The following is a 66353-nucleotide window of genomic DNA, read 5'->3' as shown; positions in this document are numbered from 1 at the left end:
GGCTGCGAGAGTGGTTCTCGCAGCATGGAGTCACAACAGGCAATGAGATGCGCATGTGCAGAGGTTTTGTTCATTCTGATGATAAGAACAAAAACATAACAGAACAAAACGTATACTGTATATTGAAAGAAATATATATAATTTAGTGCAATAGACTAAAACAACTACTGAGTCAAAATTAAATTGGTGCAGTAGGGCTAAAGGGTTTTAATGGGAGATATAACGTTGGCAGCTTTAGGACGCCTGATTTTTATTTTTATTTTTTTACCTTTATTAAATAACAGAAACATAAAACAAAAACAGGGCAAAAAAATATTGGCTTGTACTTTAGATCTTAGACTTTCAGGCCGCCACCCTTCTACAACCCTGGTCCCAACAAAACGTTGATTTCAAACACACTAAAACTGGTTTTGAACTGGATATTACATGATAATAATAAAGTTCTGGAAAGAGCTTCCCAAAGCCCAGGCCTCTACCCTATTCAAAATGCATGAACTGTGCACCAAAGCCAGGTCTGCTGTTAGTTTTACCCCAGTTTCATCTTTGTGTCATCATTCCACAGAATATTTCCTTGAAATCCTCGGGATCATTAAGATGGTTTTAGTGAATATGAGATGATCCTTTGTGTTCTTTTTGATCACCAATAGTTTTCACTTTGAAACTCTCCCATGGAGGCTATTTTTGCCCAGTCACTTTCATATTATTGAATCATGAACTCTGACCTTAACAGAGGCAAATGAGGCCTGCAGAGCTTTAGATGTTGTTCTGGGTTCTTTTATGATCTCCTGAATGAGATATTAATATTTTCTCATTAATTCTGGTAGGCCAGCCTCTTCTGGTAAGGTTTACCTTTGCCATGCCCCATGTACTCGTATGTTCTGTTAAACCTTCGCTGGAGTATACTGTTGTCATGCCAAGCCTGTCTGTCCGTTTGTTCACGCCATGCCTGCTCACGTTTTTGCCCAGATGTAAGTTTTCTTTTATTAAACATTTTTTACTCACCATGCTGTCTCTGCCTGCCTGTCTGCACCTGGGTTCTACTCCAAGAGCAACTTCTCAACAGTTTGAGCTCTTTTGGCCTACTTCACATTGTCCCACAGGTTCCATTTAAGTGATTTCTTTATTTGACTTGTCCGACAATAATCAGGCCTGGTTTTGGCTGGTGAAAATAAATTAGAATAACTGTGGTTAATCAGGTAATTTATGATTTAACAATAGGGTGATCACTTTTTCACATAGAGTCAGTTTGGTTTGGATAGCTTTTTTTCCCTTGCTAAATTAAATTGACATTGTCATATTGACATATGAAAATTACATTATGTACTTGAATACATTTAAGTGCAACAAAAATCAAAACAGAAGACATCTGTGAGGGGCAAATACTATTTGACTACCCTGTTCAGCAGGTGATATTCCCATAAAAATGTACCTGTTTTATGTCATCGTTTACTCACTAATCTTATGGGCACACAAGATTCTAGATCTCTAGTGCTGTTGTGTTTTTTAATACACAAAACAATAACTTTTTAAACCCTTTTAACAATCAACACCTTGTATTCCATCTTTAAATTTTCTAAAAAGAAAAACTCAGTCTGAGATGTTTTTAATACTTCAGTCAAACTGTATATTTCTTTAATTTTCCATTGCAACCAACACACCAGCAGATAAGCTGATTAAGTCTACAAATTAAATCTGCTTTATATGTTGTTCTGTTGAGATGAAATCAAATCCCAAATCTCCATCTGTAACCACCGGCTTCATATGTCAAAAGCAGGGATGTGTGGCCATTCAACTGGACAATCCTGGTTTTGTTCCTTTTGTGTTGGTCACAGTTTACCTGTAGTCCATGTTCGCACCCGGCCCCAGCCTCTGTTCCCCTGGCGAAGCTCCACAAAGCCGCAGCATGAGAAACTTGCCAGGCTTTTTGTCTGATATCGTTTTCACCAAACCCTGCATCAAGGCGACAGACAATGGCCTCTGACTTCCCAAGGCAATGCAGGGGGCATTAGTGCTGGGATAAGTTAACAACTTCCAACAAGTGCTGATGTTTTATGATAAGCATACATTGGGTTTCAGTCAGTGGTACAATGAGGGTCTGTGTTGTCCGGACTGCACAGACAGCAAGAAACAGACAGCGGTATAATTTGCTATGGGTTTTTAATCATTCTTATCTTATTCCTCTGCACCTTAGGGTGAACTTAACTGGAGATAAAACACCACTGAAATAAAGGATCTTCTAATGCCTGCAAAAGATATGCAGAGTTGGAGATGTTTAAAGTAGAGGTTTCAAACTTCTCTGAACTCTTTGAATTTTCCAAGTAGCTGCCCCTTTTATCAGGTGACTTTAGAGAGTCAGTGTAGCAGCAGCTGGACCATTGGAGACATGTTTTTTATTGAAAGATAAAGCTGCAGACTCACCAGCCACTGTATAACGTACACCTTTCTAGTAACTGTTTGGAAACCTTTTTGCCTTCAGCAGCCCTGAATTCTTTGTAGCATAGATTTAACAAAGGGTCAGAAACATTTTCCTAAGATTTTGGTCCACAGTTTCTGCAAAGGTAACCTCTGCACATCTCCATTCTGCCACATCTCAAAGGTGCTCTACTGGATCTGGTGACTGTGGGGGCCAGTTTAGTATAGTAGACTCATTGTCACATTTTTGATAACAGTTTGAGGTTATTTAAACTTTGTGACTTGGTGCATTATTCTGCTAGATGTAGCCCTCAGAAGATGTGTACAATCTGAGCACAAGGGGTGCACATGGACAACAATAATGCTACCACAGGCTGTGGGGTTTGAACAACGCTTTGTTGACACCAACGTGTTGGCCACTCAAAGTGTGATAAGAAAATATCCCCCGTACCATCATGTTACCAACAATTTTCTGAACCACTGAAACCAGGCAGAATAGATCCATGCTTTAATGTTGTTTACATCAAATTCTCACCCTACCATCTGAATATTATAGCTGAAATTCAGACTCAATGGACAAGGTGATGTTTTTCCAATCTGTTATTGTTTAATTTTGGTGAACCCATGTGAGTCTTAGCTTACAGAAATAGCACCTGGTGTGATCTTCTGTCGCACTTTTGCTTCAAAGTGCGACGTTTTGTGTCCAGTGAGACTATTTTGCATACATTGGTTGTAAGGAGTTTGTTATTTGAGCTTCCTATCATCTTGAAATAGTATGCCAGTTTTCTCTGACCTCTGACATATTGCTCAATGGACATTTTTCCTTTTCAGGCTGTTCTCTGTAAGGATGAGAGATTGATGTGTGCTAAAATCTAAGTAGATGTACTATTTCTGAAATACGTTTAGCACCAACAACCCTGCAATGAAGTCCCTTAAATACCCTTTTCCCCCACTCTGATTCTTAGTTTGAACTTTAGCAAGTCTTCACTGGGTCTAGATGTCTGAATGGATTGAGTTATTGGTCTTAACAATTGATTAAAAATCTGGTAAGTTGGCTGGTGAAAGTAGATTTTTTGTTGAAACTTCTCCATAAATCTTACAAAGTCAAAAAAGTTGGGTTTTAGATTTCCAAAGTAAATATCTTGTTGTAATTCATTCATTCAAAAGGAAACATAACCAGTTCTGATGGCAATCTTACCAAGTTGTATTTACAACCAGACGTCTCGAGGTATAAAGAAATCAGTGTGTGCATGGATTCCAGACATAGAAAATGACGGGTGTTTAGAGTGGAAATCAGAAGTGTGTGGGAACTTGGTTCTCCATGACTGCTTACTGTGAAGCATGCTGTCGTCTGTGAGTCAAAGTGCACAATTGACCCTATTAGTCACCCCAATAAGTATATGTGAATGTGTGTTGCAATATTCAAGGTAGTTTTATGTCTTATGTCGTTATATCTCGTCTCTTTGTTTTTGTGAAACTGGAAGGTGAAGGTTAACGATGATGAACAAAGCTTGGTTTGCAGAAAAAGGCTATAAGTCAATCAGCTTTTAGCAGAATTTGTTGAGATATATATTCTTTACCAAACACAAGTTAGTTTCTATGCAAGTTTAATAACTGTTGTATCTCCCAAGGCTTAGTTGTTTTTTTTTATTTTTGATAAGACATAAGAGGGGACAAAAACTTACTCTGACACGTTTGTGGCTTTTTAAAACATGATTTATTAGTGCAATGTAGAGAAGTCAGGTTTTGCACATGAAGATCCTTACAAATGCTACCATAAGATTTGGCATGCTGTGGCTTTTCTTTTAAGCTAGGCTAAGGATGAGCTTTTCTCATGACCAGATTGTCTTACACTTTTTCTGACTCCTATTATTTGTGTTTGATTTACTATCTCAAGGTCAAGAATTATACATCCAATTCAGAGAATCCCCATCTTTTGAGATATAAAACACTGTGTTAAAATTACCAGAGCATTAATGTTAATGTAGAAACCTTCCAAATATAGACATTTTCTGATGTTTGTATATGTGAAGGAAGAAAATGACTCTGCTAAAAGTCACAATAATTTCCATAGAAAAGACCATCTCAGTTTTAAACACAAATGAAATCATTGAAATACTTATGAAAATTCAAGCTTCATCTTCCAAATGTTACCTGAAAGTGTAAGAGATTGCAGCTACCCTTGGAAGCTAGGCTATGCTGAATAGGTTTTAACGTAGCAAAATTTACTTGTCAATTGGATCGCCCAAATTATAGTAATTTTTTGACATTTGATATGACACAAGAAAAGCTAAAGACCTAGCTTCAGGCTATTGTAACTGTCTACAAAATATTTTTATGTTAATGTGACTTAAACGTTTTTTGAAATTTAAAGTTGGGAATGCTGCTACTTTTCTCTTAAACTAGGTTAAGCTAGATCGCTTATAGCATGTCTAGTTTTTTTTTTTTTTTGTGCAGTCACTGCCATTTTTGTAGTTTGCCATAATTTATTTTGAAAGATGCAACACACAAAAAAGTATTTTTTTCTTAACATGTGAATAAAGAATATTGCATTAATCAGAAAAGACATGGGTGTGACCAAATAAAAAGTAAGACTTGCTTTGTATTTCAAAGTCAGTATAATGCTGCTGCTCTTTCAAGCTAAACTATGCTAACAAGCTTTTAGCATGGCAACTTTTAAATTATACAACCTTTAGTGCCTTTAATCTCCTTACTCTTAATAGAATTTGTGAGATTAGAAATTTCTGTATTGCTTTTAAAAGTGGCCTTAAAGCTTGATTATCTTTTAAGCTAGCCTTTCCTAATTAGCTTACAGCATGATCAAGTTTCTTTAACTATGGCCACTGTTATGTCATTTATACTCTGAGCCACAGGACCTTGATTTAAATTCAAGTGAAGTGATTTCTGATTTTCTTTGTTTAAACAATGTTCTTTTATGAATTTTATTTTTTCAAAATGATAAAGACAGGGTAGCGTTAGGTTGTTTCCATCATAAAAATAAATGTTTAAAAATCCCCAAAACAGAAAGATTAAACATAAAAGACAATTTCAAGCTCTGACATGACTCGGCTTCTAAATGTTACCACAAATGTTTGAAGCTAAAACCTTTTCTTAAGATAGCATATGCTAATTAGCTATGTTTTTAAATCACTGCCATGTATCTGTAGTGTAATTATCTGATCAAACGTACACAAATAAGGTTGTAGCTAATATTGCATTGCCTACTATATATTTTTCTATTTACTAGTTCCTTATTAAATCGTTTATGGCTTTTTGATTAAATCTCCCAATGTAAGACGAGATTTATTTACATGATACTACAACAACACTGCATCCTTAACGTCTACTACTTTATGATGAAAAAAGAAGAAGCAAATACAGTTTGGAGCTTTGACATTTGTTGGCTTCCATTTTAGTATAGCAAAGTGAAAACAAGTTTGAAAAAAAAAAGCCTTTTAGTGTCAAACTAGTTTTAATTACTACCCTGTACAGACTGTAAAACATCTGTGCAGGGTAAAAAGGTAGAAAAGAAATGACATAGAAAGTGATGGCTTTATATTGTTAGCAGTAAAATACCCCTAATCCAACACCCAGTGTATTTTCCATGAGTCAGAGTGGGCATCAGCCAAGATGAGGATGCCAAGGTCCATGAGCTCCCTCCATCTGTCACTAATGTCCTCTTGTAATTAGCAGCTGTTTTTCCTTCTACTTTTTTGTCTGTGTGCTCATCTCAACAAATCAATGGTGACAGGGATTGGATCAAACCAATTTTACAAAAACATAGCTGTGAAAAAGTATCTGCCTCCTTAAAGATTTCTCCTGTTTTTGCTTTTTTGGCACACCTAAATGCTTATCATCAAACAAATGTTAATATCAGACGAAGATAATCTTAGTTACTACATAAGTAGTTATTATGTAATAACTTTAAAGTGATATCACTTAATTTATCAATTAGGTGAAAACTTCTATGCAAACCAACCTGGTCCTATGTGAACGTTTCCACCTTGTTTATTCATTAATTACCTGGGATTAACCACGTCTTGGTTAAATTTCACCAGCCACACCCATGCCTGATGACTGCCTGACCTGTGGTGTCAGGAAATCACTTAAATAGAAACTGTCCGACAACATGAAGTAGGCTAAAGATTCTCAAAAGCAACGCATGGTGCTACAATCTAACAATTTAGATGTCTTTACTGTTTTTCTGATGTTAAAATTAGTTTAATCATCTAAAACATTTACTGTAAGAGTGACAAAAAGCTAAAATAGAAGAAATCTACAAGGAGGCACATACTTTTTCAAAGCACTGTATACAACCAGTTAACAAATACAAGTTATCTGAACCACATGCACAGTTGTGAAGAAATGATTTAATCAACAGAAAGTAAAAGCACAACCACACATTTAAACACTGGTGAAAAAGGCTAACATATTTATGAAGCTCTGCTAAAACAGCACATAATTAATGGTTTTAATTCTCTAAATCTTGTACTTTATCTTTCCTTTTTTGCTGATGACACAGATGTGCTGAAAAGAGAAGAGGTCAGAGAAGGAAAAATTATTCCGTGGCAAATAATGGTAAATTAATGGCATTTATGTTTTTGTTCTTTAGATAGTAACATTTCATTTTGCATAAAAGCAGGACATTATGCACTCTATATACAGAAATAAATTGTGTAACACCTGGAGTTATGTGAAAGCAGCCAATGCAATCTAGAAAGATAAGAGACATTCATTAATCTAGCTCTGGGAGTTTTGGGGGTGGGGGATTGATTCATACTTCTTCGCTGGGATGAGGACAGATAGGAGGGTAAACTTGAACTCTGTCTGATAATGAGATTCCAAACCTCCACATTCCACAGGTCGGTTTTTCAAACTTTCACAATGAGATACACCCCCTCAAACATGCACGACAGCCACATACAGTGGAAATGGTGAGCACATACTGTACACAGCACATAGATGTCTGAAAGTGAAGTTAGTCTTTCACCCCAGCTAGAGGTGAATGTCAGGTCATGTCTCTGCAGATTTAAAAATGGCAAAGATCCCAAAGATTTGTGCTGTCTAATTTCTGACCTGAAACAGATGCCCAGGTTTGGAAGAAAGAACACACAAAACAGTAACCTTCACTAACTGAACAGAAAAATGGGTAAAATGACGAAATATTAGAAAATAATACACAGAAAAAAACATTTTATTAAATTTTCTATCCTTTTATTCGTTTATTTGCAAATGCTGATGGTGGGAGAAATACCTACAGGTCCTTCTCAAAATATTAGCATATTGTGATAAAGTTCATTATTTTCCATAATGTCATGATGAAAATTTAACATTCATATATTTTAGATTCATTGCACACTAACTGAAATATTTCAGGTCTTTTATTGTCTTAATACGGATGATTTTGGCATACAGCTCATGAAAACCCAAAATTCCTATCTCACAGAATTAGCATATTTCATCCGACCAATAAAAGAAAAGTGTTTTTAATACAAAAAACGTCAACCTTCAAATAATCATGTACAGTTATGCACTCAATACTTGGTCGGGAATCCTTTTGCAGAAATGACTGCTTCAATGCGGCGTGGCATGGAGGCAATCAGCCTGTGGCACTGCTGAGGTCTTATGGAGGCCCAGGATGCTTCGATAGCGGCCTTTAGCTCATCCAGAGTGTTGGGTCTTGAGTCTCTCAACGTTCTCTTCACAATATCCCACAGATTCTCTATGGGGTTCAGGTCAGGAGAGTTGGCAGGCCAATTGAGCACAGTGATACCATGGTCAGTAAACCATTTACCAGTGGTTTTGGCACTGTGAGCAGGTGCCAGGTCGTGCCGAAAAATGAAATCTTCATCTCCATAAAGCTTTTCAGCAGATGGAAGCATGAAGTGCTCCAAAATCTCCTGATAGCTAGCTGCATTGACCCTGCCCTTGATAAAACACAGTGGACCAACACCAGCAGCTGACACGGCACCCCAGACCATCACTGACTGTGGGTACTTGACACTGGACTTCTGGCATTTTGGCATTTCCTTCTCCCCAGTCTTCCTCCAGACTCTGGCACCTTGATTTCCGAATGACATGCGAATTTGCTTTCATCCGAAAAAAGTACTTTGGACCACTGAGCAACAGTCCAGTGCTGCTTCTCTGTAGCCCAGGTCAGGCGCTTCTGCTGCTGTTTCTGGTTCAAAAGTGGCTTGACCTGGGAAATGCGGCACCTGTAGCCCATTTCCTGCACACGCCTGTGCACGGTGACTCTGGATGTTTCTACTCCAGACTCTGTCCACTGCTTCCACAGGTCCCCCAAGGTCTGGAACCGGCCCTTCTCCACAATCTTCCTCAGGGTCCGGTCACCTCTTCTCGTTGTGCAGCGTTTTCTGCCACACTTTTTCCTTCCCACAGACTTCCCACTGAGGTGCCTTGATACAGCACTCTGGGAACAGCCTATTCGTTCAGAAATGTCTTTCTGTGTCTTACCCTCTTGCTTGAGGGTGTCAATAGTGGCCTTCTGGACAGCAGTCAGGTCGGCAGTCTTACCCATGATTGGGGTTTTGAGTGATGAACCAGGCTGGGAGTTTTAAAGGCCTCAGGAATCTTTTGCAGGTGTTTAGAGTTAACTCGTTGATTCAGATGATTAGGTTCATAGCTCGTTTAGAGACCCTTTTAATGATATGCTAATTTTGTGAGATAGGATTTTTGGGTTTTCATGAGCTGTATGCCAAAATCATCCGTATTAAGACAATAAAAGACCTGAAATATTTCAGTTAGTGTGCGATGAATCTAAAATATATGAATGTTAAATTTTCATCATGACATTATGGAAAATAATGAACTTTATCACAATATGCTAATATTTTGAGAAGGACCTGTATTTTGCAAGTAGCTGGTGTATCTAGAATTGGTATCAGAGGGTAAGTGCTTACACCTCGAGCTGAGCAGCATTATCAGGCAGTTGCTGCATCAACCAACAGTCTGACAGTATAAGGCCATGTGGTTGTTCAGTTCTCGGGTCTGGCCTACAGGCATGAGCCCCAATTAGATTCTCATGGTATGATAACCTTGAGTCAAAAGACCACAGATTCACAGAAATCCAGTAGTGCTCAGCAACAGGTTGGGTAGGGGCATTACTCTGTGCTCCATAAAGCCAGAAAAAACAATGCTGATTCCAGCACTTACCCTGGCATCTCAAAGAAAGGGTTTTAAATGTAGGAATTGTGTGATGAAAGAGCTTAGTTGAACTTTTTTATACTTTGGGCAAGGCCTAGCCTGGCCTCTACTAGGCTCTAAAATGATTCAAATCAAACTCAACAGATTGCATTTTTAGAAAGCAGTTTAAAACCTTTTTGCTTTATCAGGCTTTTGCGTAATGGTTTTATTGTGAAGCTTTTTTGTAATTAAATCAATATATCTGTGTTGTCCACCACTTTGTGGACTCTGTGTCTGTGTCGATAAATAAACCTAACTTTTTTAACCACTTGTAATAAAGTGAAAGTCTATGACGCTAATATTGGCACTAAAAATCAAACAAAGCTCCCTCAAAATGCTCCGAAGGAGATTTTGCCCGTACTCTTGGACGTTTCTGTCTTTGAAAATTCTTTGGCTGACCATTTCCCACAGTTACAACTAAACCACTGGTATAAAAGACTGCAGCTGCTTTGCTTACATGTAAAACCTCCTCAGACAGGGAGGATACCTGTAGAGTGGGTTTATGTTTCACAATGAGGAGAGCATCTGTTTGATTTACTGTGTTTACTCCCCCCCCCCCACCTCTTTCATCTCTTCTTCTCCAAAGCTCCTCAAACGTTCATGAAGTTAGCAGCAGCAGTGGCAAACTCAGGACTCACATTCAGGTCACGGAAGTACTCATTGTAGTCCAAGGCGTAGCCGACCACAAATCGATTGGGAATTTCAAATCCAACATCTGCCAAAGCAAACACAGATATTTGTGAACAGATCAGGTTAAACTTGAGCAACATGTTAACTGTATAACAGAAAACCCAGCTACATTTTCTTCCTAGATTTAAACATGTTGTGAATTAATATTTAAAGAGGACAGGCACGATGGAACATTTTGTTGGTATAATTCTCAGTGTGAAGAAATATCTTTCAACCTGCAGTTCTGCCAAATGTTGGGTTGGGAAAAAAAACTGCATGTAGCTGACAAAAATGAGCTATTTAAGTAATAGAAGCAACTGAAATCTATCATAATTAAAAAAAAAATGTTAATGTAGAAGAAAACAAAAAATTTTAATTTCAAAATCTAAAGTTTAAACAAACAAAAAAATATTTCAGACTAATTTCCTCGATAAAGGATTAGCACACTGGAAGATTTGCCGACATCTAACTGAAAACATGTAAATTTCAACCAAGTAATTAAACATGGACAGATTAATTAGGCATGACATTTACTGTACGAATCTAATGATGAATATATAGAGTACATTTTAAACCACCCCAAGTTTCTTTTCTTCTATTGACTTGGATGTTCTGGCTGTCTTTTCAAGCGGTCTCGATCTGTAGTTCCAGGATTTCTGAAGTGTTTTAAAATGATTCTTGGACTTTTGCTGCCTTGTCACTCATTTAGAGCTCAGTCCTTGTACTTGACCATGACAAAAAACAGATGTCTTTGTGAACAGCTGCTTGTTATCTTGCCACTTACTATTTTGTATGTTTAGTACCCAGATAGGACATTTTCTCTCTTGTCAACAGAACCTGCTGTGACACAGATAGATTTAAACACATTTCTATAATGTAACCAATTTTCTATAATGTACTGTAAGAACATGTGGTTATGTGATGTCTAACAGAAATATTTTTGTTCAGGAGTGATTATCTTTCATATTTCATAAGACTTCACTGGTCACAAAAGGGGATCAAAGTCACAATCAATTGAAATAGGATCATTATCATACACTGCTCAAAAAAATAAAAGGGAACACTCAAATAACACATCCTAGATCTGAATGAATGAAATATTCTCATTGAATACTTTGTTGCGTACAAAGTTGAAAATGCTGACAACAAAATCACATAAAAATCATCAATGGAAATCAAATTTATTAACCAATGGAGGCCTGGATTTGGAGTCACACACAAAATTAAAGTGGAAAAACACACTACTGGCTGATCCAACTTTGATGTAATGTCCTTAAAACAAGTCAAAATGAGGCTCAGTATTGTGAATGACCTCCACGTGTCTGTATGACCTCCCTACAACGCCTGGTCATGCTCCTGATGAGACGGTGGATGGTCTCCTGAGGGATCTCCTCCCAGACCTGGACTAAAGCATTCACCAACTCCTGGACAGTCTGTGGTGCAACGTGACGTTGGTGGATGGAGCGAGACATGATGTCCCAAATGTGCTCAATCAGATTCAGATCTGGAGAACGGGCGGGCCAGTCTATAGTTTCAATGTCTTCATCTTGCAGGAACTGCTGACACACTCCAGCCACATGAGGTCTAGCATTGTCCTGCATTAGGAGGAACCCAGGGCCAACCGCACCAGCATATGATCTCACAAGGGATCTGAGGATCTCATCTCGGTACCTAATGGCAGTCAAGCTACCTCTGGCGAGCACATGGAGGGCCATGCGACCCTCCAAAGAAATGCCACCCCACACCATTACTGACCCACTGCCAAACCGGTCATGCTGAAGGATGTTGCAGGCAGCAGATCGCTCTCCACGGTGTCTCCAGAATCGGTCACATCTGTCACATGTGCTCAGTGTGAATCTGCTTTCATCTGTGAAGAGCACAGGGCGCCAGTGGCGAATTTAACAATCCTGGTGTTCTCTGGCAAATGCCAAGCGTCCTGCACGTTGTTGGGCTGTGAGCACAACCCCCATTTGTGGACGTCGGGCCCTCTTACCATCCTCATGGAGTCGGTTTCTAACCGTTTGTGCAGACACATGCACATTTGTGGCCTGCTGGAGGTCATTTTGCAGGGCTCTGACAGTGCTCCTCCTGTTCCTCCTTGCACAAAGGCAGAGGTAGCGGTCCTGCTGCTGGGTTGTTGCCCTCCTACGGCCTCCTCCACGTCTCTTGGTGTACTGGCCTGTCTCCTGGTAGCGCCTCCAGGCTCTGGACATTACGCTGACAGACACAGCAAACCTTCTTGCCACAGCTCGCATTGATGTGCCATCCTGGATGAGCTGCACTACCTGAGCCACTTGTGTGGGTTGTAGAGTCCGTCTCATGCTACCACGATTATGAAAGCACCACCAACATTCAAAAGTGACCAAAACATCAGCCAGAAAGCATAGGTACTGAGAAGTGGTCTGTGGTCCCCACCTGCAGAACCACTCCTTTATTGAGTGTCTTGCTAATCGCCAAATATTTCCCCCTGTTGTCTATTTCATTTGAACAACAGCAGTGAAATTGATTGTCAATCAATGTTGCTTCCTAAGTTGACAGTTTGATTTCACAGAAGTTTGATGTACTTGGAGTTATATTGTGTTGTTTAAGTGTTCCCTTTATTTTTTGAGCAGTGCATAAACATGCACCTTTCAGTGGGTGGCATATACTGTGTTAAGGAGCAATGGAATATTTTCATCCAGTTAATATGTTACAAGCAGAAAAAAAGGAAAGGCCTAAAAATTGGACCCAGTTTGTGATGGCAAGACAAGTAGGTCTTCAGAAGAGCAGCTCTTGAGAAATGGACTGATAACCAATCATTATGTGGGTACAAAATGGTTTGTTTGCATGTATAAATTAAGGCCAGGTTGGGAAGAAATGGTAGCAGCTGGATATAAAATCAGCATGATTTGGTGAAGGGACTGGCACTAACATTGTTGGTAATGGCCCAATTTAAAATGGTCCTTAGCTAACATTTGTACGGCTAAAGTGTAGGTTGATCAGTTGAGGTTAGAACCTCAAAACACATCCGTTTAAACTTGAGTAAAGAAAGCACTGACTTGATTTATTTGCATCATATTCATCAGAGTAAAGAATAAATAGCTAAAGTGTCCGAATACACAGCCCTGAGGAGCGCTGGTATCTGCCAGAATAGATAACCTTGATAAACTGGACTCTGTCCTTGATTTGTGACAGCACAATTCATTTGCATCAAATTAAAAACTCTACAGAAAGTTACATGGTTTAACAAAACAAATATTCTTCTGAAAACTGTCAGCTACTGGACTAAAAATGATTTGTACATCCAGACCGTCTTAAAAGATTACAAAAGTATCTTGCAGCTTCAGAGCATATTATGAAAATTTTATCTCAAAGTTTAAAATGGCACACAAAAAATATATATTATGTACATCACCAAAACTCTAGGAACATTCATGAAGTTTCCAACCTTCAGGCCACATCTGATACACTTTTACTAGAAGTACTCAAAATTCCTCCTGGATTTTTTTATTTTCATGTGACGTCCTGAATGGTTGCAAAGATTTAAAGTACTTCACATAGTGTGTGTGGTGACAGTCTTCCTAATAGTAATATGGGAGGAATATTCACGTCATTATAATGATCAGCTTTAAGCTGTAATTGAGCTTAGTGCAGCAGTTACTGCTGTGTGGATTTGATGCAGACATTGTAGAACTAAAACGGGTTCGAGCAAACAACCTTTTCATTTCAAGTCAAGTTTAAGTTGCTGATATCATTCAAGAAGTTGTTGGTTTGCTGTAATTTACTACAAACATCCCTCATGATGTGTAGATACAGTCTCTCTTGGCGTTTTTCTGCCGACAGGAACTGGTTCTTTGACTGTCACAGCACCGTTGCCATGGTTATTTGGACACGTGATGGGTGACTTCTGGCTATTTATTCTACTTTGCATATATCTTTAGGGGTGGGGACCGGGCTGTTCAAGCGCCACGTGCAGCTACGCCAAATCCACCTGAAATTGGGTTGTTTGAAGGCTATGTGTGCGGTGACATGTCTACCCACAGTTTCGTAAGCCTGAATTTATTTGTGTGTCGCAAGTCTCAGAATTTCTCCCTAACGACTTTTAGTATGAAAGCTCAGCACTCTTAAGCACATGAGGCCCAAGAACACAAAGTAATCATTGAAACGAAGTGAAACAACTGTAAAGTTTGCAGAAATCAAATGGCAATAATGGCAGACTATGAAGGAAGAAAATATTTACAATTTGTCAGACTTTCCGTCATGTTGGACACCCTCTTCACCAGCAGACTGAAACACATAAATTAGAGTTCATTCCTAAAAGAAAAAAGTGAATTTCGCTTTTAATTAATTCATTTCTGCTTGATCTGACAGGATACATTTCTGCATTTCTGGCATAAATTCAAAAAGAAATAAACCTTCACAATAAACCAAGGTGGTTATCTTGTCTGTGACATCTAAGAACGCCTGGAAACTACCCATAAACATGGGACAGTAACTGTGGACAAGTGATATCTTGTACTCCTGATCATCAGGCGCCCGGCATTTCCCTTACAGTGGAAAAACTAGAATGACTTAAATGCCGACTCACCCCGCGACCTTGACCATCTTGGGCTCAAAGGTTTCAACATGCTTCAGAAGAGCCTTCATGGTCTTTCCTGTGTCGACTATGGCCTGAGGGAAGAGAAGAGCAGAGGAAGTCGGATGAGGAGGGAGGGAGGGATGTGGATCTTTGGAGACCAGAGATACGAAGATACAAAGAATGACAGATGTTTCTTTTCCTGAAAGTTTCCTACTACATGGAAAACTTCCACATTTCTGTGAATGTTTGGTTTCATATCTCATGGTGGCTGTTACACTAACAGAGGAAATTTCCATTTTTATTGCAAGTATCAAAAATGATCTCAGATTATTTATTTTACTCCTTGAGATTACATGTTATCAAATGATCTGTTGCTGGACGACTCTTAAATTATTTGGTATTTTTGTACTGCTGATCCCCATCTGCAGTGCTGTACTGCACAGGCTTTCATAGCCCTTACATTTTTCCATTTTCTGACACATTTCAAGCACAAACCTCAGTGTATTTTATTGGGATTTTAATTGCTAGACCAAAACAAAGTAGCAAATAACTGTGTAGAGGAAGGAAAATGATGCCTGTTTTTTTTACACATAAAAAAACTGAAAAGTGTGGCGTGCATTTGTATTCAGCCTGAGTCAAAACTTCGTAGAACAACCTCTTGCTGTAATTACAGCTGTAAGTCTTTTGGGTATGTCTCTACCAGCTTTGCACAGAATATTTTATCCATTTTTCTTTGGGAAATTAATCTGAATATGAATATGCTTTAAACCATTCTGTTGTAGCGCTAGCTATATTTTTTGGGTTGCTGTCCTCCTAGAAGGTGAATTCTCATTACATTTCCAAGTCTTTTACAGCCTCCAACAGATTTTCTTGCAGTATTGTCCTGTATTTAGCTCCATCCATCTAGCCATTAAATCTGATCAGCTTCCATGTCCCTGCTGAAGAAAAGTGTAATGGTGCGTTCACACCGACCGCGGATTCTGCGATAGGAGCGGCCGATGTACATGTTATCCCTATGTAGAGGTGCGTTCAGGAGCAGAGCAGCGCGAGGCGGTGCAAAGGAGACGAAGGATGCGGTGCGGAAGGCGCGCCGAGCGAAGCGGTAGCGGAGCGAGAGCAATGGACCAGTTTAAAAATCTGAACATTTTCCTAAATTCACATCGCGTCAACCAATCAGGGACTGGATGTGGCTGTGACATAGGGTGAAAGACCACAGCGGAGAAGAAGCGGTTGTCAGTGAAGATGGAGGACCAGATCATAGTGGCGGTGTGCGGCAAGCCAGATTTGTATGACTCAACTAATTACTTTTACCGAGACAAGTACAGAAAGGACCTGGCCTGGTTATGTTTAGGCACAAATGTCTTATATTTAGGAGATGTGGACATTAAAAATCAGCTGTTTTTTTTATTGAGCTGAGATTTATTTACTCACCGAAGACAGATGGACAGGCGTTCAGCAGCAGGGATACAGCGCCGGTAGTTGTTGTCCCGGAGGCCGATTCGTCTCCCAACGCGGGACAGCAGATCTTCAAACTGGGTCCTGTATAGACGGAAGTACCGCTGAAATCGACCGTCATCCAGACGCAGCTCCTGGAGTAGGTGGTGGTAATCTCTGAACTGTTCCCGTCCCTGAAGAATCTGGTGAACCCAGGGACGTTGACGTCGGCGGCGTTTTTCGGCTCTCCACAGGTAAAACACCGTAATTATCCGTGAAATCCATGTCCGCCATGTTCAGTCGAAACCAGCAAGCAGCAGATGGAAGCTCCTCCTATTTGATGATGCGGCGAAGCGTTGCCGCTTGTTGCCATTTGGCAACGCAGAGTTCACGCGGAATGTGAAGCGAGCAACAGCACAAAATGACGCAAAATATTCGCAGAATCCGCGTTCGGTGTGAACGCACCCAGTTATGTTGTCACCACCAACTTTCAAAGTGGGAATGGTATGCTCAGGGTGATACCAGTGTTACTTTTCTGCAACACTGTATTTTTTAACAATGGCTTCTTTCTATCAATAAATAAACACCAGCATTTTTGAGTACCAACCTAATAGTTGTCCATTCAACAGATTCTCCCACCTGAGCTGTGAATCTCCAGAGTTACCATGGGCCTCTTGGCTGCTTCTCTGATCAATGCAGTCCTTGACTATCCTGTCAGTTTAAGTTGACAGACATGTCTTGGTAGGTTTGCCAAGTGAGATGTTGGGAAAATGTTTTATAACCTAACGCTGCATTAAACCTCTTCACAACTTCTCCCCTGATCTCTGTGCTGCGTTGTTTTTGGTCTTCATGGTGCTTTTTGTTCACTTACAGTATGTTCTTTAACAAATCTCAGAGGCCTTCACAGAACAGTTTGATTTATACTGGGATTAAAGGAAGCACAGGTGGACCCTGTTGACTAAATACAAGACTTCTCAAGGCAATTGTTTGCACTGGATTTTGTCTGGGGATACCATAGTAAAGATGGCCGAATACATAGAACCAACACTTTTCAGAGATTTGTAAAAATCATTTTCCTTCCACTTCACAATTATGCTCCACGATGTGCTGGTCTGTTATTTAAAACCCAAAATAAAATACATTGTTTTTGTGGATATAATGTGACAAAAAGGGTGCAAAGAGGTATAAATATTTTTGCAAGGCAAATCAAAACAGGATCTCAAAGGCAAAAAGCTGCACCTGGTGAAAACCGAAACGAATACATTTGAACATAACCAGATAAATAAAAACTAACACAATTTATATAGGATATACACACACTCACCTCAACAATAAGCACACTCTTGGTCACATGTAGAAGAAAAAAGGTAAAAACACATCAGTAAATCATCACCTTTGAATTTTCACACTGATCAAGCAGTGAAAATAAAGGCAAAGCTGTTTCAATGGGTTTATTAGAAAGCAGTATCTATAGCAACAAAGTTGGCACTATCCTTATAGCCTTAACTAAAAAAAAAATAACACAGACAACTCTTTCTATTCCCCACACTAATGAAACATCTGTTTTCAACAACGACCAAAAGCCGCCAGAGTGTCCGGGTGCTGCACGATAGCCCTGCTGCTACTGCTGGGGCTCAGATGAATTCTTGTTCTTCTGGCTGTGAGGACTCTTTGTGAGTGTGTCTATGGTTTAGGGAGAGTAATCAGAGAGAATGCAGACAGCTGGCCAATTTTTCTTCAGTCCGCACCTGAAAACTTTTACATAACACTTGGAGACAATGAGCTGATAGGGCCAAGTTAAAGAAAATACAGAAAGTACCCCTTGTCCTACTTCGTGCTGAATTTGTTAACGATTTAGGAGGCTTCATAGATTCCTGGATGGTGGTTTCTCATGACCTGTTTATTCTTGATTCAAGCACATGCAAAGTCAACTTTTTCTGAGAAGAATCAGAAAATATGTATTCTAAGTAGGCCATATAAGAAAATATTAGAATATAGATATATGGAAATAGTATTAATATTACTTTCACTTTTCACAAAATCTACCAGCATATGATGATACCAGCTGCAGCTTTTATTTAATGCTGCTAGCAATAAAACAGCTAGCATAACAATTATTGAATATTGAACAAATAAATGCATAATAATAATTCAATAAATAGATAGGAAGCAGTCACACAACTATTAAAACAAGGGCTCATGAGACTTTCAGGGCTGCAGTGCTAATAGCTCTTACTTAAATAGGTACATGTGAAGAGTCACCTGTGTTAGATCTTTGTTTGTTGTCTTCGAAGAAATAAACGGCTCATAAACAATCCCAGCAAGTGTTATAAAAAATGGCAGAGAAGAATTTGAAACTGCTACTTTCTAACTTCCCGTAGCAGCTAATTGCACTGCAGTGCTGATGTTAGCTTGTATGTACACACAAACAACTCAGAGATTTCATATCTACTGATTTTTTTCTTTTTTTGTATAGTATTCTCTCAGCAATCAACAGATTATAAACAACCTCAAGAGTTTCTGCATTACGTTAAAAGCAATCACTCATTGGAGGTTTAAAATCCTGCTTTTCTGACTCTTGTGCTGCAGTGCTAACTTTAGCTTGTAAGAAAACAGTGACAAGTTGAGAATCAGTTTTAGCTGTGTTATGTACATTTTTCTCCTTGAGGGAATATACAGATCAAAAACAATCTCATAAACAAACACATTTTTGTTTTAATTCAAAAGCAATGCTTCATGAGAATTTTAAACTGTTAAACCTTTAAACTTTAGCTTTGGTATTCACACAAACACTGTAGTAGGGATTAATCTTAAGATATGTTTTGTTTTGCCGTCTAAGCAATAAACAGATCATTAGCAACCCCAGGAGTCTTTGTGTTATGTACAAAGCAATGGCGCATATGACATTAAAAAAGTTCCTTCGTAACATCTCGTAGCACCTAGCTATGCCGCAGTGATGCTAGGTTGTATGTAAACAAGGATAACAAGAGCCGTTTCAGTTTCAGCTTCAGCTGTGTTAGGTTTTTTTTTTTTCCTTTTCCAAGCATTAAACATATCATAAACAAAGTCATGACCTAAAAAAAGCCACAAGGGAGTTTAAAACTGCAACTTTTCTAACTTCCTGTAGCAGCTAGCCATGCTGCAATGCTAATAGCTTGTATGTTGAGATTTGGTTTCCCTTTATGTTACTTTGTGTTATGTTTTAATAAAGAGATCATAAACCCCACCAGTGATTGAGATACCTGAAAAGCAGTGGTTCATTGTGGGTTTGAAATGATTTAGCATCAGCTGTGCTATAGCCATGTTTATCTTCGGCTAGGTAATAAACATACCCACAAATGGATAACAAGCAATTCCATGAGTTTTCAAACGGATACTCATTTACCTCCTGTAGCAATTCGCTGTGCTGCAGCGCTAGCACCAACTTGTACATAGACAGAAACAATTGGAAATTTTGTTTCATTGCATTATGTTAATGTGAGGAATAGTGGTGTGACTATATACCACTAAGGATGATTTACAATATTTATATTATATATTTAATTTAGCATTTTTCTTCACTTCATTGCCCACTCAACCCACCTACATCACTTTTCCTGATCACCTATTAGTGCATTTGCAATTCCAGGCATTTAATTTACACTCATTACCAGAAATGATTGTTTTTGCACTTTTTAATTTAATTATACTGTCCAACTGAATGACTAACATTACTTATATTTCTGACGTAGAACAAGCTGGCATGAAATCATGACATTTAAAGATTTAATCAATGCTGATGTTTGACATAATGGTGCAAAAACTGACCTCCTTTCAACATGCAGAAAAACTGAGAACTAAGGCTCAAATGTTAAGTTTTTAAAAGGAGGTCAGACTTAGCAGGGAGTTGGAGGAATATGGCATGATACCAACAATGAGTCCACAAAGACCAAGAATCTGCTCACTCCACCAAACTGGTCAACATAGTAGCTCCTTTCACAGAGCTGTCTTTAAAATCACTGCAAAGACTTACAGGTAGAGAAGAACCTGTTTCAACTGCTCCACACTCCTCATACTCATACTCTCTACAAATTCACTTTGATGGATAAATAATTATTTTATCTGTTATAAAAAGGGACATGAAGTATATTGTCAACAATTTTCCAGATATGATTGTGTCAACCTTTCTGCTTTTAGCCACAGGAGTCTACACTGTAGCCATATTTGGGCTCACATTTAGCTGAGTTTGCAACATTTCTGCCCTGATTCATCAGTCTTTCCTGACACAGCTCTTCAGGGTCTACTGCTCAGTAAAACTACTGTAAGAGGACATTTGTTTACGCTAAATGTCCGATTGATATCTAGCTTTGTTCAGTGTAAGGTCGTCTGGCAAGGTGATTATCATATTTACAAAGTGGAAAGATCTGGAGCTGGTTTATTTGTGTATCGGCTCCCAGGGCAAAATGCACAACTGTAACTGTTTTAATAGAGAAAGTGTTTTTCCTCATGTCAGGCCATCAGATACCTTCTTTTCTGCTCTCCCAGGATTTATTGTGAACATTGTTGCTAAGTATTTATTTTTATAAGTATTTATTTAATTTAATGTTATTAAATAGTTTTACAGACTCCAATTTCAAAGTTTTCTAAGCTTAGGTTTAAAAATGGAATGGACTGAAGGATGGATAAATGGATAGACTAATTGAGAAATGGTTGGATGCATTAATGTATGGATAAAATGGTGGATGGATGGATGGATGGATGGATGACAGACAGATGGATAAAACACTGAGTATTTTTTACTAAACTTTTCTTCAACCAACTGACTTTTCTCACATCATTCAGCCTAAAGTGACAAAAATACTTTAATAAAGATGGTCAGAAATATTATACAATAATCCATAAAGGCATTAAAAACAGATCAGAACAAGCAAACTTGCTGGAGAAAGTTATGTTTAGAAGTGTAGGAAAGGGACAGGAAATGAAGAGTAGGTATTCAAAAATACAATAAAATACCATGTTTGTCCGTACTTTGTAAGAGTGTTAGGAACCCAATGTAAACATTCAAACAGTCTAACAGCGCCCTCTTCAGGCTGAGGTAGTTTTGTTCAGAAGAACTGAAATGGTAAAATAAGCATAAACAAACACACACCTTTCCACGTAGAAAAGACAGATCACTGCTTCCAATGATGTGCAGATCCTCCGTTGACTGGTCGTTCTGGAGAAAAGAAAACACTCATATTAGTGATTCACTTCGCTCACATAGCTGTTTTGATTTACCTTTTAACTGTACAGATGCTTTCAAAAAGATCTATAATAGCCATAATAGGAGAGATTTTTTGATTTATTTGTTTTTTGCATTTCTTCCAAAGTCTGTTTGCTTTTAGTTTCAGCCAAATCCTTGAGGAATGAGGAAAGTGGATAAGTTGAGGACAAAGAAAGAAGTTTTAGGCCTATCTGAATAGTATTTGTAAGTGATGTCTTTAATAAATATAGGGGAAACAATCCAGCAAAGATTGGACACAGGATCTTTTATGATAATCTTCTGTATGCTACATGTGCGATTGGGTGAATGTGGCTCTATTGTAAAGTGGTTGGGATGACTGGAAAGGCTATAAGTTCACTCCATTTACCATTTACACAGCAGCGGTTAATAAACTTGAGTTTAGAAGCCTTTCATTAGTTTTCCTTTGAAAAGCCGAAGCCTGGAGAGCTAATGATGAGGACCACACTAGAAGATTACATGACATTTTTGGGAGCAAAACATAAAAATGATGGATGGTGCTGTTTGTTCTCACCATATTTCTCAATGGAAGTTAGTTGGAATATAGTGCATTTATTGATAATATTAATATTGAGTCCCCCCACCCAAATCTTGATGAAAAACAAACAAAAACAGGAGGCTCTTAAACTTCTCTGACTCAGAAAATCCATAATCTCTGTGTGTTTAGGTCCTGAAATCATTCCTCCTCAAACCTAAACTACAGGGACACCTGGTGGCCAAAGACCGATGTGTCCTCATAGAGAAATTTTTAAAATCTAAACTCATCTAAACATTTGTTGAGAACATTATATAATTTCCCATCAGTCTGAGCTCAAGAACGAAGTCATCCATTGCTTCTTTTCTTCTTGTTGAACCTAATATATTATATTATTAAATATTAGTAGTAAGAATAATTACTTTAAAAGTTGGGGCTTTTTAAAACTTTTTCTCTAGATTTTCTTTCCTGACATCTTTGATAAAGGGCAATAGAAATGGTGGGGAAATGATCCTAACTGTGAATGCTTCACTTTAAATAATTTTAACACGCACCTCTAATAAAGATGAATAAAAAGCCTCCAAATAAATACATCTTTTATTGTAGATGCATAACTTCACACTGAAAATATGGGAAAATCAATCTTCCTTTGGAGTAGATTTATCCAGAGGGAGAAAATAAATCCCATTTAAAAATAATTTATTTTAACAGAATCACAAGTGGGACAGTTTTTGTTACTCCTCCTGGTAATACTTTGTCCAAGCCCCTTTAGCGAATAGGACAAAACTTTATTTTCTCCCATAAGGTTGCCAAAAGGTTGGAGCACACAGAGACACAGATCTTTAACCATTCCTCTTTGCCAAGTGCCTCTATCATCCAGATTCCTTTGTGATCTCTGCAGCTCAGCCCACAGGTCTTCTACAGGATTTATGTCTGAGGACTGAGATGGCCATGCAAGAAGGTTGTTTTCATGTCTGGTGAATCATTTGTGAGCTGATTTGACCATGTTTCGGATCATTATCCTGCCCCATGTCAGTTTTCTGGTATTGTGCTTTGGAAATCTTTTTAACTCCCTTACCGTCTTTCTCACTGAGTGCAGTGGAAAGACAAACTTGGGTCCATGTCCAGCCTTCTCACAGCTCCAGATATTTTTACTTTTTTATTGCTATGACAGCAAAGATGAGCGGGTTTAGAGGAGCAACTATTGTTTTGTGGCCATTCATGAAGATCAACACACATCTGCCTTAAACCCTGGACACAGCCTGACATCATAAAACCTTGACAGTACCTCCTGTCTCACTGTAAAATGGAAGATAACACACTATGATTTGGTGCTGCAGCAGAATCATCTCAGAAAAGGTCCACCAGACATATTGGTGCAACAAGCAATGAACATTAGGTTTTGGGTGTTATTACCCTTATTATTAGAGTAGGAAAAGAGCAAGAGGGATTGTAGAGAGCTGTAGAGGCGCTCATGCCTGGGTAAATCAGGACAATAATCGGAGGACCATCACTGCAGCAGTCACCCTGCAAGACTTCCAAGAAAACCTCTGACATTGCTCGATGTTTGCCATAGATCATCTTAGTGACAGCGCTAACTTGCATCTGTGAAGATGAATGAGTACAACAAACCACAAAGCTCACAATCAGAGATATTCTCTCACGATGAAGGATTTTGTCCAAGACGGCAACTAATTGCACAGTTTGAACCTGGGTTTACTTGAATGACATATCTTTCCTATTTTGAAGACTGGCTAATACAAATAAGCCTATGTGTCACATTATATTTATACCTCAGGGAACAAGGTAGTCATGATTAAAAGTTCCTGACACTCCAAGTAAATATTAAATTAGAAATGCTCCTTATATTTTATAGGAGTTGTTTGGGCCAATAAGTTAGTGGTTTTGTCCAAAAATGTGCTCAAAACAAAGATTTGATTTTTGTAAGGTTTTATGTGAGATTATTCTCCTGCAACAAAAGATACATTTATTTAAAGTTTTATCTACATCATCACCAGAGGAGGGCGCTGTATAAAAGCTGTGTTTTAGAAAGCCTGCTGAGAACTTGTTTTCATGCAATTTTGCCTACCAGGTAGCTCTTCAGGCGGATAAACTCCACCCGCGTCTCCAAGTACCGGTTGGAGTTGCGTCCCAGAACCTCGATGAACTCTACCAGATCTGCACAGAACTTGTAGCCTCCCTTCAGGACGCACAGCACCATGATCTTACTGTCCTCAAAGTCCTCCATGATGTAACGGGCCAGGCGCTCAATCCTTAAAAAGAAAAACCCTGTTCCAAAACCATGCAGCAGGAGATGATTGAAAAAAAAGTCATGCATGTGAGCCCCTACCTGTTCATGATCACTCCGTGAGGGATGTAAATGTTCTCGATGTCTTCGTGGTAGTGTTCAGGATAGGTGAACAGATCCAGGTTGTACCCAGGCCAGTCATCTTTAATCTGGAACAGGCTGCAAAGTCATGCTGACTGAAATGGCTGGGGACACATAAGTTATATAACCACAACTGCAGCTTCTCGCAATAATCTTTGACAACTTTTAGAAAGTTACACATTCATGTGGCTTTTTAAAGCAGATCCCTAGAAAGCTTTCCGAAAATTCTAACTGGGTGAGCTGGTTTTCTGCTGGGACGCATGACTCAAAGGGCTAACGACGTTTTGACACAGGATGGTTGATTTATCTGGGCTGACCTGAGAAGAAAATGGGCTTTTAAAAATAGTATAGTTCAAGTTGTCAGGGAATGATGGAGTTGGGCTGGATCAAGGTGCAGAGCAAGGGAGTCACATGGTGAGTTGATGAGTTATTTAATAATAGGAAAAAACAGGAACTTACAATAATTCCAGATCTTGGACAGGCAGATAACCAAGGCTAGGACAAATCAGGGCAGTAAACAGACAAGGAACAATCAGACATGGTAACGGGTATCAAGCAGGGGAATCCAGTAGTGAGCAAAGAAGACCAGAGAGCATAAATGCCATTGACCAATGAACACAGAGAGCTAATCAGGGGGGAATCAGGAGCAGCTGGTCAAAGCATGCAACTGAAGGAGGGCAGCTAATCAACAGAGAAGAGCAGGGAGTCCAGGGGAAGAATAAAACATCTAAGTGTACAGAAATAGGTAAACAATGAAACTAACTAAAGAACATACACATGGAGGAACCAGGATCTACAGGATCTACAGGATCTACAAACTAACACATCTAGCACAGGAATCCAAGAGAGTAAACTCAAGGATGAAATGATGAATCTAAACATGAACTGAAATAACAGCAACTGAAGAGCATAAGAGAAAACAGACTAGGAAGTCAACTCAAAACCTAACAGATCAAGTGGTCATGATCAAAATTTCAGCAAGCTTTCAAAAGTGGTTTGAAAAATAATCTTTAGACTTCATTTCCAGTCCAGAACCTGCCAATTTTTATGGTGTTTGTTGTAGGGATGTAGCAAGATGAATATATATATATATATATATATATATACTATATATTATAGATCTATTGTAGAGTCAGTAAGCTCTTCAAATTAGCTTTAAAACATGTTTTCTGAAGTTCAAAGTGCAGTATATGTGCTGGATACTCTTATTGTGAAGGTTTTAAGGAAGTTATGTCTCTGTTGATCTGCTGCATTGATGCTTTTAACAAAGTAGATGCTCCTTGAATTGCAAAAAGCCTTTTATTATTTCGTCTAGCCTATTGAGTGTAAAACCAGACCCTTGCCTACAAAGCTGGTAGTTAGTTACTATTTAAACAGAACCAGACCACTGGTAAGAATGCAAACAACTGCTTGGAAATTAGCCTACTTAGAATTAACCTCTAGCCTCCAGGACGCAGAGAATCACTCCTGTTGTCTATACAGGTCCTTCTCAAAATATTAGCATATTGTGATAAAGTTCATTATTTTCCATAATGTCATGATGAAAATTTAACATTCATATATTTTAGATTCATTGCACACTAACTGAAATATTTCAGGTCTTTTATTGTCTTAATACAGATGATTTTGGCATACAGCTCATGAAAACCCAAAATTCCTATCTCACAAAATTAGCATATCATTAAAAGTGTCTCTAAACGAGCTATGAACCTAATCATCTGAATCAACGAGTTAACTCTAAACACCTGCAAAAGATTCCTGAGGCCTTTAAAACTCCCAGCCTGGTTCATCACTCAAAACCCCAATCATGGGTAAGACTGCCGACCTGACTGCTGTCCAGAAGGCCACTATTGACACCCTCAAGCAAGAGGGTAAGACACAGAAAGAAATTTCTGAACGAATAGGCTGTTCCCAGAGTGCTGTATCAAGGCACCTCAGTGGGAAGTCTGTGGGAAGGAAAAATGTGGCAGAAAACGCTGCACAACGAGAAGAGGTGACCGGACCCTGAGGAAGATTGTGGAGAAGGGCCGATTCCAGACCTTGGGGGACCTGCGGAAGCAGTGGACTGAGTCTGGAGTAGAAACATCCAGAGCCACCGTGCACAGGCGTGTGCAGGAAATGGGCTACAGGTGCCGCATTCCCCAGGTCAAGGCACTTTTGAACCAGAAACAGCGGCAGAAGCGCCTGACCTGGGCTACAGAGAAGCAGCACTGGACTGTTGCTCAGTGGTCCAAAGTACTTTTTTCGGATTTAAGCAAATTCTGCATGTCATTCGGAAATCAAGGTGCCAGAGTCTGGAGGAAGACTGGGGAGAAGGAAATGCCAAAATGCCAGAAGTCCAGTGTCAAGTACCCACAGTCAGTGATGGTCTGGGGTGCCGTGTCAGCTGCTGGTGTTGGTCCACTGTGTTTTATCAAGGGCAGGGTCAATGCAGCTAGCTATCAGGAGATTTTGGAGCACTTCATGCTTCCATCTGCTGAAAAGCTTTATGGAGATGAAGATTTCATTTTTCAGCACGACCTGGCACCTGCTCACAGTGCCAAAACCACTGGTAAATGGTTTACTGACCATGGTATCACTGTGCTCAATTGGCCTGCCAACTCTCCTGACCTGAACCCCATAGAGAATCTGTGGGATATTGTGAAGAGAACTTTGAGAGACTCAAGACCCAACACTCTGGATGAGCTAAAGGCCGCTATCGAAGCATCCTGGGCCTCCATAAGACCTCAGCAGTGCCACAGGTTGATTGCCTCCATGCCACGCCGCATTGAAGCAGTCATTTCTGCCAAAGGATTCCCGGCCAAGTATTGAGTGCATAACTGTACATGATTATTTGAAGGTTGACGTTTTTTGTATTAAAAACACTTTTCTTTTATTGGTTGGATGAAATATGCTAATTTTGTGAGATAGGAATTTTGGGTTTTCATGAGCTGTATGCCACAATCATCCGTATTAAGACAATAAAAGACCTGAAATATTTCAGTTAGTGTGCAATGAATCTAAAATATATGAATGTTAAATTTTCATCATGACATTATGGAAAATAATGAACTTTATCACAATATGCTAATATTTTGAGAAGGACCTGTAGTTTGTTTGAGGGTAGGTAAAAAAAAACCTTTAGAAAGCCTTCCTTGCAGAGTCCCCAAGTCTAAAATACAGCTTTGGTTGTTGAAATATTTGAATTTCACTGATGGACGATGAAAAGAAATTGGAATTTTCATCATCATGTATAGTTTTAATCGTTATTTCATGAAAAGCAAAATGGTAATACTAGTTGTTGAGAATTTTATCACACTGATAATGGCTTCATCCCTACTTTGTTTAGGCACTTAAACCCGTGTTTTATGTCGATCATTCATGTTTTCAACAAAATCACTGATGCTAAAAATACTGCCACCCCTAACAATTTCTTTTAAATAACTGTAACTAGAGCATTTAATAATAAGTATTTAATAAAGCCCCCTTTTTTTTAACGTCTTCATTATTTTCTAAGTTGTATTAAAATCAGTGCATTTAACAGAAAGACTGTAGCCATTATTGTCTGAAATAGTAGTCTGTAACCGTTCTGCTTTGGTTACTCAGGTCCTTTTTTCCAGGCAAAGAGATTTTATTTACCCTTTGAACTATAAATAACATACTACAACTCTGTAATTAAATTAGTTATATTTTATGTAGAAAAGCAGAAAAGTATTACAATACTCGGTACTGAATTCCTTCTATCTCTCGAGGATGAAGAAGCTGGAACCCTGATCAAAGGAACAGACATCATTATATACTCTAGGCTCCGCCTTGTTACATGAGACCGAGCACAAACCTCGCCTGGAGCGGCTTTAACTGGATTGAGCTGTGTGGTCAGTGGGTGTGATGGGACCTAATCTAGTGTGTGTTTGCAGCAACAAAACTTCTAATAAGACATTTAATAAGCAGATTACATAATTTTGTTCTATGTTCCTGTAAGGAGACGTAGGTAACTTTAAGAAAGCTCTAACAATCCATGACTTTTACTTCCTTCTCATGTACAAATATACAAAATGTCAAGGTATTAAGACTTACTTTTACAATGGGGAAAGAGAAGTTTCCACTTTTCCAACAAGGTATTGGGTGAGGATTTCCTATCTTATGAGATTATTTCTCCTATCAGTTTCCCATAATCAGCCTTGTATATGTGTATCAGGAGTTACATTAATTCCCAGATATCTAATACCTTGATTAACCCAGTAGGGTTTAAATTTGCTTATTTGCCAACTTAATGAAGCCCTGCTTCAATGTGATATAAATATGAGCTGACAGGGAGGCATTTTTCTTTCACCCACTCTTCAAAATGGAAAACACAAAAGAGCATGTTACTGATGTGTGCTGTTCTTTATAAAACAGGAAACAGTTGCAAGAAAATAGCTACTCACCAAAACTTGCACACATCCATACAGTCAGAGCAATAATCAAAATGTTAAAACTTGGAACTCTGGCAGTTAAAGTCAGCAGGATGGTGGATAAATTCACAGTTCACCATTAGAAAAATGCAGCAAGAAATGGCATCTTGGGGGCCACCAAGTCCCCATGACAACCATTAGATGCTACTTACATGCCTTTTTCTGTTCTACCATCACAAAAGTAAACATGTGGCATTTGAAGCTGTGTGCTCTAGGCAGATGAGACTAAAAATGAGCTTTTTAGCAGCAAATCTTGCAGCTGGGTCTCGTGTGAAACAAATGCTTAATATTAAATATTAAAAATCAACCCGCTGTTAAGTACGGCGAGGGACCTGTGATGGTGTGGGCCTGTTTTTCTTCCAGAAAACAAAAACCATTGGAACCTTCTGCATGATATTATAAGCTCTGACAGATCAGGATATTTTTTAATAAAAATCTCATGGCCTCTGCCAGAAAGGTGGAAATGGTCATTAATTAGTGTTTCAGCAGGAGAATAAACAGTGTGCCTTTGTTGGCCTTTGCTTGTCGATTTGCTTCCATGTTTTTCACACCGTCATGGTCTAGTGACAACAAATAAACACGAAATGGCTGAAAAAGCAGTAAAAAGCAGAAATCGTCCTAAGAAAACACCTTCATAATCTAATTATGTTCATTTCTGAAATTGAGGATTTGTTTGATGACTTTTTGTTTGTTGTATAATGTCTGTCGTCTGTTTTGAGTTTCACACCAAACCTAATTCCAGGTGAGGTTTATCCCATTAAATTGTTTGACTTGACAGAAAGCCTGGAGAACTACTGATCAGGACCACCTTTAAAGATAGCAATAAAGTCTGCCTGCTTGAGGGGGAAATATAAAGACAACAGTGTTGGTTTAAAACATCTAGAAAGTATCAAACACTCTCTCTAACCTACCACAATTCCTCTTTTCACTTTTGTATCATCCATTTGCAGTGGTAATGACATGGTAAAATCAGTCGTTGCTGGAGTAAAGTTTAGTCATCCTTAGAGGAAACACAAGAAATAGTTTAGTTTATGCACTCTGGGCATTTTTATTCCAAACTCAGTTCTCCCTAAAGATAAACTGAAATAATCTCCAAAACATTGCCGATCAGCTTCTAATCTACCGTTACGAATACTTACCGATTTGATGTTTCCTATCCAGCAGCTGCTTGTGGGGCGAAGAGGAGAAAAACGTTGTTTTCCAGAGTTAACCAGAGAAGTTCTGACCAACCCAGGCCACATGGGCAGCAAGATCATGCTGGAGTCATTTAGGTAAAAGAAAAGCTTTGTTTCAGTCGTGGAGACGTACGCTGGTTAATCAGCCTCATGTGATTCCAAGCAGACTTGGAGAGGGGTGGCCTCCAAGTGGAGTGATGTAGTCAGGGACAATATTTTAAATCTAGTCATTATTGCTTCTGTTTGTCACTTCCTACCGCAGCCACCAGCTGTACAGTATAGGTTATTTTGTTGTTTACTGTATATTATTGCTAATATTGTAACTACCAGTTATTTATAACTATAAATATTTGCCACCATATACACTGATTATGTTTGCTGTAACTCTAAGGTATTGTTGCAATTTTTTTAATCTAAGATGTGTCAGAACAGCCTGGTGAACAGAACATAACTGTATATAAAACAGATAATATTCTGGGACACTGATAAGATTCAGCATAATAATGTATATTTTAGGTTGAGATGGCAAATAATTCGAAGCTAACACCTTAGCTCCTGGCTTTTAGGCATAGTCCACAGGCTTTCAATAGCGTTAAAGTCGATGCTGTTGGTAATGAAGTTTTGGATCTTTGTTTCCTTGGAAGATCCAAATATTACCACAGTTGACCTTATTTCTTATCATTCCTTCATTTTTATGCGATGTACCAGTACAACCTGCAGCAAAACAGTCCCGCAGCATCATGCTGCCAATGCATGCCTTACAGTTGGTCCAGTTTAAAAACCTCCAAACATACTTCATTATGGCCAAAGACCTTGAACTTTCCCTCTAAAAAGCATTTGGCTGGTTCATGTAGGCAGCTGCAGTCTGGGCTATCCCAGACGCTTCACGTTAGCCTGCTTGACCCAAACCACATGGAGTTCAGAACATGTTGTAGCACAACAACCTTCCAGTCTTTAGACAGGAGGCTTTGGCCCTTGATATGCATAAAGTTGAATAAAAGGTTTCCATCGTGTATAAATCAGTTAGAATACAGGGAAATTAGTCATACCTGATGTCATTGAGGGATCTGGAGGATGTCAGAACTCAAAGGAAAAGGATGAAAAATAATGACAGGCTTTGTTCTGGGCCCCAGGCAGTACTGTATTAAAAATACACATGGTTCATCACAGCATAGACTCAAGAGACAATCCTTTACACCACTCTGTTTTCCTGGAAATGATTGTCATGCAGCACAGTTTGTTTGAAATGCCAGCATCGCCCCTGCTCTAAAGCAGAGTGAAGCTGCCTTTCCAAGTAGGTTCCAGCTTATTATACGCAAAGAAATGCCAAACTAGGTTTCTGTTAAGGCTTGAGCGATGGACGAACCCAGAGTGCAGACTAGCAGGCAGCATGATGGTAAGTGGAAAAAGATTTAATAACAAAAAACTCACTCACTAGGAGGCAGAAACCAAAACAATAAACGCACAGGCAAAACTGACATGGGCAGGCTGGCAAGACAGGCTTGGCGTGAACAGCAGGACATGAGCATGAATTGAAAATCTTTCCGTGATGAATAACTGAACAGGTGTGTGTATATATGGAGTGTGAACCAGGTGGAGTAAGGAGACAGATTAGCTTGGAGCAGGTGAACCAAATAAAGATAATGACAGACAGAACAAAACGTGGCTGGTGCAAAACAGAGTCTCATGAGTACAAACTAACAGAAACTAGAAAAACATGAAACTAAAGCATAACCAGATCCAAAAACCAAACTTGACAAAACACGAATACAAAAACTAAAGCATGACCAGGAAAACAAACAGAAACATGATTCAAAATCTAATAATAATAATAATAATAAACAGAAGAACAATTCAAAACCTTAACTGTGAAAAACATATAGAGAAAAAACCCGAAACCAAAAACCAAACAACCCCAAATCATAACAGTTTCACATCTTTATGGAGCATCAAAAAACAAAACTACAAAATATGAATTGATTAAATAAAAAATGTTTAGGATTTAATTCAATTTGAGAATAATTCCAGTTTCATCGCCGTATGCCTATATTTTAATAAGAGAAACATTAAATTTCCATGTCTTCAGTGCAATAAAATTGGAAAATGAAATTTATGTTGTAGTACAGCTTTAGAGATCACAGGACAACTGTAATAATTATATAGAATTTTATTCTTCTGAAGTAATATCTGGAGTATGAGCAGGTTAGAGACATCCACTGCCATCTGAAACTAATTGTCGGGAATATAGATGGTTTTGAACCTTTCAAAGAAGCTGATGTCCTTCTCCAGCTGACTCATTTTCTCTTCCAGACGGATCTTGTGGTCTTTCTTTGACAGGGTGTCAGTGAGGAGAGGAAGGCCCTGATATTCATGATGGAGTTCATCCCACTTCTTCTTCAGGCCCTGCAGAGAAGATGCAAACATGAGAACTCAATCCTGAAGGTTATTTAAAAGCTAATTGTTGCAGAACAAAAGACACATTCTATCTTTACATGCCTCTGACTTCAGTCTAATTTTGTGTTTGCTTCACCAGGGGTTTTAGATGTTGGGGTGATCCCCTGTTGTTCTAGAAAACAATGTAGTGTACCTCTAGGGTAGCTAGTTGCTCCTCGTCAGACAGTTCTTTCATGACTTTCTGCTCCTTTACAAAGTGTTCGTGCTCCTCCTTAGCCTTTCGTTCAGCTTCATTGCGCTGTCGCAGGTATTCAGGTACTTCACCATAATCCTGCAGGTAGGGAACAAGAAACTTCACATCCACGTGTGATAAAACTGGACTCCTATAGGGCTAGTTTTGCAGTTAAAATGAATATAAGCTAGGTTTGGTTTCTTTGGACCAGGGAGGTCCTGGAAAATTGTTTTAATTTGCAGTTGGTTTGTCATTAAAGGACAGGGAGGAGATTAAAAACAGAGAAGCATTAGGCCAGGAGGGGTATTTAGGCAAAAGAAGACCTGAAACAATATATATGGGTAGGAAGGGCTTTGTCAGTGGATTAATCAGGAAAGACACACAGCTAAACATGGACGTTCTGAGCCCAGAATACTTTCTATGGGAAAGAGAAAGAAAGACAGAATACAAACAAACTGCAGCAATTTCTACATCAATGGGTCTTTTGAACACATGGCGGTGGGCCATGAGTACTTTCTAGGGACACAAGGTTAATGGCAGCAGTAGTACTGAAGCTGGCTCCATCTAGGAAAAGAGCAAAAGAACTGGGCCAGAAGACTTTCTATGGGAAAGAAAACCATTAGCTCTATCAGTGGCTCTGCTCTGTACAGACATACCGCTAAAAACAGAAACACTGGGCCAGAGGTACCCTCTTTTGAAAAGAGAAACAAAGACAGAACACAAAGATAGGGGTTGCAGTATCAACAATCAGCTGCTAAACGTAGAAGAGCTGGGTAAGGAGTACTTTCTATGAGAAAGAAAAAATAATACAGTGTGGGCTTTACCCCTAAAGGAGACACAACTAAATACAGACAACGAAATACATTCCACAGAAAGAGAAAGAGATTTAAGTGACAGGGTGACAGAAAATACCTTTTTCATGATGTATTTAGGGACAAGTCCAGAGTTTTCCAGAAGCTGTTTGTGTCCTTTCTTTGTGTTTACACAAGAGGCCTTAGGCTTCTTCGGAACCATGACAGTGGTCTGTAGGAAATCCCTCTTGGTTTGAATCCCCATTAGTGGGTTGTTATTCCGTGCAGTGACTGGTGGCTTTCTCATAGTACTAGTACAAGTCTTATGGACGTCCTCTGACTCTGTCCCAAAAGGAAGGCAGGCGTCAGGTAGGTCATATTCACATCACAAAGGCAAATCCTCATGCTGTTTGACAGAGGAACTTACTCTGAGGAGGTTGAGGCTGTTTTGAATGCTTTTTGAGGTACTTATCCGGAGATGGCAGTTCTAGTTTTTGTGGTCCCATCGTCTTCTTCGCATCTTTGGTTAACTTATGCTCAAGAATGACAGCTGGCCTGTACTTGGATACATACCTTCAGGAAGATTTCAGAAGAAAAAGATTTGAGGAGAAAAACAATAAAAAACAACTACAAATAAGACAGAGCACTAGGTGGTGTCGATTGTATGGCAGGCCATTTGCTATTTGGTTTTAAAGTTGGATAAAGATACCAAAATGTGTCTTTTAAGTTCTTGGCTGAAGCAAATCTAGATTAGCAAATACTATGGTCGACATCAGGAACTAATTGAAATGGGATGTCTGTGGGATATAAAACCACAAACCATGATTCAACATTTCAATAAAGGGCTATTAAGGTATATGGACCTTTGACCAGCTTTAGATAAAATTTGGTTCATTTGACTAGTCAAAGAAATTATTTAAAACACATAAAAACATATACTGTGTGTGGGGAAAATTAAAATTGATTAGTGAATGCCCCCATCATTTTTATGATTAAGAAAATGTACAAAAAGGTAAGGACTGGATAAGCTGGTGCTTCTTCCTGCTTTGACTGTTTTTGAAAATATTTTTAAAGATGATTTTATTCATGCTTGTTTTGATTTTCACTTTTTTTTTTACTTCCTGTTTTTGTTGCTGTTGAAATTTTTAATTGTTCAGAGATCAGTTTAAATTAGTTACAGTTACTAATTACTATAGTTACTATAATTATATAATATAATAGTTACTATAATTATAATTACAATAGTTACTAGTTACTTATAAAAATTAGTAAATGTGTATTTTTTGTATTTAACGGGTTTAGAAAAAAATAGTATCAAAATGAACTTCCATTTGTGTCTTAACATAACTCGCACAGTTTGAAAAGAGTTAAATGAGAGATTTTTCTAAATTATTCAGCTTTGTTTACCAGCCAGTAAAATGGCTAGCCTGTAACCAGACCAGACAAATTCACTCACCTTGGTGGTTTTTTAATTTCATCCGGCTCCTTTGGGATGCAGTTGTACACGCTTTCATGCGGATAGATGGCTTCAGACATGTTGGATGAGTTGTGAAAACGGCAACTTTAAACCGCTAAAAAAAACAAACAAGCAAAAAAAAAAAAAAAAAACAACCTATACGGCCAGTTGCTAGGCAACGATGGAAACAAACGTGGCATTCCTCAACACTCGTAAAGCACTCAACTTATAAAGCCACTTTGCTCAAAACAAAAGCATTACTGTTAACATCCCGGAAAAGAATAAACGTAACTTTTTTTTAAATTAACTGTCGTTGAAAATGTTTTGATCCATCCGTTACTGCTGTCAAACTGGCGTCCTGTCAGGACGAAAGTGCAAAATTCCGAGGTTTTAACGTGACCTTGAAATTAGCAAACGCGAGGTCGGGCGAGCACCCGTTGAAGAGTCTTTTGAACTTGTTTGTAGTTTGTCATAAATATCTGCTAATTTAAGTTGTTAACGGGACTTTAGCAATAAAAATAAGCTGTTAACAATTTATCTGCACTGAGCTTTACAGCCATTATGTGACGTAACTGTATATTGTGATGAGTGTAACTGAATAAATCAGGAAGAAAAAACAAAAGAAAGGTTGACTTTAAAAAAAAAAAAAATTATTTTTTTTACTGGGATTGAATTAATTTTGTTAAATTCACAAGGGTCGTATTTGGAAAACAAATATTGATCAGGTAGTTCTGTGCAACAGTGGAAAATATTTTAAAAGATCATTTTAAAATGCTGACAGATTTCTACCTTTAAATAACTGTTTCATTTAAAGAGATTATATTTCACACATCTCACTAAATGGAGACATCCCCACACTGAAAAAATTGCCAAATATTGGTGTTTTTCTCTGCCAAAAAGTGAAGTATGGCCTATTTCCTGCCCAATGAAATGCTAATTCTGCCTAAAATGACTTTGTTTCCCTAAGAGGGGTTATGGTTTGGCTCATCCACAAAACAGGACAGGTCCAGACTGCAACGAATAATCAGGACTGCAGAGTTAATCATCAAGGTTGACCTTCCCCCCATCCAGGACTTATACAGGTCTAGGGTCAGGAAAAGAGCTGCTAAAATCTCTGCAGACCCCACATACCCTGCACATAAACTGTTCAGAGCTTTACCTTCAGGCTGCCGCTACAGAGACAGTTTCTTCCCCCAGGCTGTTTCTCTGTTAAACATTCAATAGAGTACAAAACAACAGCATACAGATGTTGCAAATGCACCTTTTATTTATATATGTGTATATTGTATATTGTAAATATGTATATTCTGTAATGCAAAAACAAAACCAAAGAGCAAAGTGTACTGGAGTCAAATTCCTTGTTGTATGTATGAACTTGGCAATAAAGCTTCTGATCTTTTACAGCTAAATATTGTTAGTCCCACGTTGATAAAAATATGACAGTTCACTTGCCAGACAGATATTTCCTGCCAAATGAAATGCAGTATTATTTATCTGTTTCACTCAGAGGGATTATATTTTACACATCTCACTGAATGTAGTCAGTCCCACACTGAAGAAAATGCCCAAGATGGCCAAACACTGGGGCTTTTCTCTGCCAGAAAGGGGTTACTGTCTATTTCCTGCCCAATAAAATGCAATTTCTGTCTAAAGTGACTCTGTTTCACTCAGAGGGAATTATATCTTACAGATCTGACTGTGTATAGTCCAGTGAGGCAGACAATAATCTGCTCTCTGATAGCAACATGGGACCGAGTTGTCAAAGGCCACTGGAGAGCCACTTACAATGCACTCAGCAAACTGTAAAACAAAAGTACAATAATATAGAATATAAAAAAATGATTCAAAGATGCTTTAAAACGACCTACAAGTAAAGTACAGTAGTATCATGTCTATTTTTTTTATGAAAGACACAGAAGTGTCCTGTTAGCGTCTCTTTAATAACAGCATTTAAGCTCCATGACTTTATCCATGTTGGTGATTCACTCCAGAAATCCTTAATTCAGTCTCTGTGGTGCTCATAGCAGTCCTGTTTTCTTTGTGTGCTTTAAGTCCAATACTCATTGAAAATACCAGCCAGTGTACTGACTGAATATGATTAGCTCCTATAGCCATTTTTACAAAACATTTTATTCAGCATAATGGCATTTTTTGGGGGCAAATTGCCACTATTTGTAAATAGTGTTCCCTATACCTCTCCCTTTGCCTGCTTTATCGTTCACCTTAATTCCTTCCTTTATATACAAATCATTTTTTAAAATTTGAACAGTCAGGTCTATTTGCGTATGTTTGGACTAAAATTAAGTTGAAGACATTTAGGCAATACATAAAACGTCTTCATTAAACACTGTAGCTCTTCAGAGTTTTATCTGTGATGAACTGTCACTGTCTCTTCAAGTTTCATTGTGCCGTCGGTGAAGCTGTGCGCTGCCTTAAGAACCTTTATTTCCGACATTCTGATGAGCACTTGAAACCAACACACGGTTTTAAATGACTAAAACTGCTTAATTGTTTTTTAAACCTACAGAAATCACGAGATTTAGTTACATTACGTGATAATAATTTAACTAATTTGGGTATATTATGAGAATTTTTCAGATACTTCAGATTTGATCGAGATCACAACAGATTTTGAGTATTTTTGTCCCTCCAGACTGGCCGTAGTGCATAGAGGAACGCGGATGTCGTTTCTTGTAGTAGTAAAAAACCACAAGCAGTATCGTAAATTATTGATTATCTCGGTCAAAGAGCGGAAAAAACGACATCTTACGTGAGTGTTTTACTTAGCAGATCTGTGATTTATGGAGACCGTTTAAATCAATAACTTTTTGCGAATGTAGTTTTAGGTTCACTTCAGTCAGTCTTCTGTGCAGGGAGCTTTGTTCTGTTATTATAGGTGCCACAGAGACTCTAAATGTTTATGGGGAAAATACCGTCCTTTTTATGCACGGTATGCCTTTTTTAAACCAAATACACGAGCGTAATTGTTTAGTTCTTCCGGTCGCAATTATTTGCAGGCGTAGTAAGTACGTCCTGTTTTATTTCTAGGGTTTCAGAGCATAGAATTAGAATGAGCAGAAACAGTCTTATTATCCTATGATATAAGCATTTTTTATTTTTTTTTTTTGACTGTGGTTAAAGCTTTGTGAACTGTGGGATGACCTGCTCCGCTGCACGTACAAAGTTTCCCATCATCTGCCGGCAGAAATGACACATTTTATTTTGTTCTAAGCTTTTACGTATCGAGAAATCAGATAAACGATCCGGGCCCCCGTATTCACAAAGAATCCTTAAAGTAGCTCCTAGTGACGTCATTCTAAAAGAAATGTTGGAATTCTTGAAATTCCAACATTTTTCTTTGAATTTATCCTCTGTTGGATAAACGTTTTTCACGAAGCATCTTAGTCCGAGAGCTCCTAACGTAAGGAGATGTTAAGAGTAGTGAGGAGGACTTTTAGTGAGTGTCTTAAGCAGAGGAGAAGGAGGAAAGACAGAGATAAAGGAGAGATATTCTCCTACAATGAACAACCCCCTTATAGTCGAGTAAATGAGCACATAAACTTCTATAACAATCAGTCAATTATTAATATAGGGATAAGATAAACCTTATCTTTCCCCTAGGGTGAAATTAAATAGTTTCAGTGGCAGGACAGATTAGTGTGAATGAACACATATATAATTATGTACCAAAAGCAACATTGTATAAGAACTTAAATTATGTTTTATATTTTAGATTCCTTAAAGTAGCGGCCCTTTGCTGTGATGACTGACATATCTCTCTCAATAAACCTCTGGGAAGTTCTTTCAGGAATCTAAAATATAAAAATATTTAGAGGTATTTCACATAAAAATCATCAATGGAAATCAAATTTATTAACCAATGGAGGCCTGGATTTGGAGTCACACACAAAATTAAAGTGGAAAAACAAACTACAGGCTGATCCAACTTTGATGTAATGTCCTTAAAACAAGTCAAAATGAGGCTCAGTATTGTGTGTGACCTCCACGTGCCTGTATGACCTCCCTACAACGCCTGGGCATGCTCCTGATGAGACGGAGGATGGTCTCTTGAGGGATCTCCTCCCAGACCTGGACTAAAGCATCCACCAACTCCTGGACAGTCTGTGGTGCAACGTGACGTTGGTGGATGGAGCGAGACATGATGTCTCAGATGTGCTCAATCAGATTCAGGTCTGGGGAACAGGCGGGCCAATCCATAGCTTCAATGTCTTCATCTTGCAGGAACTGCTGACACACTCCAGCCACATGAGGTCTAGCATTGTCCTGCATTAGAAGGAACCCAGGACCAACCGCACCAGCATATAGTCTCACAAGGAGTCTGAGGATCTCATCTCGGTACCTAACGGCAGTCAGGCTACCTCTGGCGAACCAAAGAAATGCCACCCCACACCATTGTTGACCCACTGCCAAACCGGTCATGCTGAAGGATGTTGCAGGCAGCAGATCACTCTCCACGGTGTCTCCAGACTCTGTCACGTTTGTCACATGTGCTCAGTGTGAACCTGCTTTCATCTGTGAAGAGCACAGGGCGCCAGTGGCGAATTTGCCAATCCTGGTGTTCTCTGGCAAATGCCAAGCGTCCTGCACGGTGTTGAGCTGTGAGCACAACCTCCATTTGTGGACGTCAGGCCCTCATACCATCCTCATGGAGTCGGTTTCTAACCGTTTGTGCAGACACATGCACATTTGTGGCCTGCTGGAGGTCATTTTGCAGGGCTCTAGCAGTGCTCCTCCTGTTCCTCCTTGCACAAAGGCAGAGGTAGCGGTCCTGCTGCTGGGTTGTTGCCCTCCTACAGCCTCCTCCACGTCTCCTGGTGTACTGGCCTGTCTCCTGGTAGCGCCTCCAGGCTCTGGACACTACGCTGACAGACACAGCAAACCTTCTTGCCACACCTCGCATTGATGTGCCATCCTGGATGAGCTGCACTACCTGAGCCACTTGTGTGGGTTGTAGAGTCCGTCTCATGAACCACGAGTGTGAAAGCACCACCAACATTCAAAAGTGATCAAAACATCAGCCAGAAAGCATAGATACTGAAAGTGGTCTGTGGTCCCCACCTGCAGAACCACTCCTTTATTGAGTGTGTCTTGCTAATCGCGGTGAGAATTTACATTGTAAAGAGTCACGAAAATAAAGACACCCATTCAGCATGTTAGGATTATGATTATTGATTAATTAATGTTTATCAAGAATTATAATTAAAAATCATAATTTGAGAAAATTAATTTCTTAACCAAAATCCTCATTTATGAATCGAAATCAGAGATGTCCTCTGGTGTTGTAATTGTGGCTCAAAGCCTTTGATAATTACAATTATTAAATTATCAGTAATAGTTATCAACTATTATTAGAGGTCAATGTTTAATCAACCATTTCTGCTGAAACGTGGGGAACTTTAACCTTATTTTGACTGACAAATCACTCTTACACAAAATAAACATAAACGCCTTCTCTTTATTTACGTGACATTTATTAAATCAACAGCCCTGATACAACTCGTTCTTCCGATTCAATAATCTTCACCTAATCAAACATGCAAAGTTCTACACAAAAAGGGTAAAATATCTAACTAAACAAAATAAAACAGCATTGAGTGTGTATGAAATCAAACCAGCAGTTATGGCAAAAGTGATAATATGACGAGGAATATGGTGTTGGACGGAGTTTTGGGGAGCGGCCCGCCAGAAAGAGTAGCTTAGTTAATACTGTAAATCATAAAACATCCCCCACCGCTGGGGAGTCCGCGCACACAAAGGGTTGTAAAACGTTTGGCGGCAACTAATAAGCAGTAAAGTTGAAGACAAAGAAAATGGTGAATTTCACCATGAGGTTATTATAGCAGTTCAGTTCTATGGCGCACCTGAGCTTGCTCTCAGCTGTTAAAACAGCACAGCAAAACACACACAGCTTGAAAAGCACAGCGGCTTTCAGATATCCAACACAGCAAATCAAAGTTTCAATAAAATGTTGCATGCACATACAGTTTAGAACACATCAGACTATAAGTGACGATTTTAAATCGCCTAACGTCCTACTCTATCCTGCCCACGCTATTTCTAATAAAGAAATGAAAAAAATAAAAAATGGATTTTACTTGAGGTTGCCTCCTCTGAGCAGAGGGGAGGAGAGAGAGGGGTTGGAGAGTTTCCACGCGTCCGCAGATAACTCAGGGAAACAGTCCATTTTCGTCCTTTGTGGCCTCCTTGGCAGAAAGGTGAAAAACAATATGACGGGCCGTCACTTAGTCGACTGGAACAAAAAAAAAAACAAGGAGGGAAAATTGTGTCTCCTTGAAAACTCCGCGGCTTTTTTGGTTACGTGTTAAACCCACGTCTTCGATCGGTAAAGTTGAAAACTTACAAGCCTTCTTATTCCTGTAAGCTTAATTCGCTTAGTTTTCTCGTTGGCCAATGGGGAGAATGAATGAAATCCACGTGGGATTTTCTTCTCCAGAATGCTGCTTCAGTTGCGTGGTAACTACATCTAGGTCCCAAGCTGAAAGCCATGGTGGGCTGTCTCATCCTCTTATATAGTTGACTGTGGCCTCAGAGCTGCGACGCCCCCGTCCTATCAGCCGCGGTGGCCGCTGGGATTTGTAGTAGCGGACTGTCCTGGGATACAAAATGGCCGAAAACACCGGTAAGGCCTGGTGGCGTCCAGCAAATGGTCCAATATTCAGCAAAACATGGTCCAACAAGTGAGGAAGTGTCGATCGATCGAGAGAGAGAGAGAGCTTTATATATAGACATAAATACAAACTCTAGACAACAGTACAATAGTCTAAGCACTATCTAATCAGAAGGGAGACGTGAATGTTTGTTCGCACCGTGACCCCAGGACCAAATCTACCTTTCAGCACTCCTTTCTTCTCCTCCACCAGCAGGCTCTGCGCCTCTGTTCAGTTCGGTCTTCTCCATTTTGTTTCAGTCATTTTATGAAACTAAATTATACTAGGGTTAGGGTTACTCATTATACATACTCATTATACTCATTATACAAGAAGTCAATGACAGTAAAATGCTGAATTTTAATATTAATATGAAATTAATGAATATAAAATAGAGGCAGTATGAAAACGACCAGCATGGAGAATAAACATAATAATAAAAAAATCTAAATAATAGTGAGCATGTAAATAAGCTACATTTTGATTCTGTGTGACAATTTAATTTTGCTAACTCATTATTATAATTCACACATTTCTGAATCCAGTCTTAATTCTATCATCAGTTAATTTCTTTCCATTGATTACTGGGATCATCGTGTTTTTTTGTTGTTTATTTTTAAAACCAATCACAGCTTTTAGAAGACAGTGTCACACCTAGCAACAGGGTCAACCACACCTCCTCACTAAAATAGAACTTTCTGTCGTCTCCTCGCTCAGAGTCGCTCTCAGCAGCGAAGTGAATCAATCTTAAGCTAGGAGTCCTCACCAGGAGTTTTTAGGCGAAGATAGGAGCTCTCTGAGAGTCTTTGTGAATACGAGATCTTTAGGTTCTAAAAAATACTGAAATCTAACCACTTGTACAAAAACTCACAACAGATTTACAGAAAGACGCTATTTATTAAACAAAAATGAACCAAAAATCAAGATTGCATCCTATGATTTAAAAGCTTGTAGAATCATCCGCAGCAACTTTCCTGAGGTCCCACCACAGCATTCTGATCAGTTTGAGGTCTGGACTTTCTTTGAGCCTCTCCAGCATTTTGACTTTTTTCTTCTTTTTAGCCACTCAGTTATAGATCTGCTGCAGTGCTTGGGATCATCATCCTGTTGATGACCCAGCTACTTGTTTATGGTTGACCCAATGTCTGCAAGGTGTAGAGGTCCAATCCCAAATTATTATCGCACCAGCACCATGGTGTTTGTGCTGCTATGTTATGCTTGGTTTTTCCAAAACATGTTGCTGTGCATTATGGTCAGACACCTCTACGTGGGTCCCTTCTGTCCACAGTACATTGTGTTGCAAAGTACCAAGGTGGAATGACATCAGATGTGACGTTATTATGGTGAAATACAATGTGCCCCTTCTACCTTGCTCCCTCTGGGTTCCAACTGCTGCAGGGAGATGGTGCCTGCCCGACGTGTTGGGGGCGTATGGCCAGGGGTGTGTCTAGAATTATTTTCTTTGGCGGGCCAGGTAGGGGCACAGATTGTAGGGTGGCACCCTGAAACTGTAGTCTAAGATATACAGTGTATAGAATATATACAGGGGTTGGACAATGAAACTGAAACACCTGTCATTTTAGTGTGGGAGATTTCATGGCTAAATTGGACCAGCCTGGTAGCCAGTCTTCATTGATTGCACATTGCACCAGTAAGAGCAGAGTGTGAAGGTTCAATTAGCAGGGTAAGAGCACAGTTTTGCTCAAAATATTGAAATGCACACAACATTATGGGTGACATACCAGAGTTCAAAAGAGGACAAATTGTTGGTGCACGTCTTGCTGGCGCATCTGTGACCAAGACAGCAAGTCTTTGTGATGTATCAAGAGCCACAGTATCCAGGGTAATGTCAGCATACCACCAAGAAGGACGAACCACATCCAACAGGATTAACTGTGGACGCAAGAGGAAGTTGTCTGAAAGGGATGTTCGGGTGCTAACCCGGATTGTATCCAAAAAACATAAAACCACGGCTGCCCAAATCACAGCAGAATTAAATGTGCATCTCAACTCTCCTGTTTCCACCAGAACTGTCCGTCTGGAGCTCCACAGGGTCAATATACACGGCTGGGCTGCTATAGCCAAACCTTTGGTCACTCATGCCAATGCCAAACGTTGGTTTCAATGGTGCAAGGAGCGCAAAACTTGGGCTGTGGACAATGTGAAACATGTATTGTCCTCTGATGAGTCCACCTTTACTGTTTTCCCCACATCTGGGAGAGTTGCGGTGTGGAGAAGCCCCAAAGAAGCGTACCACCCAGACTGTTGCATGCCCAGAGTGAAGCATGGGGGTGGATCAGTGATGGTTTGGGCTGCCATATCATGGCATTCCCTTGGCCCAATACTTGTGCTAGATGGGCGTGTCACTGCCAAGGACTACCGAACCATTCTTCAGGACCATGTGCATCCAATGGTTCAAACATTGTATCCTGAAGGCGGTGCCGTGTATCAGGATGACAATGCACCAAAACACACAGCAAGACTGGTGAAAGATTGGTTTGATGAACATGAAAGTGAAGTTGAACATCTCCCATGGCCTGCACAGTCACCAGATCTAAATATTATTGAGCCACATTGGGGTGTTTTGGATGAGCGAGTCAGGAAACGTTTTCCTCCACCAGTATCACGTAGTGACCTGGCCACTATCCTGCAAGAAGAATGGCTTAAAATCCCTCTGACCACTGTGCAGGACTTGTATATGTCATTCCCAAGACGAATTGACGCTGTATTGGCTGCAAAAGGAGGCTCTACACCATACTAATAAATTATTGTGGTCTAAAACCAGTTGTTTCAGTTTCATTGTCCAACCCCTGTATGTTTTGTTCTGTTATGTTTTTGTTCCTAAAAAAACTTTAAAAAAAGTTTTATCATCATCAGAATGAACAAAAACATTGCTAGTTGTGATTTCATGCTGCGAGAACCACTCGTAGTATTGTGGACCAATCCTGCCATAATTGAGAATATATACAGAAAAATATGAATGCTCAATAAATAAATAAGCATTTGATTAAATACACAAACAAATACAGTAAATAAATGTAGGCAGTAATTAAATTATTTAATGAGACATAAATGTATATATCTAATTTAATTAGCCTTTTTATTTATTCACCTTTGTAATAATTACCTTATTTATTATCCATTACAATTTTCAACTTTATTTTATTAATAACTGTACGAGATGCAGCGCGGGTGCTAGGAGCGGGGCTGTGGTGGGCTGACTGTAAGCTTCAGAGCTACAAATGTACACTTCCAGGTGACAAAGTCATACACACCCACTCAACAAAAACACACTTATTTGTACACATATGCCCACATACTATCACACATATACACACACCTACGTGCCAACACATGATAATGCAAAATGGTTGAAGGTCATACAAACACAAGTTACTTTAACTTCAATGTGGCCTGCCTAATTTGATGCTGTATTGAATCTGGAATTGATAGTTAATCACACAATTAAGGTACTGTCTTGAGATGCCCTTTTTGTAGAGCAAAACTGCCTTGGCACATGTAGGCAACCATCTGCTCCATATGGTATGCCTGAAACTCTGCGATAGGACACGGTAAAAAAAAAAAATTATTATTCTATCCAGATCATGGGGAGCAGCAAGTGCTTCTCTAAGGTCATTGCTGATGTCTTCCTGTTTTGGTTTTTTAATAAAACACACCTGTGTGCAGTGGCGGCTGGTGAAAAATATTCTTGGTGGGGCTGATGTAACAATACATTCTCTACCTACTCCAATATATGAAATGGAATCAACAGTGAGACAACGAATACAATTGAAGAGCATCCCTTTCGACATGCCCGCGCAATGCCAGGTCAAATGCACCACAAAACTTAATACAGTCAATGAGTTTAGATAAAATATGACAATTCTTAACAACCTCTTCATTGTGCCTTCTGTCCGTCATTCAGCTCATATGCTAATCTTTCCGGGCACAGCTAGCTTGACACAGTTTTCCATATGAACTCATATTTGTTCATGCTTCTTAATGCGTTCTGAGAGATGCTTCAATCCGTTTGTCCTGACTGTGTCCACGTTAAATCACATTTGGTACTTTTAAAAAGAATGCAGGGAAAACAGAAAAGTGCATTGGCTATTCCACATCCAAGACAGTCAAGACTTGCGCTCAAAGCAACTCTTGCAAAATCTCCAGTTGTAGACTTTATTTTTCTCCTTGGTCTGCTGGTTGATGATATTGTCGGGCTTGTCGGATCCCAGCTCCTTAACCCGGACTTTCTCCTCCACTGTCCTTCTTGCGAATGGGTCGATAAATAAGGATCTCACCGAATTCAAGTTCACCATGATCCCTCTGATTGACTGTGCTACACAAGTGTTTTTTTAACCTGCAGGGGGAGATATTTTCATTCCCCAAGGCCATGAAATTCTGCGAGACTGATTGGGCATAAATATTTATTCATTTGCCATAACAACTATTGGCTATTCAGCTGCACCGCTGGGGCACTCTGAACAGTGCCCCATGATAGAAATATACGAGTCTGTCTGTGGGAATTCACTGGTGAATGAACATCAGTAGGTCGGAAATGTACAGGTCCTTCTCAAAATATTAGCATATTGTGATAAAGTTCATTGTTTTCCATAATGTCATGATGAAAATTTAACATTCATATATTTTAGATTCATCGCACACTAACTGAAATATTTCAGGTCTTTTATTGTCTTAATACGGATGATTTTGGCATACAGCTCATGAAAACCCAAAATTCCTATCTCACAAAATTAGCATATCATTAAAAGGGTCTCTAAACGAGCTATGAACCTAATCATCTGAATCAACGAGTTAACTCTAAACACCTGCAAAAGATTCCTGAGGCCTTTAAAACTCCCAGCCTGGTTCATCACTCAAAACCCCAATAGTGGGTAAGACTGCCGACCTGACTGCTGTCCAGAAGGCCACTATTGACACCCTCAAGCAAAAGGGTAAGACACAGAAAGAAATTTCTGAACGAATAGGCTGTTCCCAGAGTGCTGTATCAAGGCACCTCAGTGGGAAGTCTGTGGGAAGGAAAAAGTGGCAGAAAACGCTGCACAACGAGAAGAGGTGACCGGACCCTGAGGAAGATTGTGGAGAAGGGCCGATTCCAGACCTTGGGGGACCTGCGAAAGCAGTGGACTGAGTCTGGAGTAGAAACATCCAGAGCCACCGTGCACAGGCGTGTGCAGGAAATGGGCTACAGATGCCGCATTCCCCAGGTCAAGCCACTTTTGAACCAGAAACAGCGGCAGAAGCGCCTGACCTGGGCTACAGAGAAGCAGCACTGGACTGTTGCTCTGTGGTCCAAAGTACTTTTTTCGAATGAAAGCAAATTCTGCATGTCATTCGGAAATCAAGGTGCCAGAGTCTGGAGGAAGACTGGGGAGAAGGAAATGCCAAAATGCCAGAAGTCCAGTGTCAAGTACCCACAGTCAGTGATGGTCTGGGGTGCCGTGTCAGCTGCTGGTGTTGGTCCACTGTGTTTTATCAAGGGCAGGGTCAATGCAGCTAGCTATCAGGAGATTTTGGAGCACTTCATGCTTCCATCTGCTGAAAAGCTTTATGGAGATGAAGATTTCATTTTTCAGCACGACCTGGCAACTGCTCACAGTGCCAAAACCACTGGTAAATGGTTTACTGACCATGGTATCACTGTGCTCAATTGGCCTGCCAACTCTCCTGACCTGAACCCCATAGAGAATCTGTGGGATATTGTGAAGAGAACGTTGAGAGACTCAAGACCCAACACTCTGGATGAGCTAAAGGCCGCTATCGAAGCATCCTGGGCCTCCATAAGACCTCAGCAGTGCCACAGGCTGATTGCCTCCATGCCACGCTGCATTGAAGCAGTCATTTCTGCAAAAGGATTCCCGACCAAGTATTGAGTGCATAACTGTACATGATTATTTGAAGGTTGACGTTTTTTGTATTAAAAACACTTTTCTTTTATTGGTCGGATGAAATATGCTAATTTTGTGAGATAGGAATTTTGGGTTTTCATGAGCTGTATGCCAAAATCATCCGTATTAAGACAATAAAAGACCTGAAATATTTCAGTTAGTGTGCAATGAATCTAAAATATATGAATGTTAAATTTTCATCATGACATTATGGAAAATAATGAACTTTATCACAATATGCTAATATTTTGAGAAGCACCTGTAGTTTATATATATTTCATATTACATAGAGGCACACTTTATTAAGTGAAACTGATATATATATATATCTATAATTGGTAAAAATATATTTTACATTTCCCCCTTTTATCAGGGAGGGTGGGGCCCCAGCGCCCCCTATGGTCCGGCCGCCACTGCTTGTGTGTTCCAACCAGCACACTGCAAAGATTTGTTTTGTCCTACATTTGGTTAAACTTTTATCATGGCTTGATCATAAATATGTGCATATTTGTGTTGTGTCTGCGGGCATGTCCTTGTATTTTCATTTTCCCTTTGATCTGTGTCAGAATGAGTCAAAATGTTTCCTTTGCAGAGGAAAAAACAGCTGATCCATCTTCATTCCTGAATGGGATTACTCAGTGCCATTCAGCTTGCCTCGAGGATTGCCAGATGCTGCCTGTGCCAACTTTCTACATCAAAGTCATGTTTTTCCACAAAATCCACCCTCATGGGGGACAAGAACATTCTGCTGATGGGCCCGCCTGGAGCAGGGAAGACAACAGTTGGGAAGATTGTGGCCCATAAACTGGGTCTGCCCATCATAGATGTTGATGATGATGTCTTGGAGAAGAGGTGGAAGATGCCAGTTGCGGCCAAGCTGGCAGAGGTGGGCGGAAGGTTTTTCCTGGAGGAGGAAGGCCAGACTTTGTGTAACTTCTCCGCCTCTGGGTGCATCATTTCCCTGACGGGTTCAAATCCTCTTCACGCTGAGGCTATGCAGCACATGAAGCAAAACGGACTCGTCGTCTACCTGGACGTGGACAGTGAGGACATCATAGAGAGACTTAGTAGAATGAAGGTTGACCGGATAGTGGGCCAAGAAGAGGGGGTGTCCTTGAAAGACCTTTTGTGCTACAGGAAGCAGTTCTATGAGAAATGGCTGGACATAAGGGTGTTTTGTGGAATGGGAGACACGGTGGAGGAAGTAGCAGAGAAGGTGTTGAGAGCTGTGGAGAGATATCAGGAACATGATGAGGAGACCTATATTTCAACCAGGTGTGGTGGCTCAGAATTATCCAATCGAAAAACATACTTCAGTGATGTGGTTATAGAGGGCCTGGCTGCAGATGGAGGTCTTTATGTTCCCAAGAAAGGCTTTCCAAAGATTTCTAAAAGCCAATGTCTCAGGTTAATTTCCATGTCATATCCAGAGAGAGCTTTGGTTTTGCTGGAAAAGTGCATCCACCCAAAGGATGTCTCTGCTTTGGACCTTAGGGATATAGTATATAAAGCATATGAATCCAACTTTTCCAGTGAGAGAGTTGCACCTGTGAAACATCTTGTCCAAAATCAGTACGTCCAGGAGCTATTCCATGGCCCAACTGCTTCATTCAAAGACCTTGCCTTGCAGCTGATGCCTCAACTCTTCGCCCACTGCCTCCCACCAATGTGCAACTTCCTCATCCTTGTTGCCACATCCGGGGACACAGGCAGCGCTGTCCTCAGCGGCTTTAGCCGACTGAGCGGCACCGACAGACACCGCACAGGTGTGTTGGTGTTCTTCCCAAACGAAGGGGTGAGTCCGATCCAGGAGCAGCAGATGACGAGCTTTAGAGAAAGGAACGCCAGAGCAGTTAGTGTCCTGTCAGATTTTGACTTCTGTCAGAAGAGCATCAAGAGGATGTTTGGAGAGGCGGGGCTGACCGGGCATTTCGCTGTGGAGTATGGTACCGTTCTCAGCACAGCCAATTCTATCAACTGGGCACGGTTATTACCACAGGTGTGTTAACCATCTCCAAAAAGTTCACATGTGAGTACGAGTCAGAGTTCATACACAGTTTAATAAATAATTAGATTTAGTTTCTTTCATGGTCATGTTGAGCCTGGAAAAAGCTAAACACAGTATACAAAAAAAAATTGTATTTACAGACTAAATTCTCCCACAGTTTAAAAGTTCTGTCAATCAGTAGCAGTTAGCCTAAGTTCATATACTTCTAATAGCAGTTAGCCTGAGTATGTTTAGCTCTGATAGTTTAGTCTAAGTACTAGGTAGCCTTAATCTTTTTTGTTCTAGTAGCAATTAGCCTGAATAACAATTAGCTTGAGTACTGTCAGAAGATTTGAGCTTTTTTGGAATCAACTTGATGTTAAAATTTAATTTACTGTTTAGTGCTGTGTTTTGTGTTTTTCATAAAGAGGTTGGAACTTCCTGTGTCTTTGTGACAGACTGCCAGTGACCTGAAGAACCATTTTAAAATATGTTCTTTGCCAAGTTTTGTCATATGTAGACCTAACAATGGTTCATTAGTGGCTTTACAGATAAAAAATTATGAGGTACTGGACTGAGCACTAGATAGCAGAAATTAAGCAAAACTCATCCAGAGTCAAAAAACAACTTTGAAAACCCATCAGAATGTTTGGAGAATTGTTGACCAACACCACTTTAAGAGATAGCAGGGATTTAATGTCCCTTTGAAGGACATTTTAAATAAATTAGGAATGACTCAATACTTTTGCTCAGAAATGTATGAGAAGCTGTAGAGATTTATTATTGGCAAAATTGACCTGTAAAGTGTTACGTTTTCAAATTTTACAGATAATTTAATTCATTGACTCTTTGTGTTATTATTTTTTTTAAATCCTGAATGTTAGGAAGAGGAAGATTGTTTTATCCATATAAATAAAATTTTGGAGTCACTACTGCCTGCATTGAAAGTCTGTAAAGGGTATATCACATGTATTTTACCAGTTAAAGCCTTCTATGAAAGGTGGGATGCGGTTTGGTTTGTTTTAGCTTAGGTTTACAGATTATTATTTGATTTTCTGCACTGAACTCAGCTGTTAATTGTGTTTTGCTCCTCCAGGTCGTCTATCATTGTTCGAGCTATTTGGATCTGTGCAGAGATGGAGTGATTAACTGTGGAGATCCTGTGGATGTTTGTATCCCTACTGGGAACTTTGGTAATGCCATGTCAGCTTTGTATGCTAAGCAAATGGGCATCCCAATAAGAAAAGTCATCTGTGCATCTAACCACAACCGAATCGTGGCCGACTTCATCACCACGGGCCAGTATGATCTCCAGGGCCATCCTCTGCTGCACTCCCACTCCCCTGCAATAGATATCCTGAAGTCCTCCAACCTGGAGAGGTTTATCTACCACATCTCAGGCAGAAGCAGCTGCCTGGTCAAGGACCTGTTTACACGCCTAGAAGTGGAGAAATGCTTTCAGCTTCCTGAGCATCTCCTTAGCAAGATGCAGGAGCAAGTGCAGGCTGGCTGGTGTTCTGAAGACGATTGCTTGGCTGCCATCCACAACGTCCACACACAGACGGGATACCTCATGGACACGCACACCGCTGTGGCGAAGGTTGTAGCCGATCGGCTGAAGGATGGCTCATGCCCCACAGTGCTTTGCTCCACTGCGCACTACGGGAAATTTGCTCCTGCAGTGTTCAAAGCTCTGCAGATCCAAAATGTTCCCCAGGATCCCATGGAGCAGCTGAAGGTGCTGGAGGCCACTGCGTCCAGACCAGAAGCACACAGAGAGATGATGAAATGCCTGAGGGAGAAAGGAGGACACAGAGTTTGTCAGGCAGATTACAGTGTGCTGGTGGAGGAGGTGGAGAGCATGATACAGGATTCATTCTTGAAAGTCACATAGAATACTCTCAGCTTTTCTTTAAGGGTTCACTTCAGTTACTAATTTAAATCTTGAAGAAATTTCTGTGGCTTTGTCATGCTATAAAATATGTACTACAGCTGCATCTCAGTAAAATAGAATGTCTTCGAAAAGATCATTTATGCAATTGATTAAAAAAAATAAAACATGCGTGCCTGTGGCGCTGGAGTTAAAGCGCACAATCCATATTCAGAGGCTTCAGTCCTCAATGCAGCCGTTGTGGGTTCGACTTCCAGCCCAGGCGACCTTTGCTGCACGTCTTCCCCCTCTCTCTTTCCAACCCATTCCTGCCAGCTTACGGTCTGAAAGAAAATCTAGGAAGACATGCTAGACAATGTTGATTTTTCCCAATTTAAAATTATGTTTGAAACGACTTTGTGACACGTAAGGGTTCCTTTCACTAAAACAATGGAGCAAGAAAGCTTCATGACCCTTTTTATTAGGTTTGCAACACTTCCTGCCTTCATTAGCTGGTGCCCTCACCCAGTTAAGGAGATTTCTACCTGTTGGTGTCTACTAGGTGCAACATTCTCCTGGCAGCTTGGTGACAGTATATGAGTATTCCTGAGTAGACTAAATCCTTTTCCATTGTAAGGTAAAATGTAGGAAGATAAAAGGTTTGTTCGTTCGTTCGTCGTCTTCCGCTTATCCAGGACCGGGTCGCGGGGGCAGCAGACTCAGCAGAGACGCCCAGACGTCCCTCTCTCCAGACACCTCCAGCTCCTCCAGGGGGAGCCCAAGGCGTTCCCAGGCCAGCCGAGAGACATAGTCCCTCCAGCGTGTCCTGGGCCGTCCCCTGGGCCTCCTCCCGGTGGGACGTGCCTGGAACACCTCCCGAGGAAGGCGTCCAGGAGCCATCCGGTATAGATGCCCGAGCCACCTCAACTGGCTCCTCTCAATGTGGAGGAGCAGCGGCTCTACTCCGAGCTCCTCCCGGATGGCCGAGCTCCTCACCCTATCTCTAAGGGAGTGCCCGGCCACCCTACGGAGGAAGCTCATTTCAGCCGCTTGTATCCGTGATCTCGTTCTTTCGGTCATGACCCAAAGTTCATGGCCATAGGTGAGGGTAGGAACGTAGACCGACCAGTAAATTGAGAGCTTTGCTTTTCGGCTAAGCTCTCTCTTCACCACAATGGACCGGCACAGCACCCCCATTACTGTGGCAGCTGCACCGATCCGTCTGTCGATCTCCCGCTCCATTCTTCCCTCACTCGTGAACAAGACCCCGAGATACTTAAACTCCTCCACTTGAGGCAGGAACTCCCCTCCAACCTGAAGAGGACAAGCCACCCTTTTCCGGTCGAGTACCATGGCCTCGGACTTGGAGGAGCTGATCCTCATCCCAGCCGCTTCACACTCGGCTGCGAACCGCCACAGCGCATGCTGTAGGTCTTGGCTAGAGGAGGCCAGCAGGACCACGTCATCCGCAAAAAGAAGAGACGAAATCCACTGGTCCCCAAACCAGACCCCCTCCGGCCCTTGGCTGCGTCTAGAAATCCTGTCCATAAAAGTTATGAACAGGACCGGCGACAAAGGGCAGCCCTGCCGGAGTCCAACATGCACTGGGAACAGGTCCGACTTAGTGCCGGCAATGCGGACCAAACTCCTGCTCCGCTCGTACAGGGACCGGATGGCCCCTAATAAAGGGCCCCCGATTCCATACTCCTGGAGCACCCCCCACAGGGCATCACGAGGGACACAGTCGAATGCCTTCTCCAGGTCCACAAGCCTGGTTAATAATGTAAATTTCTTTGAATGGAACTGAAACCCCAGATGATAATTTGAGAAATTCAAAAAGTGAGCCTCTGTTTTTGTTTGTGTTTTTTTTACACACCGCAGACCCAAATAAATGTTATTTCAAATTGATATAGTTCACTCATCGTCAGCATGATAATCAGCAAATAATTTTAACCTTTTTGATTGCACAAGTTTGAATTTATTGTGGATTACCACACACATTATATACAAAGTCCTAAACAGTCCACTAATTTTTGGTTAAATTTTTCTTAGCAAGTTCTACCTCAATCACATACTTTCTGTAGTCATCAGTCAGCTTTTGTTATAATTCTGGCAGAATATTTAACCACTCTTTTTGCCAGGAGAGGCAGAGTTCATTTAGCTTGGTTGATCTTTCTGCATTGACCTTGATTTTAGGCATATTACAAACATTTTCAATAGAGTTTATGTTGGGGTTATTCCGAAACCAGTGTGGATGAATGTTTGGGATTGCTGTTCAGCTGTGGCCGAGTTTCAACCATCTGACCCAAACCGTAAACATCAGATTAAAAGTAAATGTCTTGGAGCAGTGGTGGCCAAACCTTTTGCCATCAGGGCCAAAATTGGCAAGTTAATTGCAATTGCCTGACACAAAATTTCATTTTTTTAATAAAAAATGCAAAAATACAATACAGAAAAAAAAAAAATGAAACTATGACAAATCAAAAGCTACACATTTTTAACTTGGATTTAGTTGTTTTTTTTCCAGCCAAAACATTCCAGATCAAACATCAGAACTAGTTTGGCAATGGATAAAACAGGCTGACTTTATGCCAGCCGTATTGAACATTTATGTTTCAACCAATTAAAATGAGCCCTTTCAGTTTTGATAAGAGCACTCAAATATCCAGCCAGAATTATGCCGGGAGCTTGTTGAGGTGCAACGTTAAACTAAATATTCATGGGGGTGTATGTATGTATATAAACCTGTAGGTTAATTGTAATCCTGTGTAGATTACAGAAAGTCCAAAAATGAATTTTAACTTCTGGACTCAGTTGTTATTAGAATTCAGGTTATTCAAGATTTTTCTTCTTCCTGCTGCCCTCTTACTTGTATACAGTAAGTAGTGTAAGCGTATATGTTTGTGACTTGTGATGAAATTTGCTAAATCAAGTGAATAAACTGATTGATTAAAAGTCATTGAAATAGTTTGCTTTATAATTATTTGGACATGGAAAACAAAGCTTTAAACAATTAACAAAACACACAGACTTATATGACGTCTATATCTATGATGACTGAACATAAACCTCTAACCAGGGCTGTGCATTTATGGCTTCAGTTGAGTTTAAATTGTTGAACTATTTATCTTTATTGGTACTTCTGTTCATCATCTTTGGAAGAACAATAAAAATGTTAAAGAGAACAATTAAGCATTTTCTGGAATTGAGTTTCTTCTGGTCGGATGTGGACTGTGTCTCAATGCCAGTGACCCTCAATAAGCAAGTGTAAAATGTAAATGTGTTGCAACCCTCTTGCCTTTTCTTAGAAACTTCTAGTTTGTCAGTCTCTGGAAAAATGCTGCTCTATGGTATTTCAGCGCTTAGGTGTGTGCAAGAATTTCGCAATCAAGAAAACCCCTTCTCGAAATGTAATATTTTAGCAGAACTGATGCAGAAGAGCCACATATCTCTGCAACAGCCAGAAGAGCCACTTTAAACTCTACCTTGAGGTTTTACGTTGTGCTCAGTGTTTCACATATCCTTATCATGGCCATAAATATTATGGTCTTAATGCTTTTAATAATTTATTTGAACCGTTCCTTTTACAGGATAGAGCTCAAAAAGGATTTTTAAAGCGTTGGTTGCATATGTTTCAGGTTGTGGAAATTACACCTACTGGGTCAAATCTTTACTTACAACCGAACAAATTTTGGGTTTATTGTCTCTTAACAAGTGACACTTGAACCACAAGCTTCTGCCATAATTGTGGCTGGATATTTGAGTGCTCAACTGGACTTAAAATTGGTAAAGTCTTTTTTTTTAGTTAGAGAGCCTGCATTCAGGCATAGTCCAAAACATTTCAGTAGGGTTGAAGTCAGGCCTGTGGTCTGTCAACAATATTTTGAAGGAACTTAGAGAAAAGTCATTTTGTCATATATTGCTGCGTACTTGTCAGACCAATGTGCCTAACAACGCTAGGAAACATGGTGAGTTGCAGAGCTTTCTTTAATTATAATAATAATAAACAGGAAAAGACTTACGGTACACAGACTGGGTAACAGACACGGAGCAGGCAGTATTCAGGAGGAACCAGTGGAGAATAATGAAACCAGAAAGTATAAATACTGAGGTGGGGTGGAGACCACTGAACAATGAAAGCTAATCAGGGGAAAATCAGGAGCAGCTGATGGAAGAGAGTGACTGCAGGCAACTGAAGGAGGGAGGCTAATAAATACTAATGAGCAGGGAGTCCAGGGAAGTACCAGAAACATCTAAGTGAACAGAAATCTGTAAACAATGGGACTACCTGAAGAACATAAACAAAGAGGACAAACTAAAACCTCTAAACACAGGAATCCAAGAAAGAAATCTAAACGATATGAATAAACTGAAATAACAGCAACTGAAGAACAGGGCAGTGCAGAAAAAGCAAACAGGACTCAAACTGAAAAACCCCTAACACAAAAAGATTATGACACGTTTTTGTGAGTGAAAGGACCTTTCTGAATTTCAAATTATTTCACTAAAGAATTCGAGATATATGGTAGTCATTTAATATAAACCGGACCAGATCCAGTAAGACAGTAATTTTTGGTTCTACAATATAAAGCCATCCATGACAGTAGCATTCATTAATGAATCGTTTCTAAGAAAATATCAGTACCATCATTTTATTTTCATGCATGTCTTGGACTGTTTATGACTGCAGTTGTCTAAATAGATGGAAAGCTGAGACGTATTTGGTAAATCTCTTTGCTAACCTGTCCTGTGAACTGGAAAGATGTCTCTTTAAATCTTTGCAAGAGTGAAAGAATGAGGTAAAGGAGATTTTATCTTTTCACTGTTGTTTCTATTTTCCTTACTGTTTAAGTTTCAATAACAGAACGGTTCCTTATTTTAAAGAAGGCTGGCATCCTTAAATACATTTTGTTCCATCGCCATAAAGGTTTTAATTCGCAAACTTCAATTAATGTATTCTTCCATGCTTACAGGGTGGCCGATCACTTAGTTGCTACTTATGAATATATTACATAGTACATGGTTACATATTGTAGCCTTCTTTATATCCGGTCTTAGCACTTACTTTCTCCTGACCTCCATTCTGTGTCTGCTATTTGCTTCACTGTGAACATTGCCCTTATTAATCAAGCTGCTTGGCAGGTGCGTGTGAAGAAATGGTAGTTAAGAGTCTGGAGGAGGAGGAGGGCCACGTGGAGGTGCCTGACTGTATGCATGTGTGAGTGGTAATGGTAAAGAGCAAGCCAGCTGTTGCTCAGCATCTAGTGACCCACGGTTGTGTGAGCAGGGATAAATACAGATGCTAGCATTTCCCCATCTACTTAATGTGAACTTATAGCATAATGGAAACTGCTCCATCACATGGGAAAGAAATGGGAAAGAGAGGAGGAAATTATTCCACTGGAAAGATTTTGGGTAGGAGGTTCAGTTGGGCTGGTTGCTTTAAACTTTATCCCCCTAAAAGTTTTTCATGTTTCTTTTTTTCTGATTAAGTCCACCAGGAATTCATTAATGGCAAGATTTCATAAGACTAAAGTTTCTTACGTACCAAAATAATCATTTCAAATAAAATGTTTTCACTGCCCCAGTAAAATTTATGAGCTTTACAACATTGTGTTATAGGGTCTAGGTCCAACATCACAAGTTCTACTTACCAAGTGCAAAGGTCAACAGTGTCTAAAGCAACTAGTTTAGGTGACTAATAAACTAAGCACATGAATATCTAACTAGATGGTAAGGTAGATAGTGAAAAGGCAGCTGGTTAGCTTGGTAGCTCGTTTGTTACTTAGCTGGCTAGCTAGATAAACAAATAGCAAGTTAACATGCTGGTAAGCTAAACAAATGAGACAGACAGACAGACCGACAGACAGAGTTGACTGACTAGTTAAATTACTTGGAAAGGCTTGGAAATCTGATTGTGACCTTCTCTGATTCTCACTCCAAATCCGCTATGAAGCTAAATGTTTAAATGATAAAGATAAGGTTAATACCTGTAGGACTGGTACTTCTGAATTTAAATCTTCAAGTAACTGATGTTCAACTGAGCCACTCATCCCATTAGTTTTACAAAATACGTGAATATGTGAAATTTGAAAATAAGGTCAGAGTAGCTCAAATGCTTGAACAACGGTTCAAACCATTATAAAAATGGTTTGAGCACCCAATAAGGATGCTTCAAAGGTTTTGTTTAGGACAGCCAACTGGGGGGAGATGGTTCTAACCTGAATATGTTGGCAGATTATATCTCCAATGCGCCTCTGCAGATTTTAGAGATTGGACGTTTAGCAGGACTTTGAAGCCACATGTTCTAAAACAATGAGATCAGTTTTTTTAACCTTATTCTGTTTTCTCTTTAGTTTATGTTTTCTCTGTTAGTTTTTGTTATAGTAGATTTTTGATGGAGCTAAACATTGAAAAGTAATTAACTAGGTTCAAGAAAGCAGATGGATAGACTTAGAAAAAGGTTTGAAATAAAGAGACCCGCCCAGACTAGAGGGGTAGTTCCTCCTGTGAGGTTTTGGTCTGCACCGGGCTCTGTGACATGGAGGGGAAGAATCCAGAAGATATTCTTACCGGAGGTCCAACCACTGTTTTTGGCATCTTGGCTGCCTTCTTATCAGAGGTGTGGACTGTGACTTGATGACTTGACTTGAGTCACAGATTGATGGTTACATTAGAAAAGACTTGTGATTTGACTCTGACTTGAATACTAATGAATTGTGACTTGACTTGGACTTGAGCATCTTTACTTGAAATAACTGGATGCTCTCATTAAAGTAAAAGATTTACCGTGCAAAAAATAAATGCCTCTTGCTTTCTAGCAGTGCTGAAGCATATTTTTCTTTTCTGTTAGCAGCTTTAAAGAAGAATGGTTCTATAAATAAAATAATTTTTATTTGATAAGTTTAATAAAAAAATAAGTTTTTCTCACTAGTTAATGGTGTGTGGAATTATGACACTATCAAGTATATTATGCTTTTTATTGGCATTTAAAACTTGTTTTATGATTGCCTTCATCCATCTATTCATTTTCTTTGCTACATTATATTTAGATGGTAGTAAGACAGTTGGGTTAGGAAGCCTATCCCAGCTGACAACAATCAAAAGTAGGGCACGACCTGAAAACATTGCAGAAAGTTGCCCTTCCACTGCAGTTTAAACATTTATAGAAAGCATTTGTTTATATTCTTTTTGACATTTAAACAAACACTTGTTTTGTGTGTGTTTAGTATTTCAGAGATAGCTCATTATGACTTGTTAATGACTTGAAATTTACACCATAGGACTTGGACTTGACTTGGAACTTGCTAGTCTTGACTTGTGACTCAACTTGGGACTTTTGACTTGGGAATTAATGGCTTGGTCCCACCTCTGCTTCTTATTTTTTTGTTCTATTTTTTTGCAAAAACAGTATCCATAAACATGTCTCTTAACCCATAAGTGTTACATTAAAATATAGGTTTGCCTTCAAAGCCTAAGTAGCCTTTGAAAAAACACTTCAGTCATCTTGCCATCATGGTAAGGTCCTCTGACCGTTTTTATAAATCCCAAATCAAGTTGGTTATGTCCTACACTCTTGAGCTTTCACAATTGAAGCCAGCATTGAATGAAGCTCAGTGGGGTCTATATAGAGGCTACATTAAAATGTACTATGCTGATGACCGTTGCTTCATAACCTCACACAGTTCAGGGACCTGCTCTGATTTGTTTGCCACACTTCGCCATGCTAAATCACCGCGCTGGCAAGAATTAATGCGTGTCAAATCTTGCAACATGGCGGCTCTGGTGTGTTTTTGCCTGATCACCAGTTGGCCAGATGGTGGCTCAGATGGTAATTGCTACATCAAAACTTTAAGCTGCTAAGCTGGCTAACAATTACACAAGTCAAACCCTAATGTACTGTCACTTCCTCGCCTGGCGGCTTAAAGTAGAATCAGCTTCAGAGCTTCAAGAAAACCCACAGAGACGGCCACAAGTCTCTGTGCTGGCTGTTGGCTCAAAAAAGTTTCAAACCACAGACTTAATTGAGTTGCTGAATCTTGCCTCTTTGGAAATTATGACTCTGGGAACCTACTGCTACTGGTGTACATTAGTCCACATCTGTTATTCTGGAGACCTGCACCAAAACATTTTCTCAACAGGCATGAGGAAATAAAAAATTCAATACGTAAAAAAGCCCATAAGGTTTTATTTAAAATGCAATCATATCACACATATTTCTGTTTTTCTGTAAAAGCATCTAAAGTACATTTTTTGTAGACTTGATTTTTGGCATTTAATCACTGCCTTTCTTCAGTTCTGGAAGTTGCATCTTTTTGTTTTTTGGTTTCAGCTTGATTCTGTGAAACGTAGAAGGTCGTCTTCCCTCAGTAATGAAGCTTTTCATCCAGTTGGTCCACTCATGAGCAGAAGCTTTATGGTGGTTCATTTGCTCTATAGTGCCATCAAGTGGACAATAAATGTAAAATAGGCAGAGTGATTATAATAAAATTTATTTATTTTTTATTTCAAAAATAACTTTTCTGCTGTGCTGGGCCTCAGGCAGAGAAGATTTTGCCTGCTTTAGAAAATAGCCAGAAAAGCAACAAACTGGCGATCAGTCATGTGGTACAGCTAGCTTCGCACATAAATCTTTTATAAACACCTTTATTTTCAATTAAACAGTGGAACTGAATGTAAACAATTTTGGTGAAGCAAATTTGAACGTGCTCAATTTCCAAGATCTCCCACATTTGCTATCTCCAGAAGTGTCTGGGTCATGTGGCATGTGACATGAAATAAAGACCTTAATTTCCTGTTGTTAAATCTGTTAACACAAACCTTTAAAAGTCGTTATCTTTAAACGACAGCACAATAAATGCCTTGTGCAAGGACTTCAGGATTCTTTTATAGCTCTCCTTTGGTGAATCATCGCCTTTCAACAGCAAATTTCACATCTCAAAGTTGCAACATTTACACAATGATTTATAAAAATATGTGCTTAGTGAATTCCCTCCTCCACATGTTTACATTCTAAAGCAACAAAATGTGACATACGTAAATTTCCACATGTCGTAATAGGTTTACCTTCCATCTTGGGTTTTGTCTTGCCTAACTTTTTAAGACACCTGCTTATCAGTTTTATTGTAAGAAGCATCGTTAAAAGCAACACTGTCCCAGTCTGACATTCCAGTAAGATTGTTAACCAAACCTCCTATAGGCTCTTCCAAAGCAGCCTTTATAAGGGGTACTTTCCCTTCCTGTTGGAGTCCTGCTACAGTAAAGATGGGTTGCAGACGCACAGACTGCATCTCTCGGCCTCTGTCCAACCTTTTTGAGAAACTCGGATCGTTAGTTGGCTCTTGTCCATTTTATTTTTTTGTTATTCCTATTTTAATCACAGCATCACTTAGTGGGGGCTTTATTTTCCTTAAAGATAGAGAGGACAATGATCTTGAGAGACAGTTTACCCCCAAGAAAGGACCCTCAAAGGCAACAAGGGCTTTTGTTAGAGAGAACTTTCCTTACAATGCTTCCATGTTTTCTGAAGACAGATTGTATGACAAGGGGAACTTTGCATCCGTCATTGTTGTGTCAAACAACAGCGACAATATTTTGAAAAGTCCTGCCTTGGAGGACATTGTCAGACTCAACGAAAAGATTCTGAATATCACTGTGGACAACAGGAAGCTGGGATTCAGCGAGGTGTGTGCCAAAGCCCATGAAAAGTGTGTCTCAAACGTCATCCTGGAAATCATCGGCTACAATGAAACCAGCAGAACCAGCATCACCTATCCAGAACATAGACATGAGTCCAATTTAGTCTTTCTGGGCTCTGCACTTGGTGGAGTTCTGACAGATGCCAGCAGCACCATCCAGGCAGCTCAAGCTGTGAAGCTCTACTACTACTTAAACAACCAAGAAAATGCAGCTGAGATTTCGAAGCTATGGCTGAAACAATTTAAAGCTCTGCTATCAGATGAGATGGACAGGAAACACATTGAAGTATGTATTGCTTTCATTTTATTTTTTCACATAACGTCTAGCACACACAGCGAAGATGTGAACCTAAACCTGCCTAACTGCTTTTCTTCAGGTTACTTCAAATGTGCTTGCAGAAACATTAGAATGGTCAACTATTTCATATTCACACCTGTTTTTTTTAATGAGATGGGACAATTTGATTAGGAGTGGTAAACTTATTTTGTTTTACTTTTGAGTCTGAAAGCATTGTATAAACAGAATATAGCTTTCAAACAAACTATCAAGGGGAAAAAAGCTATCCACGCTAAACCGGTCCTGTGTAAAAGTGTTATTATCTCATTATATCAGGTTATAACTGTGACTAACCACATTTTTCTGGAGAGCTGAGCTCAGTTTCACACCTGCTAGACCTGTACAATAAAAAAAAATCACTTAAACACAACCTATCTGACAACACAAAGTAGGCAAAAAATCTCAAAGATCGAGCAGCAATCTAACAAATTTAAGAACAGATGGAAAATAAAGTCATTGACATCTATCAGTCTGATGGCAGGTACAAAGCCCTTTCTAAGGCTTTTGGATTTGAGTCAACAACACATCCAGAAGGTCACAAAAGAACCAGCCAATCATCTAAAGCACTGCAAGCCTCACCTACCTGCAGTAGTTCAGTAAGAGTTAAATAAAGGAGACTGGGCACAAATGGCATCCATGAGAGAGTTTCAAGGTCAAAAGCACTGCCCATGTTTTCCTAAAACTTTTAGTGATCCCCAAGACTGCCACCTAGTGGCACAGTTGTTAGCATTGTCGCCTTGCAGCAAAAAGGTCCTGGGTTTGAATCCCGGCCAGCATTTTCCTGCATGTATATTGCATGTTCTCCCTGCATGACTTCCTTTCACAGTCCAAGAAATATGCATGTTTGGTTGATTTTTCTCTTTCAGAGATTTCCATATTTAAAGCCCGCTGAATAATGATTCTACCATATTTTCATAGTCAACTTTTGTATTAATTTGGAAATTTTAGTCTGGAAAAGTCTGGAAATTTGAAATATAACATGTGTAGGTACCCTGTCATTATTTCTCTTTGTTGAAACATATAATCCACCCCCAATTCTCCTCTTTCTCTAATAGAAATTACTCAGTGGAGCAGTGAAGAATTTACCCTTCAGCTTGATTTAATGGATTATGAGACTGATTGATGATTGTATAAACGTTACTACTGTGAACTGAGTTTTTAGCTAAAAGCCGTTTTGAAATTAACTTGTTAATGTTTTATGTCAAACTGAGATATTTTTTATTTTTTTGTATAGATTCGACTAGAGACATACGAAGAAATGTGCTGTTAGTTTATTAGGCTGTTTTAATTTTCTTTAGGCTCCAACTGGACAATATACTGTGATGAGTAAAAAGCAGCCAACATCCAAAGAAAACCTTCAGTTGTTCATAACATTTGAAAAATACCTTCTAATGTTCATAAGAAACCCAGAGTTATTTGGTTGTGATATAACAAACCTGGCCAGAACAGCTGTTTAGACATATCTATTCAGTAATATATTTTAACAGTTTAGAAGCTGTGCATTTGTGAGGAAAACATTAACTTCCAACACTTGATAAGAAGCATGTAGGTGTATTTTTACACACACATTGTTCTTTGTTTTAGACAACTTCCTGCAATCCAAACCATGTTGTCGCTGTGGTGCAGCTTAAATCACGACACTTGTGGGAAACATGATTTTCTTTCTGCTGTGCTGCCTTGCAGGTCTCTTTCTACACCTCTAAATCCAAGCAGGAGGAGATCGACAGCCACACCGTAGACGGATTCCCTTTATTCCTCATCACTTATGCCTGCGCTATAAGCTTCTCTGTGTTATCCTGCCTGAGGTAAGAACTGATCAGTGACTGTCTCACAGAGCTCTCGACACCGAGCCGTGTGCAGGACACAGATAGCTGTTATTTATCAGTTTGAGCGATGCGAGAGTGACACACGCAGACTACACAGAAAACACTGAATAATTTCTGACTTAATAGGCTCAGAGATGAGCCACTACTAATAAAAATGCCTAACTTAGTATGTTTGTGCAAGGGGAAAACAGCATCAAATGTTTTATTGCAAAATTCATAAAGAGTACAGTGAGTACTATTTAATTTGTAAATCTTTGCAGGAAACTAATGTGAAATTTTATTTTCTTTAGCTTATTTTAATTTAATTATCTACTGATCTCTAAAATTTACTTTTGTAAGTGTTATTAAACATTTAACATTGCTGAACTCAACTGATCTACCATTGTTAGTGGTAACTTTTTTTAAAATGTAATACAGAAATAAGAGTTCAAGCCAAATTTGCCCTTTTTTATTTCTTAATCAAGCATTTTTAATAAACTATGTTAGGCATAACTAGTTATAGATCTAGTTATCTTGTTGCGTTTTACCTAGTGCGTTTTATCTAGTGGTCTGAAACAATCACGCTCATGATTATTTCATCCTCGTCGGCAGATCGGACCACGTCAGAAACAAAATGTGGGTGGCTGTCATTGGCGTTTTATCCTCTGGGCTGGCAGTTGTCTCATCTTTTGGCTTGCTGCTTTACATCGGAGTGCCGTTTGTCATAACTGTGGAAAACTCTCCTTTTTTAATACTTGGTGAGGAAAAAAACAAAAAACTGTTCTTTAAAAAAAAACAAAAAACATTTGGGCAGATGCTAAAACATATACATTATTTCATTTTTTTTCCCAGGAATTGGTCTGAACAACATGTTCATCATGGTGTCCGACTGGCAGCACAGCCACGTAACGGACCCTGTACCAAAGCGGATGGCTCACACTTACAAAGAAGCAGCAATGTCCATCAGCATCACCGCCTTGACGGACGTCCTCAAGTTCTTTATCGGCGTCATGTCCGACTTCCCGTCGGTTCAGTCCTTCTGTCTGTACACCGCCACCTCCATCCTGTTCTGTTACATCTACACCATGACCTTCCTTGGCGCATTCATGGCTTTAAACGGCAGGCGGGAGGCTAGCAACAGGCACTGGCTAACCTGCATGAAAATACCAATGGAAAAATCTATTGAGCAGACTCACATGTACAACATCTGCTGCGTGGGAGGAAGTTATGATAAGCTCACAGGAGCGGAGAAAAAACAACCGGCAAGTAATTTCTTTAAGGATTACTACGGACCATGTTTGATGAAACCGGGAGTCAAAGGTGTGGTCATCATTATCTATCTGGCGTATTTAGCAACAAGTGTGTTTGGATGTTTCCATATTCAGCAGGGGACTGAACTTTATGATCTGGTAGCTGATAACTCTCATGTTACGAGATTCAACTTTAAGGACAGGCAATATTTTTATAATTATGGCCCAGTTGTCATGGTCATTGTAAAAGGGGAAATGGCATACTGGGATAAGGCCAAAAGATCTCAACTTCAGGCGTGCATAGAAGGCTTTAAGGAGCCCCAGTTTGTTGACAGGGACATTTATACGTCTTGGCTGGACTCTTACTTATCATACGGTCAAGAGAAACTTTTAAACCTTGACGATAAAGATGTTTTTCTCTCATATTTACCTCAATTTTTTGATTTACATCCTTTTTTTAAGCAAGATGTGAACCTGACCGGAGATGCCATCCATGCGTCTCGGTTTTTCATACAGACTGTTAATATTACTAAAGCCAGCGAGGAAATCGAAATGCTCAAAGGCCTTAAAGCTATTGCTGGCAGTTGCCAGGTAGCCTCTTTGTTGGTCTACAACCAAGAGTTCATCTACTATGACCAGTATGACTTCGTGGTGAAGAGCACCATTAAAAACGTTGTAGTTATCACGGCCGTAATGTTGGTTGTCTCTCTCCTGCTGATTCCCAACCCAGTCTGCTCCTTGTTGGTCACTTGTTCAATCGGTTCAGTAACTGTTGGGGTGAACGGGTTCATGGCCCTCTGGGACATCAGTTTGGACTCCATATCCATGATCATTTTCACCGTCTGCATCGGCTTCACTGTGGACTTCTCCGCTCACATGTCCTATGCCTTCGTCTCCAGTGAGAAGCCCCATCCCAACGACAAGGCCGTGGACGCTCTGTCCAGTCTGGGTTACCCCATCATTCAAGCCGCCTTGTCCACGGTTTTAGGGGTGTCGGTGTTGTCCATGTCAAAATTTTATACCTTCAGAGCCTTCTTCAAGATCTTTTTCCTGGTCATGTTTATTGGGATGCTTCACGGCCTCGTTTTCATGCCAGTCTTTCTGACAGCGAGTGCATGCAGCTCAGATAAAGACGAAAATCCAGAGGGAGTTTTAAAGTCTAGTAAACTTTGACCACTGGACGAATGGTCTGACATTTTAGTCTTAAATGTTTGTATTTTTATGTACCAAAATGTATGAAAAGCAACCATGTCTACTGTATGAATGTATACGTTTTTTTTATTTGATCTCTGAGATTTCTGAGATTGATAATCAGTTATCTGGTATTTTTCTAAATATTTTTTATAGCATTTAATTCAACTGTATCATTCTGTGTTTCTAATGTTTATACACTTGTATAATAAATAAAAGAGGCAAGCTATTTATCCATCTTTTCATTTTGTCTACCTGCTTACCCTGTGGGGTGAGTATTGGATAAACCCTACTGTGTCAGTCCATCACACGAACATCACAGGATCAACCCCACAACAACACAAACAAACCCACATGATTTCACATCATCAAGCACGTTTTAATGTCAGACAAAGATAACCCGAGGTAATATAAAAACATGGTTTTAGAACTGATGATTGCTTTAAAAAGGAAAAAAAAGCCATGCAAAACAACCCAACCCAAGGCCAAAAAGTATTTACGTATTTCAACCCACTCTTAGTCTTGGGGATCTTTGTTGGGATCTTTTTGATCAGCAGTGGTTCTAAACCTTGGATCTCTCCCAGGGATGCAATTTTACCCCATTTGTTTTTCTTATTGTCAAATCATGAACACTGACTTAAATTGAGACAGGAGAGGTCTGCAGTACTTTAGATTATGTTCTTGTCATGATTCCAGCCCTTCAGCTCCACCTTGACTGTGCTGATTACTCATTGCCTTC

At 39.7% G+C, this 66353-nt stretch overlaps 4 protein-coding genes across 7 annotated transcripts; 2 read left to right on the top strand and 2 right to left on the bottom strand.

Moving 5' to 3' along the window:
- Positions 1-6762: 6762 nt before the first annotated feature.
- On the bottom strand, positions 6763-30088 carry prtfdc1a (phosphoribosyl transferase domain containing 1a). 4 transcript variants are annotated; one of them, XM_047349012.1, is made up of 10 exons: positions 29973-30088; positions 29745-29833; positions 24362-24468; positions 24101-24284; positions 21405-21470; positions 17601-17618; positions 14852-14934; positions 14504-14550; positions 10177-10330; positions 6763-6939 (listed from the first exon to the last, which is right to left on the bottom strand). In XM_047349012.1, the coding sequence occupies exons 2-9, from the start codon at positions 29793-29795 to the stop codon at positions 10206-10208; spliced, it is 681 nt and encodes a 226-aa protein (XP_047204968.1). In that variant the 5' UTR covers positions 29796-29833; positions 29973-30088; the 3' UTR covers positions 6763-6939; positions 10177-10205. The 4 variants fall into 4 exon arrangements, with proteins under 4 accessions (XP_047204968.1, XP_047204967.1, XP_047204969.1 ...); XM_047349011.1 differs by having other exon boundaries at positions 10254-10330; XM_047349013.1 differs by lacking the exon at positions 17601-17618 and having other exon boundaries at positions 10254-10330.
- Positions 30089-32160: 2072 nt separating this feature from the next.
- On the bottom strand, positions 32161-35107 carry enkur (enkurin, TRPC channel interacting protein). The gene is made up of 5 exons (XM_047350275.1): positions 34882-35107; positions 33853-33998; positions 33547-33767; positions 32596-32733; positions 32161-32411 (listed from the first exon to the last, which is right to left on the bottom strand). Exons 1-5 carry the CDS (start codon positions 34959-34961, stop codon positions 32238-32240), a joined length of 759 nt encoding a protein of 252 aa, XP_047206231.1. The 5' UTR covers positions 34962-35107; the 3' UTR covers positions 32161-32237.
- A 2443-nt stretch (positions 35108-37550) lies between these two features.
- On the top strand, positions 37551-52120 carry LOC124857762 (threonine synthase-like 1). The gene is made up of 3 exons (XM_047349190.1): positions 37551-37651; positions 48069-49475; positions 50560-52120. The coding sequence occupies exons 2-3, from the start codon at positions 48102-48104 to the stop codon at positions 51355-51357; spliced, it is 2172 nt and encodes a 723-aa protein (XP_047205146.1). The 5' UTR covers positions 37551-37651; positions 48069-48101; the 3' UTR covers positions 51358-52120.
- Positions 52121-52979: 859 nt separating this feature from the next.
- On the top strand, positions 52980-65843 carry ptchd3a (patched domain containing 3a). Its single transcript, XM_047349700.1, has 4 exons — positions 52980-61317; positions 63052-63173; positions 63786-63931; positions 64026-65843. Exons 1-4 carry the CDS (start codon positions 60598-60600, stop codon positions 65594-65596), a joined length of 2559 nt encoding a protein of 852 aa, XP_047205656.1. The 5' UTR covers positions 52980-60597; the 3' UTR covers positions 65597-65843.
- The last annotated feature ends 510 nt before the right edge of the window (positions 65844-66353 follow it).

Source organism: Girardinichthys multiradiatus, chromosome 21, assembly GCF_021462225.1.
Source record: "Girardinichthys multiradiatus isolate DD_20200921_A chromosome 21, DD_fGirMul_XY1, whole genome shotgun sequence".
NCBI lineage: Eukaryota > Metazoa > Chordata > Actinopteri > Cyprinodontiformes > Goodeidae > Girardinichthys > Girardinichthys multiradiatus.
Note: the sequence above shows the minus strand (reverse complement) of the source record. Positions and strands in the feature narration are given on the sequence as shown.

Bases quoted from the DNA above. Each gene is read 5' to 3' on its own strand.
- prtfdc1a (XM_047349012.1), bottom strand. From the start codon at position 29,795: ATGTCATTACCACTGCAAATGGATGATACAAAAGTGAAAAGAGGAATT. The intron at 21,471-24,100 runs GTAGGCAAAATT...TCTTTTCTCCAG, and splicing joins TCCGCCTGAAGAGCTACCTG to AACGACCAGTCAACGGAGGA. The intron at 14,551-14,851 runs GTGAGTCGGCAT...TATGTGTTTCAG, and splicing joins AAGATGGTCAAGGTCGCGGG to TCTGCTGGTGAAGAGGGTGT.
- enkur (XM_047350275.1), bottom strand. From the start codon at position 34,961: ATGTCTGAAGCCATCTATCCGCATGAAAGCGTGTACAACTGCATCCCA. The intron at 33,999-34,881 runs GTGAGTGAATTT...ATCTTCCTGAAG, and splicing joins GAAATTAAAAAACCACCAAG to GTATGTATCCAAGTACAGGC. The intron at 33,768-33,852 runs GTAAGTTCCTCT...CTTTTGGGACAG, and splicing joins ACAGCCTCAACCTCCTCAGA to AGTCAGAGGACGTCCATAAG.
- LOC124857762 (XM_047349190.1), top strand. From the start codon at position 48,102: ATGGGATTACTCAGTGCCATTCAGCTTGCCTCGAGGATTGCCAGATGC. The intron at 49,476-50,559 runs GTGTGTTAACCA...TTGCTCCTCCAG, and splicing joins GGGCACGGTTATTACCACAG to GTCGTCTATCATTGTTCGAG.
- ptchd3a (XM_047349700.1), top strand. From the start codon at position 60,598: ATGGGTTGCAGACGCACAGACTGCATCTCTCGGCCTCTGTCCAACCTT. The intron at 61,318-63,051 runs GTATGTATTGCT...GCTGCCTTGCAG, and splicing joins TGGACAGGAAACACATTGAA to GTCTCTTTCTACACCTCTAA. The intron at 63,932-64,025 runs GTGAGGAAAAAA...TTTTTTTCCCAG, and splicing joins CTCTCCTTTTTTAATACTTG to GAATTGGTCTGAACAACATG.